Consider the following 72,089-nt stretch of genomic DNA (forward strand, 5'->3'; position numbering starts at 1 on the left):
AAATCCCAGATTAGGTGTATGTGTGAAGATAATATAGATTACTTGCCCGATTACATTGAACGATTTCAGTTTTGGTTAATCTGGTTGCATTTGATGTTCAGTTTTGTTCCTTCTCCTATAAAGATTTTCCAGGGCAGAGGGTCCTCTTTAAGAGCCAGACAGTGGTAAGTGTTGGAATGGTCCACAATCACACCCCGCTGCCCCCCACCCCCCGAGTGATAAACGATGTGACGCACTGAGCGCTACAACCACAATACTCTCCCTGTGATCTTAATTTTCTTTAGAATAACCAATAGCTCTAACCAACCGGTGAGACGGTGTCATCTCCAGCAACATGGGAGCAGTTAGAAACATTGTTCTCAAATTCTGGCTCTTTGTCTTAGGTAAGGATTCACATTGACTCTAATTATTAACAATTCCAGTTGTACCCAGATGATTTGAAGATTATGTTCCTATTTGTTATAACTTTGTGTTCCAGGGCCAGTTGTCGGTCTGAAAGTGATTCAGTCTCCTTCAGTTCTGTCCCTCCTGATAGGACAGACAGCTCAAATTAACTGCACCCTGATACCCGGAGAGGAGCGGGTGGATTCAGTGAAATATTTTTGGTGTAGGGCAAGAGACAATCCTGACATCAGAGGTAATGGATCCAGGAATTTCCTCAATAAAAGCTCTCGCGTATCTGTATCTGGGGATTCGCTTGTCGTTCGGAGGGTGATCGTGAACGATTCGGACACTTACCACTGCGTGGTTCTTAAAGAGGATCCTCGGCCCTGGGAAACATTTATAGGCGAAGGAACAAAACTGCAGGTCCAAGGTAATTATAAAATAACAACAGAAAATATTCATCAGGTCCGGCCGCGTCTGTGGAGAGAGAAACAACGATAACGTTTCATGTCAACAACTTTTGGTCAGAACTGGAAGAACTCAATAGTTTTAATCGTTTTACAGTTTATTAGCAAGGTCATCTATCCGTTTCTCTCTCCACAGATGCTGCCAGACCTGCTGAGTATTTGCTGTTTTATTTGAGATTTCCAACATCTGCTGTATTTTCCTTTTGTTCCAGGATCTGCTCACAAGAGATAGGGAGAAACTATTCCCATTGGAGGGAGTGTCCAGAACTACAGGACTTCTAAGACGAATGTCAAAATAAAAGGGCACAGAGGATTTATTTCTTAGCCCGCCTCCCCGCAGTGGTTCGGATCTGGAATGCGCTGCAGAGAGAACTGACAGAGGAAAAGTGCAGGCAGATTCAATATTGATTTTCCAAAGAAAATTGGATAATTTTTGAAAAGAAAAAAAATCAGGGCTATTGAAAAAAGAATGCAGTGGGACTGGCTGAGTTGTTCTTGTAGATAACCAACATGGGCCCAGTGGGTCAAATGGCATCCTCCTGTGCTGTAGCCATTCTGTGATTCTCTGATTAGATTAAGGGACACTGAAATAGTTCAATGTGTGGGAGAAGGAAACAAAAATAACTCCACACACAAATGTAACCCAAACTGACATGATCTGTGCACTGGGCCCGGGTGAGTACACCAGGGTTTAGCTTCAATGTCACAACAACCATTAAACAGCAGGGACTTCCATATAATTTTCAAAATTTAGTTTGAAGAATTGTGTAATATTGTGTAATACTAAAACCAGTCCTAACAGCGGAATATGATTTATGTAAGGAGCGAATTGCAAAGAGGGAATCTGATCTTTGTGAAATAAGTTTTTTTTTACATTTCATTGACGATACAGCTCCAAAGAAACACAAACCGAATTTGCGCCCGAAAGACACTTGTTGTAAGGTCACTTATTTATATGATTATTCTGGTTCGTATTTCATGTACGTTGCATTTTCCTTTTCTGTGTTTTGTGATTTGAATATTGATACAGAAACTAATCAAATTGATTCTGCAGTGTCCCGTTTAGTATCAAACTTGCACAAGTTTAAATCTTTAATATAGCTGTTCTCTATATGTTTGCTATAATGAAGATTGATAGAATTTGTTATTTTACTTTGTTCCTTTAGCGAAACCTGAAATCTATCTCTCTGCGGGTCCCGAGAATGATGTTGTTGGGATTCAGATTCTGACTTGTTTAGCTGCGGGATTTTTCCCGAGTGATCTGAACATTTCCTGGATTGTAGAGGGAGATGTGTCCTGTCAAACAGAACCGGGATCCCTGACAGTAAACAGGGACAGCACCTATAACCGGAGCTCCCGGCTGCGGATTCCACACACTCACTGGGACCAGGGAAGCACCGTCGTTTGTCAGGTTCAACACGTAACTCTCATTGAGCCAGTGAGGAGAGGCCTGAGTGGCAGCAGAGGTAAGTTATTCACAAAGAGAATAAACCCCACATCTCATTGCTCCCGGTTACTCCATATCAACTAGTTCAATGCTAAAAGAAATGTTATATGCCTAAATGGGAAGACACAATAGGAAAATCAGGTCAGGCACGGGTAATATTGATAAACATCTTCATTGGACACATAAAAGTGTGCGCTATAGCTCGGTTCAAGAAGGGTTATTGCAGTGAAATCAGTTCGGGTTGTCTACACAATAAGCAGGTATATATACCAGAATGGCATTGTTTTTACCGGCGGATTCCAATTAGCGAGCAAGTACTCAGGGTATTTATATAAAAGATATACAGATCAGTACAGGTTGCAATCTTACTTAAAAACAAACCGATTTTAAAAATCAGAAATGGTGGTTTTTTGAAAAAAAATGTATTTCTGGTCCATATTCATCAAACATATATTTAGATAGCATTTGTTCAATGAAGTGTTTGACTTAAACTATGAAAAGGTGAGGTGGGTGGCTAAGTACTCCCGTATCATGAATAGCCCCAGTTTTTACCGTTTGAATCCTAAGATCTGTTTGAACAAGCCGCGTGTGTGGTGTTTGTTCCATGCTTCACTCTATATCACTATTAAAGTACAGATGAATCATAGACGAGAAACAGAACATTTTAAACAATCACTTAGGAAGTAAACAAAATGTTTAATGGACATTTTCTATTGTTTTACTCTAATCACAACAATATGGTTGAAAATCATGGCCTGGTTTATTCACTTACAGTCAGAAAAGAAAAAGTGATTCCTCTCCATCGGCACCATTTTCCTTTAAATCTAATTGTTCCCAGCATTACTGTAGTGCTGCACTTTACATACTAAGTATGATGGACTATTATAGGATTTCGAACAGCATCAGTTCCAGGATCTAATTAATCATAAGTTATGACAAAAATCCTCCCAGATAATAATCAACGTTTAACTCGGTCACTTCAAACTACCAAAGTACTACCTGTAAGTCAATTTAAGAGTACAGTCTAATTTTAAATGAATTAAAATGCGATTAAGTATAGTTTTGAAACGTGTAATTAAATTACGCTACGCTGCAGCATATCATCTCAAAAAATGGGTCAACTTTAATTAAAAGCAATTTATTTTACATATAGTTATGAAAAAATGTTTTTATAAATACAATTCAAACGGTATAACTGATCATATAAATATTAATAAATCTATTATCGTATATTTATAGCTAATGAGGACAAAAGTGTAGTAGTAAACGTGGTTGAGTGTACACAGATAAGTTCCCTCTAGCAATGTTCCCTCTAAAATGACCGCGAGAATGGTCGCAATGAGAGGAAAGCAACTCTCAATGAAATAAACAGGCTGCTCACAACTTTGCCAATTTGTCAGGAGAAATTTCCAGCATAATTTAAGTCCTAAATTTTAAAATGCAAATTTCCCATGGATAAGAACGTAGTGCTCAGAGGAGTCTGTTGCCTATGCAGTACAAAGAAAAGTTAAAGTGAATATTGGTTACCAGATACAAAAATAGTGAAATTGACAAATATGCATTGGGAGAAGCGGGCAGAAACATGCTCTCGGGGATAGCTAACTGAGACTAAACAGAGACGGCCAGCAGTCTAGACAAAAAACTGGGCCGATGGAAAGTTGGATAGATAGCCAAACAGTAAAATAAATGGGTTCTAGAGTAACATGTTGATAAACATATTCCGCACAATGTTAGTGTGTAAGTCGGTCAATTTGAACATCTTTTATAGCTGGGGGTTCAACTACATTAAAGGCTAACCATTCAGAGCCAACACAGAACATAATTGATTCTCAATTTCAAGTCACTTTCAGTCCTGCAATTCTATTTGTATTTATAAACTGAGCCAACATGTTGATAGATGCTGTATATACAAATCAAATTAAAAAGACAAACTTTTCATATGGTGTGAACCACTGGATTTTGGCTGATACAGAATGGCCAGATTAATATAATTTATGATATTATTCCATAAATCAACTCAAGATAATGATCCAAAACATCACTTAAGTTTTTCCTCTTCCTATACCCGATTCTTAGCAGTAAACCATGTAGCCAGATTGACAGGTTGGTGATTCAGACGCTGAAGACCTACAAAGACCAGAGGGTGTCCTGTTAGATGCCTAACTGTCTCTGTGGAGTGTGTCTTACTGAAACTTTTAAATTATTTTTTGTGTCTGAACTGAGGGAGATTGAAACCGAAACACCACACACTGGAATCCAGTTAGGTTTTTAACTAGAAATTTGCAAGGATTTTCACAAATGCTGAAGGGCAATGAGAAGGTATCTTGTTTAAATCAGTGAGACAGCTATGGTGGGGAAAATGCGCTGTGTTATTTTATGTTAATATAGGAAGATAAATTGATCAGATTGAAATAAGTGAATCAAAGCACAACTGTGTGCTCTCCTTATGGTGTAACAACGCAGCTTTTCTTGTCTAAGAAATTTTGCTCGATCAACTTCACTGAGTGTAAAGGGCCTGTAAAATAAATATCAAGTTCAGATCACAAGCGGATACAATTATTAGAACGAGTTATGCTAGTCAATTATACTAGTTGATGTAGGGTAGCATGAATCATCTCCATTAAAAATGCTCAGACCATTGAGCTAAGAATCTGACGGCACTGAAACGTGGAAGTATCTATGACAGACCCGAATTTGTTATTTTGACAAAGGTGTTAATCCAGTTAAAGTAAAATTCTCAGTTAAAAAAAAATGGAGCAGAAGAATTTCCGATAGGCGTGTTAACAGGTTGCCAATCTTTTATCACAGCCAGGTGATCTCACCCTCCAATATGTACTCCAATTATAGGTGACTGGTTCACTACAGTAATCATACGCTACTTCATCATCTTTGTGGGAATGAGTTTGTTACTAATGGCAATGATCTACGTTCAGATTTTCAAGTAAATGGTAAGTAGTCAAATTTAGCATATTTTTCTGTGATAAATATTTGCACGATTCTAATGTACCTTGTTTTATTCTTCAAAAGCTCTCGTGGCATTAACAGCTCTTGTCCTTCTGGAAGGACATCGGGAGAACTGTATGAATAACAATACCAACGGACTTTTTATTACGAGTGCCAGTTTTGATGCTAATTATTTATAATGATCATTTCAAACTTCATAAAAATTGAATAGGTTCTAAACTTCACGTTGCAAACCATTAAATAATAAAGGTATTCCGATGAATTCATGTAGAATCTGTACACATTGCAAACAGGAAAAATCATTATCATCCCTAAACGACTTGCAGGAAATGCAAGTATTGTAGAGTCAATAAAATAGATAATCTCAATAGGTTACACAACACCAGCAGTTAAAGCAAATCTTTTTATGGGAATAATATCTGCACTTCAATTAATTCACCCTATTACCTGATGCTCAAACCATGTTTTTAAAGCTGGGATCGCACAAGCTCATCAGCTTGCTCATTTGTTGATTTATGTATATCTTGTCTTATATTAATAGAAATGTTTTCTACTGGGACAAAATTGGTTTTCTTCGGAAACGTTATCTGCTACCCAAACTCAAGGTTGATGGTCCTGTGGAGTGTTTGCTAGATTTGGAAGAGGTCCTTTACACAGAACAATCTGAAAAACACTAAACAACTGAGAGATTTTCAACACTTGGAATCTCTCTGGATTGTACTTAAAAGATTTTATCATAGTTATAAACTAGAGTAATTGGTTACTTCAGTCTTTGTAGCCAAAGGCAAGGTATCACGACACATTTAATTTTTATTAGGATATAAATCAAGCTTCCATTTGCCACATGGGGGGTCCACACAATGCAGGTTGCATCAAATCACAATTATTTTGATTTAAACTACATTTTAGTGATTGCTTGTGCTCTCTCTATGCCAAAACCTTAAAATTCATTAGTCAGTTATCTGGCATTAAATTTTCAGTCTTGTTCATTTGTGTTGCATTGCTGGCAGTTTTTGGCTACTGAATGCAGGTGCATTGCCTATGCGTCAAGCTTGCCTAAACTCATTTCACAAAGAATCCTTGTATTAGCAATGGAGAATTCTGCTGCAATCTGAGTAGGCGTCAAACTCATGCATCTCAGAGGCAGTACATTAACCCATTGTATGATTTATCAATTGCTTCCCAATGTGGAAGTCACGTGATCCCAATATGAGCTTCTGACGACATATTCGTGTCATCTCCAAGACCACTTTTTAACCACCTCTGTTAACATCACCTGACTTCATCCCATCTCAGCTCATCTGCTGCTGAAACCTTCATCCATGCCTTCATTACCTCTAGACTTGACTACTCCCGACTGGTCTCCATCTTCTACCCTCCTTGAACTTGAGAACATCCAAAACTGCTGCCCATGTCTCAACTTGCAGGAAGTCATGTTCCCCAATCACTTCCCTGCTTGTTGACCTTCAATTGGTTCCCAGTTAAGCAACGTTTTGATTTTAAAATTTTCATCTTTGTTTTCAAATCCCTCCATGGTCTTGCCTCTCCCTATCTCTGTCATCTCCACAACCCTCAGAGGTGTCTGCACTCCTCTGATTCTGGCCTCTTGTGCATTCTCAATCATAATTGCACCACCAGTACCTTCAGCTGCCTAGGTCCCACACTCCCTACAACTCTCTCCACCTCATTTTCCTCCTTTGATACTTAAAACCTACCACTTTGACCAAGTTTCTGGTCATCTGACTCAACATCTCCTTACATGGCTTGATGTCATTCTTTGTTTCATAATGCTTCTGTGAAGTGCCTTGGGATGTTTCCCTACGTTAAAGCGGTATATAAATATAAGCTGTTGTTGCTAAATACATGATTGGTTAAAGAATTGGTCTGCCTCTTAAATGATGTCGCTTTTGTGAAATGGATCAGTTATTGAAAAAAATCAGACCACAAAATCTTTTCCAAAGCATTTTGCAGAAAAGAGTCAAATTATTTACTTTAATGATAAATTTGTCGTCTTACATTTAGTCTTAAAAAATGTATCAAGTTAAGAAGGCAAAGTTCTGATCAAACTGAAATCATATATACTTTGACAAAGTAAATCCTCAATTTCGTTGGGAATTGCTTTCCCAACTTTGATAAAAGTAAAGTAGCCTTTTGTTTTATAACAGAAATCATGTAACAAATCTTTGGCTTCAGATTGAGATGATGCAGCTTTGTATTTTATTCCTGCAACAGAGAAACTGATACCAAATACATAAATGACCCATAAACTTATAAAGGCTTTGTAACTTACACCATAATTACTCGAGAACATCCACATGATGTTAGACATAAATGTTTCTGACACCCAGTAATTCCAATTTCTCAAATGTACAGATGCTTTGAGCTTTGACTGTGATTTATTAAAATGTTTGATAATTACATTGCAGGACTGTGTTTCCTTTGAAACTCAAACACCAAACAGAATTCGAAGATCAGCCAGTGTAAGCTTGGTAAAGGATCCACCTGTTCCTGATAGCACCTTCTTTGCGAGCTCCTTTTTCTTCTCTTGAAGCTCAAATATTTTGTCCTCAATAGTGCCCTCACACACAAACCTGGAGGGAAACATAATTTTCTTTAGCAAAGCAATAATTTTGTTTAAAAAACCTTACCACCATTTGATTGCAGCAAATGCCTCTTATTGCAAAATCTAATTTGCTATAAAATTACACTGCATTAGGTATTTTACAGCAATGTATCACCCACAATTGTTGAGATGGAGAAAGCATATATCAGCTGCAATAATTGGTTAGATCTACCTGAAACTGGTGTAAATTGACATTGATTCAAGGACACTCTGACCCAGATAGAACGCTATATTTTTAGGGACAGCAGATTATCAACCGGACATGGAACGCATACACTATTCTTTTCAACAAGGCATGAGACCCTGAGGTAGATAGCTGTCTGTATATGAACTCAAATTAACTTTTCAAAAGATACTGACAGCGCAGGTACTAATGTAATTTATGACTAGCACAAACTGATCCAAGAGATGTAATTAGTATTCTAATTTTCAAAGAGAATGATTTGTAAAGGAACAGTAGCAAGTTATTTGGACCTTTGAGCATATTACACCATGCAATGAGATCATAGCTGATCTGTGTCCTACTCTATTTATTTGCCTTAGCTAGCAAAAATCTATTGATCTCAGATTTAAAATTAAATAACTGTGCTAGTATCTATTGCTTTGTGAGAGAACATACCACAATTCTATCACCCTTTGTGTAATGATGTTGCTTCCTAAATTGTCTCCTGAAAGGCCTAATTTTGATTTTAAGGTTATATATCCAAATTATTAACAAATTTGATGAAACATTGAGGCCCCAGAACAGATCCTTATAGGACAGCACTAGTTACTTCCTCCAATTTGAGAACATACCCATTTTCCACTGCCTAACTAATCTCCTAGCCAAACCAATAATTTGCTTTCAGTTCCATTTGCTTCCCTTACATGGAACTTTATAAAATATCTTCTGGAAGTTCATTTAAGATACACGCTTAGACATCCCCCTGTCTACTGCTATAGTTACCTCCTGTTGCCTACTTAAATATTGGAAGTCAGATTTGCGATTTTCCAATCTTAAAAGGACAGCTCCAGAATTAAGAGAGCTTTTGAAAAATTATGGCTAAGGCTTCAGAAATTTCTCCAGCTACTTCTTTTAAAAACCCAGGGTTGAAATCATCAGGTCCTGGGGATTTGTCAGTCTTTCAGGGCACTACTCTTTTTGGTAGCGTTTTCTTGCTTACGTTAACTTAGTACTTTCCGGTCCTTGATTCATTAGGAGTTTCTCTGGAATATCAGGCTTATTAATCTCTTCTTTAATTGCTATTTCCTTACTTTCTTTTGCTACACCACCCGCATGAGGTTTTAATTACTGCAGTTGGTCCCTTCAGCAAGAATGCATTCAACTTAAAAGAAGCCAACAAGGTACTGCAAGAAAAGGCTGTTTGTGATGGACATTTTTCAGAAATTGGCCAAACTCTGCCTCCCAGCATCCTACTGGACATTGAAACCCTGGCATATGCACCGAGTGACTTTTTCAATAGACGGGTCACGAGACAGCTTACAAAGCCTTCAGACCATACAATGAGTATGAGTCTACAAATGGTAGAACAGTAAATAATACCTAAAGATTTTTGCCATTATGATTGAATGTGCCCCCACATTCCTTGCAAATCCCACAGAACTTTTTAATTAGAGCGAAACCTACTGGGTATCATAATCAGGATCTTACCCATCGAAACCATCTTCAATGGTTCTTCACAAAACAGAGGACTTTTTAATTAAAGTAAAATTAACCTGATATTACCAGGAACTTCCCCATCGAAACAGCCTTTGTATATTAACGGGCTATTCATGAAATTGTTGCGATAGGTAAGACGACACAGATTTGGGAGGGGTTTTGTGACAATCTTTGTCTAGGGTATGATTTTTGGATGGATGTCTTCTCAGTTACCTGTGCACAGTTACATCCTTGCTTTGCCCTACACGATAAATTCGATCAGATGCCTGCTCCTCCAGTGCTGGGTTCCTGAAAACAAATTAGGTACTTATATGAATTTGACCTGTCCAGAGCACAGAAGGACATTTAATTAAATAATTCAATAATCAATATATTCTGTTGACTCCATTAATTTTAATACAATATCAGCTTTAGATTTAACATGATATTTTTGACAAAGTGGTAAATCTGTGAGCACCTCCTGCAAAACACATGCAGGTACTACCATAGGACAAATAAAGTGAAAAGGAGTTTGAATTAAAAAATGCATAAAACACATTAGAAGCGTACAACATTCCACTAGTGTTTTCATAAATCCACATTACCAATACATTAAAATTGGTGTCTCAATTATGCTAATAAGATTATCTGAGTTTGGTTAATTAACACTTTCCTGTTATGAAATACTAGGGCACAAGTTGCTGACTAAGAACTCCCCAATCTCAGTTGAGCTATGGGAGGAGGAGCAGGGGTGGGGGGGAGGTGGCAATGATCAGAGATGGTTTTGCTACCAAGTGAGGAAAAACATTTCAAATGAACCTAGGAAAGTCAATATTTTGTGATTAGAGCAGCATTGATTGAGGCCAGGAGCTTGTACTCCTGTACGATGTTAGGAGGCAGTGATCGAAACAGGTGTAAGTCGAGTAATACGAGTAAAGAAAAGAATCTAAAGATAAGGTGAAAACTAACTGCATACATGAAATTAAAAAAAGAACATTCCCAATAATTCAAGAACCAGGTGTTTGTTACAAGTGAGAAGCTCAGCTCCTTAAATCCCATCTTTAGAAAGCATATGGCAAAGGAAAGCATTGATCGATGATGCTAATGAGACTGAAGTGAGATACCCAAATATCTGGTCATTTAGGTCTAATGATTTCTATAAATCACGCCATTATTGTCAGCTATAAATTTGAAGTGTTGTGATGTTAATAGGAATTAATAAATTGATAATCAAAATGTTTGAAATCAGGTGGTCTTTTATAAGCCGTAGTGTAAAATTATCCATGTGCACATAGCAGCTAGGAATGTGTCCTTCCATTATCCCATTTTGATATAGTCCGTAACTATCTGCAGGACAGCTGATCCTTAATCTTACCAGTGCATATCTAACAGGAAAAGGTGGTTGCCTCCAATGAGATTCAAACCCACACCCCCAGCACAGAGAGAGACCAATATGACCTGTGGTAAGAGAGAGAAAGATTTTAGAAAGGAAGCATTCCCAAGATAATCAAGTCTTAGAAATGACATATTACTGGAAACTCAGGTTTAAATGAAGGATATTCATAATCAAACAGTGATTGAACCAAGTATATTTGACCATATGACATTCCCTGTCATCAGGCTGAACATTCATTATATTTTTAATAATAATGTGTCCCATTGTTGAACTTCCTGATAAATAAACCACTGCATGCAAACCACTGTGTAAAATGTAAAGATTTTCTTTTGTCCAATTTTCTTTCCACCTCTCATGCTGGGCATGGTGCTATGGGTACCAGCAGCATTCTAGACTCGCAGCCAAGCATCCATTCTTCATACGCAAGGTGATACTGTAAGTATTTAGAAAGCTATTTGCCAGGAGATAAGAGGAAGGAAGGTGCACATACCAAAGTCAAACCAAGCCTAACTCTCGCTCAAAGTTCACAAATCTTAAGGTACTAGAGGGATGTCAACAATCAAGTCATCACCTATTAGTATCTTCACAGAAGAAAATTGGAAAGAAAATAAATCTCCCTTAGTATTCTGGATCTGTGGTTCTTTCTCACAAGACAATTCAAAACAGCTGCCAACTGGTACCTGAGGTCCTTTAGGGTTAGTGTTAAATTCCTCCACCAAGTCCATACGAAGTTTAGGAGTTACAGAACCATCCAGAGTAATGTAGCTCAGACTCATTCGATCCAAGTGGCCTGCCACCACATGCAGCATGCTGGTCCACTGAGAAATTATTACACTGAGAGAAATGACCAAAAATATATTACATGAGACTATATTAATCATTTTGTCCCATCATTTACTTTGTACATTAATAAACTGGGAAAGTAAAAGGAAGAGCACAATGCTATAGTTACATGCACAGGGGTCTGATTCAGACACTGATCCCACTATAATCAAATTGATAGACATGGAAAACATTGGTGAGTGAATCTGAATAAGGAAGAAGCATTTTATGCGACACCTTTCATATGCTCAGATGTCCCAAAGTACTTTACAGCCAATGAATTATCTTTGAATTCTAGTCACTTATGTAATGCTTGCAAACATAATAGCCAATTTGCTGTGATGTGTAACGCATCCCCATAACTCCCTATTTACAAAGCTTAAGTCAGGAATTCGATAAAATACTCACCACTCCTCTGTATGAATGTGGCAACAATAGCAAGGTGCTCGAGACGATCCAAAATAAAGCAGTTAATGTTATTGTTTCCCCAGCAGTTGGATTTAATATCTACTCCTTTCACTACCAACACAATATAGTAAATATAGCCCATATGATGTACTGCACTAACACACAAAGGTTACTTCAACAACACTTCCTGCCACTGAGAAGGACAAGAGCCAAAATGTCATGGAAACGCCATCACCTTCCAAGTTTACTTCCTATGGATACACCATCCTGACTTGGATTTATATTGCTGTTCCTTCATCATCACTCTGTCAACATCCTGGAATTCCCTCTTTAACACTTTGTGGGAACACCACTGCCACAAGGATTGCACACAAGCTGTTGCAGAAGGCTCACTACCATCTTCTTAGGGAAAATAGGAACAAGCAATAAAGTAGCCTTGCTAGCACCACACAAATCCCAAAAACAAATTTAAAAAGCTACAGCTGCTGCTAGGACCAGCTGGCACTGGTGAAAGTGAGCAGATTTTCAGCCTGAGGGCAGCTAATGTTTGAGTAATGATTACTGCAGTTTTAAAAATTTATTTCTGACTGATTAATTTTCCTGCTTTGAACCTTGCTCCAGACTGTCTGTGGGAATGCAAGACCACTATATTTTGCCTCTGTTCTCCTCCACAGGTAGGGCTTCTCAGGAGCGGATATGCCATTCCCTAAGAACATATCTATACATGCCATTATGAAGAGGAACAAGAGAGGATGGAAGAAAAGAGAGTGAGACAGCACCCCAAAAGATATTACCTTCCCCTCCCCGCAAACAGCATACAAGTAACACAGGTCCTATAAATGACGTTAATGAGGGGTTGTGTACAGCATTGAAGGATGCATGTCACCAAAGGGGTAACAGGAAAGTTGCATAAAAGGACCTGCATGCCTGGTCACTTACACTGACAGCTGTTTGTGACTATGAAGTTCACATCCAACCTCAACACCGTCAGCTGGTCATTTCAGGCAGGCATGAGGAAAATGTGTAACATTGGCCATGCACATGTCAGATGACAGATGCAATTTTCTGCAGAGCTTGACCTCCACATACTTGCCATCATTATCATCTTCATTGCCCACAAGGTGAATTCCCTTCTTTTCTGTTCTTCATCATCAATCCCTATTGCTGCATAGCATCTACAGGAAATGAGAGTACAAGCTAAGAACAGATTAGCTTAAACCATAGTTTAAAGAAACGGAAGTCGTAGAAGGTTATGGCAAAAGATTGTGTTGGTACCCAAGAAAAGAGAGCGCAGCCAGTATGTTATCATGCCTGTCCTCATCAGGCTACTGAATTTCTCGAAACACTGTTCTGCAGTACTGGCTGGGGGCTAGGGAATTAGCCTCACTCCACATAACATGACAAACTGTTTCTTCCTCTCTTCGAGACCAAGCAGTTTTTCTAACCTTTACTGAAGAGCATGACCTCAAGGTCCATCCCAACAAAATTGGTGTGCCTTTTTTTGTTCCTTTCTGGCTGTCTTAGCTATATTTTCTAGTAGAGGCATTCTTGACAAGCGGGACAGAAATCGGAGTAAATGTGCACTCACGCATTGGCTATCTGCACTTTTACTGATATTGGCATCTCACATAATTAATGCAGAGAGCAACCTTAGCGGCTCAGTGGCATGTTCCTCGTAGGGGATAATTTTCTTGATGCTTCCTACCTCATTTGATGTAGCTACCTTACACTGAATTTAGGGACCCAAGCGCTTTCCCATTTACCTGAGATACCCCTTAGCCTGCTATTACAATCTTAGCCAGACATGGCTTTTAAAAATCGCACTTTAACTTCAAAAAATCTCCAATACTGTCCGTAATTTTGCGCATGAACCACCAGCAATTGTTCAGGTGAGACAACCCTACATTTTATAGCGGTACAGGCACTGGCAAGCATTAGTCCTTACCTATTAAAGCAAATTAGTGTGCACTTTCAGGCATTTATGTCCAGTAATATTTCCACAGCCATAGTGCTTTATAGAAAAATATAAAGATGCACAGATTTTATTTACCATGGAGAAAACACCTTCCCATCATGTAAATGATTTCCTGAAACATGAATCCTTCTTAGAAACATACCTTTTTTGTGGTTCTGGGCTTCTTCTTATTGCATTTAATTCCTCTAATAGTGCAGAGATCTGGCAAAAAAATGAACCGAATGTAAGGAGAGAACTAATATAAAACATCATTCGGTCGATACATCAATGGTCCAGAGTTAGAAACTTTAACTTCCACATGTATGCTCTACTGCTCCCATCATATCATGATGTCTCCACTGCCTCTGCTTGTCCAGCTTGCATTCTTGGATGAGTCAAAATTTCCTGTGGACTACAAATGGTCTCATCACTAACTCCATACCATTGTCACTGACTTCCTTCCTTTACCAACATGTCAGACGGAAGCAGACAGCAATCGCCACAATGTGTGCTTGATCTCTAGCTGAGTTTCTAACTCTCTTTTTCCCATCACAACAATAATTTACCCCCACCTCCAGCAGCACCCCTTCCAGCCCAACCTCAGCTCATCCTTTACCTGATCCCCCATACAAGCCCTTGCCACCTCTAGACTCAATTATCCCGATGCTTTCCTGGCCACCCTCGATAAAATTCAGCTCATTTTAAACGCTGATGCCTGTATCCTAACCCATATGAAATCCAGCTGACCTATCAGCATCCTCACTGATTTACACTGGGGCCCAGTCAATCAACATCTCAAATTTAAAATTCTTATCCACCTCTGGATTTAAACCCCTCCATGACCTTATACCTCTCTCTTCAGCCGTACAATTCCACATTCCTCTGACTCCAACCTCTTGTACGTCCCAACTCCCTTCATCATACTGTTGTTTCAGTTGCTTCATGCCATGCATCTTCGAAGCTCTTTTTTGGCTTAGGGTCCATTTTTGCTTAATTTTAGAATATTTTTCTACATTAAGCCAGTACGAGTATATAAAAATACAAGGTGTTGTGCAATTACGCTTTTGCAAAGTTATTCAAACATCAACAATATTTTTCCCATCATTTAAATCTTAATTTTACTGATTTATCATTCATAATAAATGTAATTGATGTTTAAATTTCAAATGGTCTACCTGAATCCTAAATGATAGCTTATGCAATGTTGGGTGGATTCAAGGACCAACATTATTCAAAGAGCAGCGAGTACTCCCAAGTTATCTTGTCCAATATCTCCTTCTCTACCAGCATGATCAAAAATAGATTACCTGGTCATTCATTGCATTGTGAGGGATACTGCAGAGGACAAATAGGCTGCCACCATTCTCTGCAGCACAGAAGGCTGTGAGGCACTTTGGAGCATGAGAATTTGATGGCACAACAACAACTTGCACTTGTACAGCAGCATTAAATTACAGTAGAAAATATTCCAAAGTGTTTTGTAGAAGTGTAAAGATTTAACGTCTTTCTGTGAAAAGGTTTAAGGTTTCCATTTTGTTCGCAGACAGAGCAAAATATTTCTAAAAATTGTAGATTACACTCAAATTCCATTTGGAATGAAATAATTTCACAATTTTATGCTCCACCATCTGAATATACCTTAGTGCTTTTTCTGGTGTTCTCAAACAGGTGTGCTTTGAAGCTGGTGCCATTCAGGATAACAGTTGGTTTGGTGTCAGAGGTTGTGACCTCTGACAATGATAATGCATTCAGTTGCTCTTCCAGTGAAAGGGTGATGCCCTCAGATTCCATCTCAGTTTGACTCAGAGCCTGCAATTCAAGACAAAAGTCACTTAAAAAATAGAAACATAGCCAAAATAAATTGGCCAGTGCAGCTGCAGATTTCTTTTGTGGAAGAGACATGCTAGATGAATCAAATTACCTTCAGCATCTGTATTCGCTTTTGTGTTTTTTTTTCACATACTAGGTAAACCTGAGTGATGGCAGAAGGCAGTCAGTTTTAATACCCTGCTCTCAGCCATCCTCATGCCACCAATAAAAAGCATGTTTATTGCATTAATGTTGGTCTTCAGCAGTATGTTACATAACGAAGACCCAATTACTGTGTGGGGCAATATTCACATCTTCCACTAGAGTTCTCCAAGTACCATGAACTAAAGCTGAAACTTTATTAGGATTTTTCAGCTTGCACCCCAATCATAAAATTTGCAGTCTGATCTCAGAAATGTTTGCATTGTGCATATTTGTAATTTTAAAGGTGGCACTTGTTCATTTGCACGGACATTTGTATTGTACGTTGTTCTTAATGTACATAGGGACAATTATTTCTTACCGTCTTCAACAGAGAGAGGTGACAGCAGCACTGTCGAAGCCTGAGCAACAAGGATAAGATGTGGACAGTGCTTGATGCGTGAGAAACCCCCTGGGCAGAAGAAGGTCCACCATTTACAGACTTAATACCAAACTCTCGAGCTACTGCATGAAAACAGAAAACAAAATGCAAATTGATCTTACTATTTACAATAGGATTTCTACAATGGCAAATATATAAAACCTTAAATTCATGATTTAAAAGTAAATACAGAATAAACCTGGAGTTTAAATATCTAAAGAGACATCGGGCAGAATTTTGCCCTAGTCGGGCGGGGTTGGTCAGGGAGCCGACTCCGCACGCGATCGGGGCCGCACCGCAATTTCACACAGGCGGGTCAATTAAGGCCTGCCCAGCGTGAAACGCGAGCGGCAGCACTCAGTGCTGCTTGTGTGGGGAGAAGGCGAGCAAGGAACTTCGCACATGTGCACGGGTGCGTTCTGGAAAGCTCCCTGAGGCACAGAGCTGTCTTAGGGAAATGAAGAGTTCTGAAAAACAAAAATAGAGTCTTTAAATGTTAAAAAACATGTCCCCTCATGTGACCCTGTCTCATGAATAGGGACATGTTATGAGTGAGATGTAAAATTTTTTACTTTATTTTTATTTGCTGTTGGAAACCTCATCCCGCCCGTGGATGAGGTTTACTAAAAAGTGCAAAGGCCACTTGGCCTTTTCACCTACCCGCCAACCGTTAGGTTGAACAGGCAGCAAAAAATTTAAGTTAATTAATACTTTAATGGCTTTAACAGGCCTTCTAACTGTTAGTGGGCGCACTGCCGATTCCCGTGCGTGCCCTTTGACTGGACTATTGCGCGATTGTGCGTTGACGTCGGGACGCTTGCCCGACGTCATTGCACGCTCGAGCGGGTCAGCGCGTGCCTGCCCGCCGATGTGAAAATTCTGCCCCTTATTTCTTGCACACATCAGAACATAAATGTAAAGCAAAATGAATAAGGAAAGCAAAAAAGATTTTTAAAAAATTAAGCTTCAAGAATCAAAATCAGCATCTACATTTTAACTTTAAATATCGAAGGCGTTTCCATGTTGAGGTGACCTTTCAGTGTCCGATCTGCCTCAGCAGCACCTACCTCACCCAGTGGAACTGGCAAGATCCCAGACTGGAGGCCCTCTGATTTCTGCTTACAGCAGAGAGCCCACACGCCATCCTTCATTGGATGCTGAACATAGATACAGCTAATTAGGAGGCCACCTCCAGGAAGACTATGACATTGGGCGTTCTGCCAGAAAGTGCAGCTCAGAACCCTCATTTGGTCCTGGCAGTGCATTCTCGGAGTCCATGGGAAACCCCTGCCCAATATATCTCTCCAGAATGCTGTGATCTTCATAGAGAAGATCTATATAGCAATGGTGTAATAGTTCACTGCATCAATTTCACCTCCTGTACATGGACTTGAATTTACCCAAGTGACATTTCCTCTTTTAGCTAGCTGTAAGGGCCCCATGTGAGAAAAGACAGTCTTAAATCAGATCCCAGAAGTCATAAGTCCAAAGTACAAAACTGCTGGTAATTTTGCACAAGTTATGAGTATCACTCAGCATCCATGACAAAAGTTGTTTGTGTTGAAAACAGAAAAAAAAGTGTTACAAATAAGAGATTGATTTTCATAAAGTGGGAGTAATGAAGCAACAAGGGCAGAGAAATTTGATCTTTAGTATACAGCTTCTTAGACCTGGCCTAACATTACTGGGTGTTAAAAATAGCTGATGAGTAGTTCTTTATATGATTACCCAGTCATGGCATTCAGAAAAATTCACATAACTTAAAAACGTAACTAAAATCTTTCCAAGTGGATTATCAGTCACATGACAATTTCTAAACCAGTGGCGGCCTTTAGTCATGTAAGATGATGATTTGCGCCGTGGTGGTCAATTCTGTTAAGCATCACCTGTTGTGGTTCAGGAGCCCCATTCTCGCATGGCAGTCTCAACTGCATTTGCTGCAGAGGAAGACAGTGGGTTAGGAATTGCATGATTCGCTGGCCTCTGATTTCTCTGGGCTTTTTGCCTCAGCCAGCTGAGCTTTTTGTTTCGGCTCGCCTCTTCCAATTCCCCTCCAAACAGTCAGCCTCCAGAGGTCACGATCATCAGCAGAATTCTCTCAGTTGTCAGTAAAAATGTCTGCCACTTTCAAATCTCACTTACAGATGTCCTTGTAGCAGAGATGTGGACACCAAGAAGTTTGTGACCCAGTAGCTAGTTCAGCCTACAGAAGATCTTTGGGTGTATAGCTGTTATCCATCTGATGTTCATGGCCGAGCCAGCGCAGATATTGTACAATGAGTGTACGCTGTTGGAATTAACAAGCTCCTGGACTTTGAGTTGGTGACCTTGTCCTGCCAAAAGATTCCAAGAATGCATCTGAGGCAGCAAAGGTGGAAACTGTTCAGTTTTTTCTCCTGCCTAGCATATGTTGTCCAGGTCTCACTGCTGCATGGGACACAGGATTGATCGACTCACAATTTGGTGGTGTCAGTCAGGTTGCTGCTGTTCCAAATTGTCTTACTTAGCTTAGATATAACAGCTGCTACTTTTGCAATGAGTTTGTTGATTTCAGCATCAAGTGACAGATTACTGGTAATAGTGGAGCCTAGATACGTGAAGCTATTAACAACCTCCAGTGTCACATTGTCAATGCTGATAGAAGGCAGTGTGGCAACATCCTGGACCATGATATTTGCTTTTCAGATGCTGATGGTCAAACCAAACTTTTTTTTAAAAACAGACAGGAAAGAGTCTGTTGAAAGTGTTCTTCAGTATGGAATGTTCGTGTGGCATCGTCAGCATAGAGCAACTCTGATGAGGGCATGGCACACCTTTATCTTTGGATGTCAAGCGAGCAAAGCTGAATAGCTTTCCATTGGTTTTGATAGTCACCTCTGTAGATTACCTGAAGGCTTGTGACAGCAACAAAGGGAAGAATGTGCCAGAGTGTGTCAGTGGCAACACAACCTTGTTTAACCCCACTGTGGATCTCAAAGGGTTCCAATGTTGCCCCATCATAGCTGATCTTACCCATCATGTTGTCATGGGATGAGGAGGGTATTGCTGAAAAAAAGACATGCTGTCAAAGCTTTTCATCCTGCACTCAGCAGGACAGATGCAAGAATGCCAAATTTCAAAGGGAACAACAATTTGTACTGCATGAGAAAAGGGGGTGCTGCCACAGTCCCTGTGCTTTTGTTTATTCAGAAAAGGTACAATGTCTGGACATATTCCTTTGTCACATCGAGGAGCTTCGACAGGCAGCCGATTTTCTCCAGAAGCTTAAATAGAACACCTCTGGTCACATTGTCGAAAGGCGAGATTGATGAAGGCAAATCTACTGTTCTGCTTTGTTCGCAGCATCTCTCTTGTAGCTGCCGGACTGAGAAGATCATACCAATTGTAGATCTTCCAGTTCTGACACCACACTGGGAGTCGAACTAAATTCATTCAGTCAGGTTCTGCAATCTGATAAGGACAACACAGGCAAATGCTTTTCTCACGATGTTCAGCAGGGAGACGCCTCAATAGTTGTTGCAATCGCTGCAGTCACACTTGTTCTTGTACAGGGTCACAATCCTTGCATCATACATATCCTGGGGTGCTGTCCCTTTCCTCCAGCAGAGGGAGAAGTTTGTGCAGGTGCTACAGGAGTCCAGTTACCAATGCTTCGGTTTCCCATGCTTGATGAGTCATGCAGTTTAGTATCAGTATCTGAGTAAGCAAGTCAATAGCTTTTCTAAGCTTCTCCATAGTGGGTTCGATAGCCACCTCTGGCAGGCTTTCTATGGTGTCCAGAGTTTCCTCAGTGATAGTGCTCTCCCTAGAATACAACTCAAAATTGTGTAGTTTTATATACTCTTATATACCATTTCATACCCTTTTTAAAAGATCATACAAAACAGGATCAAACTTGTTTCTAAATAGGTTTTTGTAATTTCTCATCCATCTAAAACACATCAAAAGCTAAACTTGGACACGGTTCCATAGAAACAAAATGTTACTGCAGTAACAGAGGCTTTCTCATCAACACAGTCTAATGAAAGTGGGTGCGAAGTATTATATCAAAGTTCACAGTTGGCATGAAACTCAAATGTAGCAAAGAATGATGGCACAAACAGACTGAGGAAATGAGCAGACACATGGCAAATGTAAGTAAGTGAATGCAGAGAAACGATGAATTTTGGTAGGAAAAATGAGGGGAGGCAATATAAACTAAAAATGTACAATTTTAAAGAGGGTGCAGGAACATGAGAAGGTTGTTTAAACAAAGGAAATGATCCTGGGCTTTATAAACAGTGGTGTAAAGTACAAAGCAATAAATTTATGCTAACCCTTTATAAATCACTGGCTATGCCCCCACTGAAAAATTGAGGTTCACTTCCCCTCACAACAGTTGAAACTTTCAGCATCCTTTGACAATTGCTCCACTCTGTGAGAGTTCTCCCAGATATGATTACCACCAGCATGGCATACCGACTCTCCGTTCCTTCAATCTCCAAAAGCACCGTTTGTTCCCTTTCTTCTGGTCAGAAACTGAACTCCCAACAGCATCCTGCTTGGTTGGTAGCAGAAAACAGTCCACCTGCTTCCCCATAGCAGTAGCTTCTATGCCTCCCTGCGTCTAAAATAACAGCTGTCCTTCTGTGAAATATTATGAAATGGTGCTAGAACTGGCACCCAGCACTTCAATGGGTTTCTGCTCGACTTTCTCTCCCAATGGCAACTGGATCACATGGGTATGTCTCCAAGCTGAAGTGGTTATCCAGAATTCTCCGTTTCACTTTGAGCTGAAGTTACATTTCAAAACATAACCATCTTGTAAAGTTCAGCATTCACAAAAGGGAAAAGTTAAGCTGATTTTCAAGTATAGGCCTTTCAACTCCGACCTATCTGTTGTACATCTCTTACATTTTCTACTTTTACTGCAAATTAATAGCATATGCAGAATTTATCTACACTGAGAAGGGAATACATAATTTTGTACCTCTGTTGAAGGGGTTATCAGCGCCCTGTGATGAATCAGCTTTGTAATCCTTGCCTTCGTGTCTTTTCAGATATGACTGCAGGGTCGACCTGTGAAAAGGAAAGGTCATGAAAGAGTTCTGCAAATGGTGGATAAATAAACATAAGGATTCAAAGAATATCAGAGGGCTGCATGTCTCTTTAAGAGGAAGTCAGTAGAGAATGTTATGTTTTGTCTGTACAAGCAAAAGCAGTAGTTTTTTGTTTTTAAGTAGATTCTAGTTCAGTGAAGCAAAACAGACAGTGGAATGTTCAATGATGGGGATAATTGAAGCTAAAAGGAAAATCTCTCTCACTAGACTATAATAAAATTTACAGCATTGGAATTAATAAAACATGACAACTGAAAATGTATCATAGCTAACGGATTTAACCCAGTATGTTTGGAAAATGTGCTCACAGTTTTTGTATGAAATGATTCAAAAGGAATGTAAATAATTAACACACATTTATATTTATGCACATTGTTTTTTTTTAAATTTGGCATAACATATGTTGGAGTACAGATAAAACATGTCTGAAAAAATAGTATCATATGTAATAGCCCCAGATTTATCCAAAGGAGAGTCTTGCAACAGTTTGTTAAATGGAATACAACTTTCATCTGAGGAATATTTCAATACCTACTGCAATCTACATTTATGGAAAAATTCAACCACCTTTGTATTTGTTTATAGTTCACATCCTGGGTTCCTGGTTGAAACAGACCATCTCTGGGGGATCAGCTGGAATGAACAATGAAGCAGTTCCACTGATCGTTTTGGCACCGTTACGTTTGCTGTCACAGTGCCATGGTGAAGCAATTTCCAACAGTAGTGGGATGATTTGTAGGTGTACATACCATGGTGCTGCTTCTCAGAATGGCTGCACATGTCAACTGTCCTGCAATGTGCTAGAATGTGCACAGAACCAACTAGTCCCACAGGAAGATGTGGTGGAGTCTGCAATAGTACTTCAGATTCCATCTGCCACTGCTTTGAGTTACCTTATATCCCAAGAGGCTCTAATGAAGCAGCCAATGCATCATGTGCTCCTGGAGCTGAAGTACCCCGGAAATAAGCGTAAGGCAATATATGTCTCACACTGTCACTAAGACAAAGCATCGGTGAAGCAAACAGTGGGTGCTCACAGAATAGGATTATGAAAAACTTGTTTTCACTTGGACAGAGATGTTCTTAAAGTTTAGCATTGTGTTTCAGCAGCTGTCACGACAGGGAACTTTGGTAGGCAAATAGAACATTTCAGGAATTATAGATGAAAGCATATTGTTGGAGGGTATGGGAAGATGTAGAGAAAACTACTAATGCAATTGGCTGCTTTCCACATTTAAGTGATCTCTTTAGCTCACAAAGGCAAATAGCAAAGTCGCTTTTGGTGATCAAGGCTCTTGGGGACCTGGCTTCTAGCATCTCCTTGTGATCCAGAGACCAAGATAAGTCCGGTATTCTCAATGTTTTGTTTATTCCCTGATAGATGATATTCTACTTGGTAAAAATCACTTCAAACTAGGATCTGAACGACAAAAACATTTGACCGGAGCTCATAAACTCTGGTTGTAAGTAAAAGGCTCAATCAGCCTAATCCTTATTTAAGGGGTCGGCATCTTCAAGAAAATGTGTTTGGTAATCCTTTTTAATTAGCTTGCAAATACACAATGAAACAATAAAATGGAACAGAAGTGGGGATGTTCGCTGATGATTGCACAATGCTCAGCACCATTCCCAACTCCTCAGATACTGAAACAAAAACAGAATTACCTGGAAAAACTCAGCAGGTCTGGCAGCATCGGCGGAGAAGAAAAGAGTCGACATTTCGAGTCCTCATGACCCTTCAGCAGAACTGAGTATAGTTAGGAGAGGGGTGAAATATAAGCTGGTTTAAGGTGGAGCGGGAGGTGGGGGGGGAGAGAAGTTGATGGGGGGGGGGAGGGTGGGTGGTGGTTGTAGGGACAAGCAGGTAATCAAAAGATGTCACAGACAAAAGGATCAAAGAGGTGTTGAAGGTGGTGATATTATCTAAGAAAATGTGCTAATTAAGAATGATGGCAGGACACTCAAGGTACAGCTCTAGTGGGGGTGGGGTGGAAAGACTGACAGCATAAAAGGTATAAATTTAAAAATAATGGAAATAGGTGGGAAAAGAAAAATCTATATAAATTATTGGAAAAAACAAAAGGGAGGGGGAAGAAACGGTGTGGGGATGGGGGGAGGGAGTTTAAGATCTAAAGTTGAAATCAATATTCAGCCCTGAAGGCTGTAAAGTGCATAGTCGGAAGATGAGGTGCTGTTCCTCCAGTTTGCGTTGGGCTTCACTGGAACAATGCAGCAAGCCAAGGACAGACATGTGGGCAAGAGAGCAGGGTGGAGTGTTAAAATGGCAAGCGACAGGGAGGTTTGGGTCTTTCTTGCGGACAGACCGCAGGTGTTCTGCAAAGCGGTCGCCCAGTTTGTGTTTGGTCTCTCCAATGTAGAGGAGACCGCATTGGGAGCAACGAATGCAGTAGACTAAGTTAGGGGAAATGCAAGTGAAATGCTGCTTCACTTGAAAGGAGTGTTTGGGCCCTTGGACGGTGAGGAGAGAGGAAGTGAAGGGGCAGGTGTTGCATCTTCTGCATGGGCATGGGGAGGTGCCATAGGTGGGGGTTGAGGAGTAGGGGGTGACACTTCCTCCTACCTCTCCCTGGACCATGACCCCACCACTGAACATCAAGCCATTGTTTCCAGGACTGTCACTGACCTCATCTCCTCTGGAGATCTTCCTCCCACAGCTTCCAACCTGATAGTCGCCCAACCTCAGACGGCCCACTTCTACCTCCTACCCAAAATTCACAAACAGAACTGTCCCGGCAGACCGATTGTGTCAGCCTGTTCCTGCCCCACGGAACTCATTTCTCGTTATCTTGACTCCCTTCTCTCTCCCCTTGTCCAGTCCCTTCCCACCTACATCCGTGATTCCTCTGACACCTTACGTCATATCAACAATTTCCAGTTCCCTGGCCCCAACCGCTTCCTCTTCACCATGGACATCCAATCCCTCTACACGTCCATACCCCACCAGGATGGTCTGAGGGCCCTTAGCTTCTTTCTTGAACAGAGGCCTGAACAATCCCCATCCACCACTACTCTCCTCCGTCTGGCTGAACTTGTTCTCACACTGAACAATTTCTCCTTTAACTCCTCTCACTTCCTCCAAATAAAAGGTGTGGCTATGGGTACCCGCATGGGCCCCAGCTATGCCCGTCTCTTTATCGGGTATGTGGAACATTCCTTGTTCCAGTCCTACTCCGGCCCCCTCCCACAACTCTTTCTCCGGTACATCGATGATTACTTCGGTGCGGCTTCATGCTCTCGTCAGGACCTGGAAAAATTTATTAATTTTGCTTCCAATCTCCACCCCTCCATCATTTTCACATGGTCCATCTCTGACACTTCCCTTCCCTTCCTTGACCTCTCTGTCTCAATTTCTGATGATAGACTGTCCACCAATATCCATTACAAGCCTACCGACTCCCACAGCTACCTCAACTACAGCTCCTCACACCCCGCTTCCTGTAAGGACTCCATCCCATTCTCTCAGTTCCTTCACCTCCGTCGCATCTGTTCTGATGACGCTACCTTCAAAAACAGTTCCTCTGACATGTCCTCCTTCTTCCTTAACCGAGGTTTTCCACCCACGGTCGTTGACAGGGCCCTCAACCGTGTCCGGCCCATCTCCCGCGCATCCGCCCTCACGCCTTCTCCTCCCTCCCAGAAACATAATAGGGTCCCCCTTGTCCTCACTTATCACCCCACCAGCCTCCGCATTCAAAGGATCATCCTCCGCCATTTCCGCCAACTCCAGCATGATGCCACCACCAAACACATCTTCCCTTCACCTCCCTGGCGGCATTCCGTAGGGATCGTTCCCTCCGGGACACCCTGGTCCACTCCTCCATCACCCCCTACTCCTCAACCCCCCCACCTATGGCACCTCCCCATGCCCACGCAGAAGATGCAACACCTGCCCCTTCACTTCCTCTCTCCTCAACGTCCAAGGGCCCAAACACTCCTTTCAAGTGAAGCAGCATTTCACTTGCATTTCCCCTAACTTAGTCTACTGCATTCGTTGCTCCCAATGCGGTCTCCTCTACATTGGAGAGACCAAACGCAAACTGGGCGACCGCTTTGCAGAACACCTGCGGTCTGTTCGCAAGAAAGACCCAAACCTCCCTGTCGCTTGCCATTTTAACACTCCACCCTGCTCTCTTGCCCACATGTCTGTCCTTGGCTTGCTGCATTGTTCCAGTGAAGCCCAACGCAAACTGGAGGAACAGCACCTCATCTTCCGACTAGGCACTTTACAGCCTTCTGGGCTGAATATTGAATACAACACCTTTAGATCTTAAACTCCCTCCCCCCATCCCCACCCAGTTTCTTCCCCCTCCCTTTTGTTTTTTTCAATAATTTATATAGATTTTTCTATTTCCCACCTATTTCCATTATTTTTAAATCTACAACTAATACCTTGTCAGTCTTTCCACCCCACCCCCACTAGAGCTGTACCTTGAGTGTCCTGCCATCATTCTTAATTAGCACATTTTCTTAGATAATATCACCACCTTCAACACCTCTTTGATCCTTTTGTCTGTGACATCTTTTGATTATCTGCTCCTATCACTGCTTGCTTGTCCCTACAACCCCCACCACCACCACCCCCTAACTTCTCCCCCTCACCCCTCTCCTAACTATACTCAGTTCTGCTGAAGGGTCATGAGGACTCGAAATGTCGACTCTTTTCTTCTCCGCCGATGCTGCCAGACCTGCTGAGTTTTTCCAGGTAATTCTGTTTTTGTTTTGGATTTCCAGCATCCGCAGTAGCTTTTTTGTTTTTATCCTCAGATACTGAAGCTGTCCATGTCCAAATGCAGCAAGACCTGGATTATGTCCAGATTTGGGCTGATAAGTGGTAAGTAACATTCACACCACACAAGTGCCAGGAAATGACCACCTCCAACAAGAGAGAATTTAACCATTGCCCCTTGACATTCAATGGCATTACCATTGGTGAAACCCACACTATCAACATCCTGTACCAGAAACTGAACTGGACTAGCCTGATAAATACTGTGGTCACAAGAGCACGTCAGGGGCTAGGAGTCCTGCGGCGAGTAACTCACCTCCTGACTCCCTAAAGTCTATCCAGCATCTGCAAGGCACAAGTCAGGTGTGTGATGGAATACTCTCCACTTGTCTGGATCAGTGCAGCTTCCACAACACTCAAGAAGCTTGACACCGTCCAGGATAAAGTAACCTGCTTGATTGGCACCTCTTCAACAACACTCACTCCCTCCACCACCGATGCACAGTGGCAGCAGTGTGTACCTTCTACAAGATACACTGCAGGAACTCACCAAGCCTCCTCAGACAGCACCTTCCAAGCCCACAACCACTACCATCTAGAAGGACAAGGGCAGCAGACACATGGGAGGAAAACCACCTGGAAGTTCCTCTCCAAGCCACTCACCATCCTGACGTGGAAATATATCGCCGTTCCTTCACTGTCGCTGGGTCAAAATCCTGGAACTCAATCCCTAACAGCACTGCGGGTGTACCTACACTACATGGACTGTAGCGGTTCAAGAAGGCAGCTCACCACCACCCTCTCAAGGGCAATTGGGGATGGGCGGTAAATGCTGGCCTAGCCAGCGACTCCCATATCCCATAAATGAATAAAAAATATATATACTGTGTCACCTGTGCTCCATTTCATCACAAGAAAGATGGCAACTGTCTTTTTGGCGATCATTCCCACCACAGGAAAAAAAATTGAACACTACATGGGAGAAATTTGGTCATGTAGCATTGCTTCATCAATAAAGAATGCCCATGGCACTGCCTGTTCCTGGGGAATTGGCGCAAGTCTGTGTAGCATTGCTACCTAATCAAATTTCTTCCCCTATAATCTTTTTAATAGGAGAATTATACAAAATCTGTACTGGGGATGGACAGAATTATCTGAAGTACATTCTATAGTTGGAAGCAGTGATGGTATTTTGTATTTCAGGAGCACACAATTCCTCAACAAACCTGGAACGAGCAAACAAGACATTGTAAACAGCCTCCTCATCCTCTGACAATTTTAGTCGATGAGAGCGGTTACATTTTTGTGGCAGGGCAACCTGGAGAAAGAAAACACATACGTAAGAAATTCTGTCACAAAAACCAACAGTGAAGTTTACAATAATATCATATTTTCATTAATATTCATTCCACCATCAAATTTTGAAAACTAATCAGAATTAAGTTTTGGTGAAACAATCAGATGTTCCCTCCATAATGATAGAGTGAGCATCATATTTAGTAGTAAATAATCACAAGGTGTCATTTTCACTATTGCAGAGCCACTTGTAATTAATAAATAATCTTGCACTATTTTCTGCACGATGAATCTCAAAAGGTGAAGCTTTTCATTACATTTTAAATGCAAAGCCATAATACATACAGCCCTAGGATATACTGGGTCACTTTAGAAGAAATTACCAAATAAATAAGAACAAAAAATCTAAAATTGTCATAATCGGTCTGCTGCATAAATCACTTCAGTGCTCTTAGGCTAGTCTATAAATTAAATACATTAAGCCAGGTTTTGCAGTGAGCAACATAGGAACAGAACTTACACTTGCCCATAGACTTTTGCATGGCAAACTGCTGCCACTGGGACATCCAGACAACATGGCGCCCTCAACAGGATATCTGAGACTTCTGAGAACAGGGCAAGAAATTTTGCCTCTTAACCAGATTGAAGAATTGAGCGGGGGTGGGGGGCTCGCAACAGCAACCTCATATTTAACGGCATAGCTTCACTTGCCATATGTTGCTGTCTATTTGTGCATAAACAATGGTCAGCAATGTTAACCTCACCATTAGTTTCACAGAAAAATCTGGGCCAATAGAAAAACTGAGGTGAAGATCTTGACCTGGAAACTCCAAAATTCTTCTGCTGTTCCTGATTCCAGCTGCACTGTGACTGACAGGAATCAAAAGGTCACACAGCCCTTGTCCAAATTACACAATTTGGATGGCAATAGGAATATATTTATATTATACTCTAACCCTAAACCTAATAGGCTGTCTATGTACTGAAAAATTTAATTGCTTAGAAACAAAGATTTAGGTGCAGAATTTTATGGCCCCTCCCGCTGGTGTGATCTTCTGATCTTGCCAAAGTCAATGGAGTTTTGGGTGGCTCGTTGCATTTTCCAACCCCACCCCTGCTGCAATAGGGTCGAAAATTCCACCCTTAATTAATTAAATTTTCAGAGTTACAGTATGATATATCTCAGTTTCTCCTGTTTTTTCTGATCTTACTGAATTTCCTGTAACTGAGAGCAAAGGTGACATCCTATTCCCAAGCCTCCACAAATGCTGCTCTTAGATAGGCACCAGAAATCAAATAAACATGACTAGTTGACAACATCTTTTCACCTGGTCTCCAAAATGTCTAGGATGAGGAACTAAGCAAATTATAAAAGGAAAGGAACGAAGGAAAGTGAGAGGGTAGGAACAAAATTTAGTGGCATCACATTCTGATACTTCAAAACATTGTCTACTAATTTAAAACCGGTGTTGTATCCCTCCTTTGTCTTATATGACTATGTCTGAAAATAACCTATGAAACAAAGGGAAGGACATTTGTCACAAGAATAACTGGCAGCATATAGCTTCACTTGGTACTGAGAGCCTCTCCTCCAGGCAAATGCATTTAATTTGTTACTGTTCTGCAAACCAGTCCCACAATTCTCATTTTCTCCTCTTATTCTAAGCTCAGCAAGAATTACAGTATTGGACTTTTAGAACCAACAATATCTCAGAGATAATGATCCAAGTTGTTCATTCTCTGAACTCCTTTGATAAAGTACCATCTTTTATCCTGTACAGAGGGTTAGATTCCATCCAAGTAGACATTTGGTTACATTTGCTGGCTCTCGTTCTTTTCTCAGAATTGAAATGCATACCTATCTGAATACAGGCAAAAACAGAGCCCTCTTGCAATAGTTAAAAACTTATGGATCTTGAGGGGAGAATTCATACATTCCAAATATTTAAATTGAGATTAGGTGACTTTACAGCTAGAGTATGTCATAAAAGGTTTGACACAAAACCCATTTCACAGAGTCAGTTTGGGTCCATTGGCATAAAGCCATAATCACTTTTCAGCGATGTGAAACTTGCAGTATCAAGGGATTTTTTTTTTGTCAAAATTGAAATATGGATTTATATACCAGAGGTTTGCCATTAGTGTCAAGCTGGTCCTTCATTCTCCGCAACAGAAGGCTTTTGGTGATAATATTAAGGCGTTCTCCACCCTTCTTCGTACCATTATCCACTTGATTCTTCCAAAGCTTGAAGTCATCGAATGGGGAACAGTGAAGGAACCTGAACAAACAGGAAAAAGTTAAAAAGCAGAGCTATGAGATTTTAAAAATCAGTTTAAGCTCCACAGTTAACAACCATAATTAGTCTCAACTAGGCAATTTGGGAACAATATTTCAAACAACTTAGATGATTTTCTTTATATAAAGGAGAGAAATCATTAAGAATATGGAAATAATGTTAGGAATGTTAAATGCTGTAGTCATTATTTGGGAATAATACTGGCAAAAATGTAAGTGTCTGAAGAATGCAATTTAAGAATGAAGTTTAACACAGGGTGCTCTGGTCTGCCTTCTTACTTGAGCAAAGAGTACATATCCAGCAGGTTGTTCTGAATGGGTGTTCCTGTAACTGCCCAGCGTGCTCTAGCTTGGAGTTCACACACTGCCATTGATGTTTGTACTTGGGGGTTTTTAATGTTGTGAGCTTCATCTAGGATGATCCGAGTCCATACTATCTTCAGCAGAGGAGAATGTGAAGACTTTGCCTCAGTCAAGGCCTGAAAACAAAAAGTATGTGCGCAGTTTTCATCACAACGTGGTTGGATAGAAGAGATGGAAATATCCTACTTATTCTCACCTTAATCATATTAACAGATTTTTTGACAGGGAAACAATTTCACTGACTCTTTTAGTAATATAGAGAGTACCACATCAGAAAGCACACTGATAATGGGACTAGGGCTGGGGCTGATGCACCAGGTCCAAAAAAAACGTCAAGAGCATTATCTGACTGTAAAAATACTAGAGGTGCTCAGAATTAATTCTGAAATGATGAGCTGGTATTTGTTAGTTTGGTGACCATTACAGCAAGCAGCAATTGTTAGGGGTAATCAAAAGCAGCAGTGTATCCAAGAGGATGCAATGGCATTATATACTACTTGATGAATCTCAAAAGGTGAAGAATCACTAATATGACTGCAAAACGCTCCACTTACATTTGCTTCCTCATCTTTGCTTGCACACTGTCCTTTTTTCTTTTTCACTGGGATCTCCTTCGCAACAAGGCTATATGTCGTCACAACAACATCAAATTCTGATAGTCTATAAGAAAATGTTTTAATGTCTTAGATTGGAGTCAATAAAAATGGCACTTAATAGTACATTTGGTTTAAGGTTAAATTCCTCTTCTTGGGTACAGCTGTTCATCTATGCCAACTTTGACTTCCCAGCAAGACATTCATTCCCAGTCATTAGGTCCCCCTGCTTTGCTGGGTTCTCTGACTGATGGGCAAACAAGTGCCCTGATGCCAATCTACTTCAAATGCCACTATTAAATTGGCTTCTTGTAACCACAAATTGACTTGCATACTAGTTTTCTTTGTCTAAGGAAGGGAATGAGGGCTGGTGCTGGGGGCGGGGGGGCAGAAACTTGTCTTTGCTTAATGCCTTCCTCAAATAGTATCAAGGCCTGAAAACCTGGGAGTTGTTGAGAGATATAACCTACATAATGTTGCATGTGACAGATTAGGTTATATATCCAGCCTAAGGTGTCTAGTCAGCTCAAAGTTTACAAAGCTAGCTTTAGCTCTTGTCAATTTAACCATGCTACAAGTCCAGTGATCCACTAGGTGGTTATATATGCATACCAATCTAGAAATATCAATTAGCAGCGAATATTTATTGCAACTGTAATGAAATAGGTGAACAAACTTCACATTATAGAAACACCTTCTGCATATTGCATTACATGTTGAGTTACATTATCAGATTGCACATCGCATTATATACTTAGAGCTGTAAATGTTATTGCATTTTCAGAGTATGAACCCCAGAGTGCTCCAGGTACTCACATCTTTGCTGATTGCTCTCTCTTTGGCCCATGGTACATGTATATACTTAATTTCCTTGAACAGACATGCCGTTCAATTTCCTTCTTCCAATGGTGAATTAGAGATGCTGGACAAATGATGAGTGTGCCACTGGAGATCACAAAAGTGCTATCTTTGGAAAGACACCATTAGAATGTAATATATTAGGTTATGAGGAGACAGCAGTGAGACAGAAATAATCTCCGTTTTGTTGGATATCATGCCAACACCATGCTGCAATGGGCAAAGCTTTGCTCTGCATTTCTACCATTACACGTCATGGAACCCTTCTGAACAATCTGTATACTAGCAAATCAATATATACCCTACAGTAGCAATTTGGTAAATGGTAGTTAGAAAACTGTTTTAACTGTTATATTTAGTCAAAATACAACATAAAATGAAACTCATTACAAATTATTAAAGTACAAATTACTTTATGAAACTTTTACAGAAAATTCGCATATAAGTTGAAACGTACACACTTTAAGATAGGCTTTTATTTCTAAATAGGAATTCTTTCTAAAGTTGTAAATGCAGGAAAAACGAATTGTCTCTCAACTTTCCATTATCAGCGGCTTTGCAAAAAATTCTAAAGCACAACACACAGCTAAATCACTACAGTAAAGCCACATTATGGTTAGTGGTTTAAGCAAAACCACAATCTGAGTTAAAGAAATGTGATGGTTTAAGCAGACAGACCAATTTAAGCCCTAATTAATATAATGACTAAAAATAAAACAATTTTCTGATTTGATTAATGTTATGTAATTTTCTAGGTGAAAATGTCGTTCAAATTGTCTTCATATAGAATACAATAGAGGATCAAGCGGGGCACAATCATTTGTTTCCTTGAGAGGTACACATGGTATTGGTGTTTCACGTTTGTGGCTGGATAGGTGGGGGAGGGAGGGAGGATTCTTGTTATGCAGGTTCATTTACACAGAGCAAGGTCCAGAGCAAGTGTATTGGTCAGGGCACCAGTAGTGCCATGGGGTCTTTTACGAAACCAGGCATATGGATTATCAGTTTAATATTCCATCCGACCACTGCACTTTCAATAGTGCAGCACTCCTTCAGTAATGTGACGGCCTAGATTAAGTACACAAATTCTGGCGCGGGGCTTCATCTGACAGCCTAACTCAAAGACATGGGTGATACCATCAAACCAAGTGTCACCATGCTTCAGTTAGAAGTGCTGTCACGTCAGTCAAAATCCCCACCCAGAACTCAATTCAGCAAAAAGAAAAGCCAGATCATGGACAAGATGGACCAAATGGCCTCATTCTGTGCTGTAACTTTTCTATGGTTCTGCTCTTGGGATTAACTGACCCACGGTATTCCACAGTGCATCGTTTTGTCCCTGTTACTGAAATCGTTGTAATTATCATCACTTCTTACCAGTTTTTGAGACCCACTCCTCTGGCTTTTTCCCTTTTTCTTTCTTCCCCTTGCACCGTTGTGCTAAGATGAGTGCAATCATCGTTAGAGTTTTACCCAAACCCATGTCATCTGCTAAAAAAAAGGAATAAAGTGTCAATATTTTAAATTTATACTTCTCCCTATTACTCCTAATTAGATTGTTACTAAAGGCGGACAAACATCCTATCCAGACAAATTTCATTTGGTGCAAGTTACAATTAGTTTTAGAAATTCTGAGTATCAACCCCATCTCCTTCCTGATTAAGGGTCAAAAAGTAATCGTCAGCTATTCTTCTCTATTTCTTCTATTTTAATTCAAACTAAATGCTCCTCTTAGCTATCAGTCAATATATATTGCTAAATAATGTCTAATCAGAACAGGAGAATCAAATAGCAAAATAATTATAGGATTTGACATTCCATTCTATGTGATTCTACCAATAGTACTGTATTAAGCTACCACCTGAGACCATTTCTCATGCAAATTAGATGCTTTGGTCTCATTGTTTCCCATGACCTGGCCAGCTTTTTGAGCCCTCTTGAAAGACCTTGCTTACCCAGTATGCCACCTGCTGGTTTTTGCTTTTCCCGCCAGAATAGCCATGCCAATGATTGCTTCTGATGAACCAGCAGAGGGACCTGTAAAAGTGATTTTTTTTGCTTTAAAAACAATGTTTTATGCATGATGTATTTTTTTCAGCTTTGTCAAGAAAATAGAAATGAAACAAAGCACAGTCCACTGTAACCAGATTAAATTGCTGTAACCATGGAAACTTATTTTGTCTCCCTTTCAAAAACAGAAGGGAATAAAATATGACATGATTATAATGTAATTTAACAATTGTTGATGAAATTGGCATTAAGGAATATTAGGAAAGGCAGGGAATCTTTTAATATTAAGAAACATGAAGTGCGCTAAATACCAAGTAAAGGTTTAAATGAACTTGAAAAGCAGCTTTAGTCACCAGAGCTTCACAGTTCAGCTTGCTTACGCATGATACATTTACCATATATTCTAGCCACAGCTGACAAACAGCAGGTTAGTGTGACTAATATATCTAGGATTCCAACCATCTGTCAAAGATGGGATTTTGGCTTAGTTTATATCATGGTATAAGACCAATTTAGTTTGCAAGAGGTAACTCCCAGAGACACGGAAGGCATCTAGAATTTTGGTGATGATGCTGAGGCATAATAGCCATCACATTGAGGCGTTTTGAAAATTGTGTCAGGTTTGAAATAAAGGGAAGTAATTTAGCACATCTCATCGGCAGTCTACATTCTCAGGTTAGAATTGGAGGGGGAGCTTAGAAGGACGAGCAATGCAGGTGTCAGGAGCTTTCACATCAATGGGAAATGGGGGTGGATGAGAACATTCAAGATGGCAATATTAATTTTACAAAAAGTATTGGTTTGTCGATCTACCATGAGTTGAGGAAGTGAGAGAAGTAATCTTTGTCTCTCTAAAATTTACACGAAAAATCGGTCTAGGGCAGTAAGAGACACAGATCTGGCCCTCCAGGCAGTCACTAAGGCTAAAAGATTCCAGACTAAGGTATGAACATGTACAGCACGCAAAAAAAAAAGTTAGTGTCAATTACTTCAGTGACTGCTACCATGCGTCATGACTTGGAATTTTTCAGCCACATTTCCACAAAAATTGTTTGGAAACAAGCAACATTAAATGTGTTTAGAACAGAAGATTGTTTGAGGTTTGCCCAGCAAGCCCAGTACTGGACTGGCCATTCACAGGCTGATTAAAGGTGATTTGAATGTGGAATTGGTATATGTATTTGTAGATTCCAAACAACAGTGAATTTGTTAGCAACATCTGGCCAATCAAAAAGATACCTAGCATTTTGCTGCTGACAAATTCTTTGGTGGGTCAGAAAGTGATGCTTTAATCAAAAAAACAAGACGCAGACGCCACAAAAAGTCTTTCAGGCAGCAAGAGGATGCACTCTATCCTGGATAGTTTGTCGTTTTACACTAAGGGCTCACTAAAGTGGGTGAACTGTACACCTGTTCTTTATTTGTGCAATATTATGGGAATACTAGTTGAAATAACCAAGTGTGATGAATGTCATGTGGCACAAGCTTAATTTAACGTGGAATACATTAGCTTATGAATCAAAACTAACAATGCCTCACCTTGTATCAACTCGGTCAGCCTTCAAGGAGTATCTATGCTTAAGACACAGTGATCCAATTCAACTAACAAGGGGATCGATTGAATAGATTGAATTCAAATTCCATTTGACTGTGTTGGGGACTGATAGCTTCATGGTCTAAGAAAACTTTACAGAGCTCCCTAATGTCACTTCACAAATGATAAGGTTTGAAGTTCAATGAGGTCAATATTGCACTGTAATTACGCAAAACCAACCTGATAAAGAAGGATCTAGAACAATTCTTGGTTTGTTACCACAAAAATGATCATCTTTGTGTAATGAGTATTGCAAATTTTGGATAAAGGGAATGTATGTCATGGGTTGAGAGCATGTCATATAAAAAAAATTCCACTGTGTCTCAAAACAGAATCTTGAAATGGAACAGTTACAATTGCTTTTGTTAAGTTCATCCTAAAGTAGGAAGTGCAATGCAAAAGAGATGCTAATTCACCTTATTTAGTATATCTTTTAAAGTAGAATTCAGCAGTCCAGGTTTCCAGCTCATCTTAAATTCCAAATGTGAACAGATGGAATTTATTAAAAAGTTTCTAATCTCTGTATGTAATACAGAAAATCACCTGGGCACATGTTGAGGTTTATAATAGCATGGGATTAGCAAGAAGAAATAATTCTTCAGTAACATCTTGTTATTTTACATGATAGACAATGCCAGTTTTGCAAAAAATTATTGATGAGGTAAATTATTTTCTTTTTCTACATTTTACATCTTTTGAAAACTTGTATCATGCAAATCATTTCAAAAATTATTTGCAGATGTTTTACAGCTCTATCCTACAATATTTAATATTTTAAAGCCTACAGAAGAATTCTACAGCGATTACAGAAGTAACATACCCTACATAATCAGAATGCAGCACTCGATTTACCACTCCACTGTTTGCATAACAAACAAACATTTCAGAAGCAAGGCCTTGCTATGCCTAACTGCAGCTGGTTATAACACAATTATGTGACACAATTCTCTTTGGCTGAAAGGTGGGCCCAACCAGGCAACTATACACTATTAGCTGGGGCCCCTGATCATCTACACATAAGACACAGAAAGAAAATATGAATCCCTGCTGAGAAATAACCTACCTCATCCCAACGGTGTCAAGCAGTTTTGAAAGGACTGCAACAAAATGGCTCAGAACATCAGTGTATTACGAAAATATAGTACCCATTTCTTAGTCACCTCCATATTGAAGAGGAGCACAAAGATGGAAAATTATAAAGAATAATATAAATCTCATTTACAATTACCTTGAGATAGGGTGGTTCTTCAGCCTCATCAGATGTATTTGGGCAAGACTCCAGTGATTTGTGGAGTTGCTCAATAGCTTCACTGGTCATGTTCTTGACAGTGAGGAGTCGATCCTCTGTCATCCGTCCTCCATATAGGCTCTGCTGCTGAGAATTTGCTGAAATCCCAAGAAATTATTAATTCACAATATGGAAAAGGAATTTGTATTCCTTATATGATTAAAAGAATCAAGAATGGGCAACTTAAAACCACTTTACATTCCGTACTTGGAAACAAAATTCAAACTTGAAATCCCCATAAAGAACATTCAAATTTCTCTACTGCTCCCTACCCATCCCTCCAAAATGTATTACTTTTATATTTCGAATAAAGAGCTAAGTTATCCCCATCTCATCTCACCTCATTTTAAATTGTAACAGCAAAATGTAAAAAAAGGTCAACCATCATTCCACTCAAAGACAACACTTGCAGAGGACAAGGTGGAACCATGCCACAAACTGACCAAACTTAGCCCAGTTATGGCAGGCAGAACAAAATAAATCGTATCGAATTAGTGCACAAACAGTAATGTGGTATATCAGTTTCAGTGCCAGTGCAATGCCAGGTACATAATCTGTACGTCCTAATGGCTGGCGGATCGTATCAACTGGCTGTGCTTAACCAGCCCACACTTGCAAAACTCAGAACATAATGTCTAACGTTAGATGTGATTCCACGATTGGACAACACTTGCTAAACAATTCCGAGTGGACTAAGAATTTCACTAACAACCAATTTAAGGTTATCAGTTAGGCTTGCACTGTGTCTCACTTACGCTTGCTAGAAGCTACATATATACATATGCAAGGACTTGTCCTCTGCAGGCAGAAGTAACATGTCCAGGCATTGCACCTTTTTTGAATTAAACACAAACATGGGGCACAATAGCTCCCCTTGTGTATTCTCCATAGCAATGTCTAGACCAGAGCCAACTTGAAAACCAACCAGCATCCTTTTCTCAAGCAGTATAAATTGTTGCTCCCTTTGAAGTTTGGCATCCTTGTCTCTGTCCTGATAAGTGCAAAATGAAAAGCTTCAAAAGCATACCTCTTTTTCAGCTTTACTCAAGCCTGAAAATAGAAAACTGCAACTGATTTTCAGTGTGAATATACAAGGTGGCCCCTGGGAGAAAAATATCAGCAGAGATCTGATGGGCCAAATGGCCTGCTTTGTGCTGTAGCATTCTATTTTTTCTTAGAAAAGTGCTTTTTTATGACATTTTACCTCTGTACAACTGGTTACAAAACTGGCTTGACCCCAGAGAAGAATCATCATTGAAATGTGAAGCTGTTGCATCAGATCTAGGATCCTGATGGGGTACAGGATCATTTAATAAGATGGTGCCACTTTTGTCAAAGGGATTGATTTGGCTGTTCCTTGTTTCTTCTCCTACAGAGAAAAACATTGTTGAGTATGAGTTTCAATTATCCTTATAGCTCAATTGTCAATACATGTCAGTATTATCAACCCTGTCAGCATGAACAAAGAACCTGGTCTCGGCAAAGCATTTAGCCTTGATGGCTTTGAGGTTAGATGGAAAAAATGTGTAGGAATTCACATTGTACAATTCCATAGCAGAGCATCCTGATGCACCAGTACTGTTGGTTAGGAGTCTCTCACCTACTGGTAAGCATTAAGTGTAAATTTACAAGTTTGCATAGCCAACGCAAATCGAGACTGGTTGGAACAGCATGGACCGAGTGCTCCCGAATTTCCAATTTGCACCGCCAGAAAGCATTGTTCAAACAACAGGTAGTGGAAATCTAGAACTCTTGCCCTCAAAAAGCTGTTGAGGCTAGGTCAATTGAATTGATACATTTTTGTGATGCAGCGATGGTGGGAAAACAGAGTGAAGATTCAGATCAGCTATAATCTAAGTGACTGGCAGACCAGGTTCAATAGGCTGGATAGCCTGCTCTTGTTCCAAACATTCTGTGAGTGAGATAAAAACAAAAAACTACTGCGGATGCTGGAAAGCCAAAACAAAAAACAGAATTACCTGGAAAAACTCAGCAGGTCTGGCAGCATCGGCGGAGAAGAAAAGAGTTGACGAAACATCAACTCTTTTCTTCTCCGCCGATGCTGCCAGACCTGCTGAGTTTTTCCAGGTAGTTCTGTTTTTGATTCAGTGAGTGAGGTTCCTTGCTGGCAGCTTGGGCTTGCAAAATGATCTCAGTTATGTGTACAATCAGATTTAAGTTAACACAGTATCAAACACTCCTGTAACTTCGAAAATGTTCCATTCGCCCATTCAAGAAAATGCTTCATTAATTCTAAATAAGCTCAATATAGTACCTTTTTCACTGTCATCTGTAACGGACAGGCATAGTGCACTCAGAGCATCCTCCAAGTCTTGGACTTGATTTATTAACCTCTGACCTTTGTCAGGAAGGGCAGCAACATTCACTGTTCTCAGAGTATTCTGAAAAATGAAATATTTACATCTCTTATTTTTCTTCCTAAAATTAAAGATTTTTAAAGACGTCACTGTCCCTTTATGTTACCTCCTCTCACACCTATTACCTTCTTCTGCTTAAGTTGAGCAGTCAGCTGGTTGTGCAGTGCCACAGTTTTCTTGGTTTCTGTGGGTGCCGATGTGCACTCGAATCCAGGAAACATTGTGATTGTTCTCTGTCCATTACTGATATTTGTTTTTCTTGCAACTGCTGTCTGCTTGGCATCCGCTGACTGGCTGCTAAGTGTATTTTTCTTTAATTTGGTACAGTTATTTTCTGCTCCAATACAAACAGGTGCCTCTGCATGAACTTGTCCATGTGATTTAATCTCTTTATTTGTTTTCCTATTTGAATCTGAGCTTTGTGTAGAAATAACTGAACAGTCACCAGTAGCAGTGTATTCAACTTTGGTTCGTTGTGTCTGTTCTGAGCAGTTTTCTTGAGTATCTTTTAGTTCAGATTGATGGGGGATCCTGGTCATGCAGCACTTCTGAGTGCTACTTGGCTTTTCATTTTCACAACTACATTCGCTTTTATTGCTTGATGATTGCCTGACCCTTAGTTGTTCACCTTTCAAGTGTACACTGCTTGTTGTTGTAGTGTTCCTATGGTGTGATGAGTGTTTATATAATTCTTCATGGACATGCTTTTTCTCAGATCCTAACTGAACATTATCTCTCTTTGTGGTCTGGGATGGCTTTGATGATTTTCCTTTGTCAGTTGCCAAGAGGCCAGAAGGTTTGAAATATGGTAGATTGTGACCTTTCTTTTTACTAGAGTCAGTTCCTTCTGTTCTAGCATCATATGTAAGGTGATGAATTACTTCTTTTTGAGTTCCTTCAGAATCCACAACAGCAAGCTTTTCAGCCTCACCAGATGACTTTTCCTTGATTTTGAACCCATCATGAGACTTCTCCGCTCCCTGCTTATCAGTTACTGGTAAACCATTCAACTTCAACCTTTCCCCTACATCCTCATTATGCTTCTTGTTTCTTTCAAACTCAGTCTCTTGGCTGCTATTGTTATCGGTATCAGCTTTCCAGGTGAATGGCTTCCGATTCTCGCTTGGAACTCGGAAAGGGTTTCGTTCTTGCTCCTTAGGATGATGGGGTTGCCTTCCAACATGATGGGCATCTCTCTCTGTTGGTGACAGCTTTGAATTTGGTCCCTGGAAAACACAAATTAAAATTTAATATTTCTTGTGCACACCCAAAAAGGAACACATATTGTGGACTGTCGCGTGGTTTTTTTTAGATAAGTTGAATCGTATATGAAAATCCAGCTGAATAAATCCTTGTGGAATATAATATCCGTATCTTTCCCTTACTAAAATGAGTGTCAGTGTTGAGGGATCATTTGCCCATTCCTACTTTTCGGGTGAGCATCAAACGCTGTGAGGTCAGAGACAACAGAGATCACATGCAGGACAAAGTATCCAAAGCACATCACTCATACTGCACCTGAACTCAAACCTCAGAAGCACAGATCTTTACACAAGTGTTCCACCTTCCAAACATTAACTGCCTGAGAGTATGGTGGTGGTAAATTCAATCAAGGTCTTCAAAAGAGAATTGGATAATTATTTGAAAAGCAAAAATTTGCAGGACTATGGGGGAAAAAAAGTGGTGGAGTGGCACTAGACAAGTTGTTCTTGCTGACACAGACAGGATCGGCTGAATGGCCTCCTTCTGTGCTGTAACCACTCAATGATTCTATCCTTCGGCCTCTTTGAATGAGAACAAAGAGTACAGGTATTAGCAGAAGTGAGTTATACCCACTGTCAGTGTGCACATATTTAGTTATCAGAATAGAGATTCTTCATACCAACAATTTAATCTCCAATCTCCGGTCTGAAAGGTGAAAAAATACTGCTTCAATCCATAGAAAACCAGTTGGTCGGTATCAATAGGAGAAGATCGATACAGAAACATTAATCTTGTTTCCAGCTGGCACCACTGGGTTAAATTCTACAATGGTTTTATCAAAGCCAAGAATGTTGCTTTTAATACTGTTAGTTACAGTCACCCAGTCTTTCAAAAATACTAAATTTGTGCACAAATCAGTGTCTTTCTAAGAAATGGAAAGCATTATCACATGCAAAAAATCTTTCTGAAAAAATTCTGAATCATGAAAAATTGAGAAAATATAAAGTCTAGAATAGTCTGATGGATTTCAGAGGCTGCTTATAATTGTATACACTTCGCATCATTTTGTACAATGACCCTGAAGAGGATTTCAACATTCACCTGCTATATTGATTTTAATGGAAAGGAAAATTGGAGACTGAAGAGCATACAAAGAGGAACTCCTGTCTACAGAGCTCATTCTAGAATGAAAATACAACTCATTTTTGGACTTGTAACTATACAGAAAATATGATTTCCTACTCTACAACAGTGATGACTCTTCAAAAGTACTTCATTGGCTGTAACTGCTTTGGGACATGCTGAGGTCATGAAAGGTGCTTTAAAAATGCAAGGCTTTCCTTTATTCATTATTAACATTAGCTCAAAAATAAAATACCAGAAACCATGGCAGCAACATTTCAACTCCTTAAAATAACAATGATCCATGCCTTCGGCTTCTAGTTGCAATATAATGTGTCATCAACATTACAACATCTTAACTATTGACAAATACCAAGTATAAACTCCTACTAAATGTCCATACCTGCCAGGGAACATTTCCGCACCATTTCAGATTATCTGCCTTCCCTTTCACACAGCGATAATATAAACTACAGGAAAAGAATAAGACAAGCACTGAAAATCAAATCAATTACTAACACTGTGCCTCAATCACACTTTCAATATTTCTCCTTTGGGAGGGAAATTATTCAATTTTTTTCACATTAATAAACATATACTAAATCAACAAGCTTACATATCACAGGAACTATGTATGGAAGACAGAATCAGTTCCAGTGATGGAGCTACCTACTGTGCTCTGCACACAACAGTGATTCTATCAGGTAACCACAGAAAGAAAACAACTGTTATTTATGTTATGGTAGTGGCTCACAATGACAAGAATGTCTTGGGCAAGGTTTCTTAAAACCAAGTCCTATGGCTGAATGGCCAAACTTGGGAATGAGAAAAGGCTATAACATCATGACCAGCTCACTCTACTAGGAAAAGAGATCACATCCAAAGGAATGAAAGGTCCAAACCCTGGTATAAACAAGAAACTGCAGTTCTTCTACTGGCCTACTAGGTAAATGCACCCCAGTCGCAAGACCAGGTTGTAAAACCACTAGAAAAATTTAACGTAGATTATCTCAATGTGAAAAATGATACGGTTCATCCTTTCGTCTGCCCCTCAGAATAAGAAACACAAGGGGATTTAGTGCTACATGGATTTCATGGCTCACGTGAAATATCATATGGAGTTGCTTACATAATAGTAACAGTAAATCTTACCAATAAGACTTGGTGTCCGATTTTCTAGAGATGGCCTGAAGTTCCACAATTGAACCTTCATGTATCAGACAGTGAGATACTGGGATACTGGGAAAGAAAGACAATAAAACCAGTTACTGCAGAAAACACAGTATCAGAGAAATCAGGAGACAACAACAACAACAAAAAAAAACCCTATATGAAACTTAACCAAAATTTACTTGGTGGGGCATTGTAATTGGTCTCAGTTTCCAAACTGGGGAATGAGGTGGGGGGGATGGAGGAGACTGGGGCGGAGGTTGGGGATGGGGAAGGAAATCAGTCAAGGTTCTCACGGTTGACTCCTATCAAGAAAAAGAAGTCTGTGTCATTAGTCACTGACTTCAGCAGTGGAATCAAGTTCATAACTATCTGAAATATATTCAGTCCAAAGACTGAATTTTTTAACCACAATTGCACATGCACAATATTCATAATGGAAGCTTCACTATTTTTAAATAGGATGAATCTTGATGCGACCATTGAATCTTACATTTATACAGCCACTTTTTGAGGATTTCTGACTAGATTTCAACGTGTTTCTTGGTGTAGTTTGTGTTCAGTTAACTACAAAGGATAAGGGAGGGAATGTATGCATATTAAAAGCTATGTGAACAAACTTGTGGAATATTGCTATTTGTATCCCACATTGAGCTGAGGCAGCACAATTCAATAAATTCATCCAAGGCTCAGTGGGTGGTATTTAATGGAGGCGAATGAGGTCTTGCCTGCATGCTGGAGAAGCGGCGAGCCCCGCGTCAACTCCTTTGGAGAAGGCCTGCCAAATAAAGTGCCAATCACACGCATAACTCGGCAGGAGTGGGCCTTCCCCCACCGATCAAGGACCCTGGGGGTGGAAATCCCACCTGTCATGTGCTGCTAGCCAATCAGAGGCCAGTAGCTTTCATTGCTTGGTGGTACCACCAGGGTGGCAGTGGCTGCTACTGATAATGCACCCATCAGAGGCCCAGCATCACCACTGGATCCAGGCATGGGTGGCCGATAGCTGGGGAGGGGTGGGTGGGGTTCTGAGCGGGCCTGCTGATCAGGCTCAGTGTGCCTTTGAACTAGGGAGCCCCCGGGAAACTTGCAAGCAAGCCTGGCAGTGTTTGCTTTCTGGGCTTCCCTGCACCGGCAGCAGCATGAGGCCCTTAAGTGGACAATAATTTCCCACTTAAGGACCTCAATTCACGGTAGTGATTGTGATGGTGGTGGGGGTAGGGGGTGTAATGCTGAACACAGGTCTTTCTGCCACAGACTTAATCAGGACAGAGACAGGAAGGTGGTAGGTTCTGCTGCCATCCTCCCGACTGATTAAACGCTCACCCGCCACCAAATTTACCACAGGGAATAAATTCTGTCCATTACATCTAGATGGTCTCATTTGTTTTGAGAATAGGAGATATTTCCTTAGGATGCACACCTGGGGGTGTGGAAGCTTCAGTAGTAGGCTTCATCAGCAGCTCTACCCAACCTGAGACATGGGGATGTATAGAAAACAGAAGAGTAAAGCTTCATGTGCTGCTTAGTCAGTTGGTGAGACACACTGAGGGGGAAACCAGCAAGGTCTAAGCAGATCACCCTTACATAAAAAGCCAACCTTAGCTTGGATAGCTGGTCAGGTTTCAGGGAAAAAGTAGTGACCTAAAAAGGAGCAGTGTGTTTTATTAGTTTTCTTAATCTTGAAGCAGAAAATAAAGTGAGCTGTATGAAGATGATATTTGATTTTGACTGTTACTCTAAGTTCACTTGTTCTATATCAATTACTGCAGCTTCCTGATTCATATCTGACTTCTTCTCACTAAAGTGTTTCTCAGTGACAGGAAAATAACTCATATTTCAGATCACAAAAGGGTCCTATTGTTAGTTCTCCATATTGCGCTATCATATGATTAGATATTGGGCAGTTTGGACATACTGCTAAACACAAGAAGCGGGAGTTAGTTACAGTAATAACCAGCACTGCTGAACATATTTTAGCCAGATTTGCAATTTGTATCAAATGTCTTTCACGTACTCAGGACATGACAAAGTGCTTTACAGTCAATGAGTTATTTTAGAAGCACAGTCACTGGCAGATAATGTGCACGCAGCAAGCTGTCACAAACATCAATGAGACAAATGACCAGTTAATTGGTTTTACATAGTGCTGGTTAAGGGAGAAGTTGGTTAGGACAATACGGAAACTTCCTCACACTGTATTCTAAACCCTACTGGACCTCGAAAGATTGCCAGACTTCTTCCACAGGCACATATGTTTTGACCAGTAACAGAAGTTCATAAGATGCTTAAAGTAACCAAGTTTCCAGTTACAATATATGGTCACCACCCGTTTGTCACTTTCCAGCAACCCCTCGACCCCATGTCGTTTGGCACCAAAAATTTCTAATTGTATTCAAAAGATTGCACCTTAGGCCAAAATGTTACAACACAAAAAATTTCTCAACAAAACATTACTCCTACTTTCTCCTTTATATCATAATGCAGAATGAGCAATACGTACTTAGCAAGCTGCGTGAATGCACACGGTGAACTACCCCGGTGTCCACAGATATAGAAACTCTTGCCTTTGGTTGCTCCATCTCTCACTCCTGTTTTCAGAAAACAGGATGTTCCTGCAGGACACAAAGAACACAGACAATCAAGACAAGAGTTAGGATGAAGACATTTTTAAAAAAAGGAAGGCTTGCATTTATATAGCACCTATCATAAGTTCAGGACTTCAGCCAGTAAAGTACTTTTGAAGTTTAGTCACTGGTGTGATGTGGCAGTCAACGTGTGCACTGAAAACTCTAACACGGCAATGAAATACATAACTAGACTATCTGCTTTATGTGTTGGTTCAGGGATAAATGTTGGCCAGGGCATCAGCAGAACTCCCCTGCTCTTCTGTGAATGGTGCAAGGGATCTTTTATGTCCACATGCGAGGGCAGACTTGGTTTAACATCTCATCCAAAGATGGCAGCTCCAATAGTGTAGCACTCTGAGTACTGCACTCCTTAAATATTCACTCTATTTGAAAATACATATATCCACAATTTATCCAGCCAACCTCACCTATGGACATATTAAACATACAAAAATAAAAGCTAATTACTGCAGATGCTGGAAACCGTCAGCAGGCCAGCCACCATTTGTGAAGAGCGAAACAGTTAATGTTTCAGTTTGATTAAATGCTCATTCTGATATAAGATTATCAACCTTTGCTGAGTGTTTGCAACACTTTCTGTTTTTATTGTGAACAAGGCAGCTTCACAGACAAGCAATCAGCAACAAAATGAGCCTGCAATTACCAGCATTTTGCATTTCTCCCAGGTTTCCAGCATGTAGGCTCTTTGTCTACAAGTTGACAGTTAAGATTGTAAAGTGATAGGCATGAGAAATGGTAACCTTGCAATGTCTTGGGGTTGGGGGCAAGGGAGAAGGGAAGATGGATTTGAAGATGAGAAGGGCACATATATTATATTAGAATCAGAAAGAGCTTGCATTTTCACTGCGCCTTTCATGTGCTCTTGTCAAAGCCAAAGTATTACTTTTGAAGAGCAGTCAGAGCTGTTAGGTAACAACTTCTGCAAAATTCTACAGAGAAAGTGAAACGAATAACTGGTTAATCTACTGTTTGATGATGCCTGTGTTTGAGGAATCAAAGCTGGCCAATACATGGTGGATTCAAATAGAAAGAGAAAATGCTGGAAATGGTCAGCATGTCTGACAGCATCTGCGGCAGGAGAACCAGAGTTAACGTTTCAAGTCTGTGACCTTTCATGAAAACTGGGACCAGTTAGAGATGTACAATCACATTTCAAGCAAGTGAAAGGGGGCATGGTGGGAAAAAGAACAAAAAGGAAGGTCTGTAGTGGGGTGGATAGCAGGAAAGATCAAATGACAAAAGACATGGTGCAAGAGCAAAGGAAGTGGCAATGGCACAGGTAAAAGAAACTAAAGATGTCTCCAGATGTGCATTGCATACTCGTGAACAGCCTCTATTCAAAAGCAAAATAAAATGTTAAAATGAGAGAAAAACCAAAACCAGCAAAGAAAATGGAAACAAAATGAGGACAGAGGTTACAACCTAAAATTGTTGAACTCCATGTTGAGTCCTGAAGGCTGTAAAGGGCACAATCAAAAGATGAAGAGCTATTCCTCAAGCTTACAAATAGCTTCAATGTAACACTGGAGGAGACTGTGGACAGGAAAGTTTGAGCGAGAGCAAGTTGGAGAATTCAAATGATAGGGTGACTGGAGCTCCAGGTGGTGCTTGTGAACTGAGAAAAGGCTTTCCACAAAGCAGTCACCCAAACTGCATTTGGTCTCCCCAATATCAAGGATACTCAGTTGTGAGCAGCTAGTACAATACATCAAATTGTAAGTATAAGTAAATCGCCATTTCACCTGAAAGGAGTATTTGGGGCCATAGATGGTGAGAAGGGAGGAGGTAAAAGGGCAGGTGTTGCAGCTCCTACATTTGCATAGAAGGATGCTGTAGGAAGAGGTGGTGGTAGTTGAGGAATGGATCAGGCTGTTGCAGATGGAATGGTCTCTACAGAATGCTGAAAGCAGAGGGGAAAGATATGTTTGGCGGTGGCATATCACTTTGGAGGATGATCCTTTGATGGCAGAGGCCAGTGGGGAGGATGGTAAAGACAAGGGAAATCTTTGGCAGAACAGTTGACAGCCAGAGGCCATTATTTATACCATTATGGCAAAAGGACCAACAGCAACGTCGTGAAAAACATATTTTCTGCAGCAAGTGGCAGGGTCTGGAATGCACTACCAGAGAGAGTGGTGGAAGCAGATTCAAAAGAGAATTGTACGAGCACCTGATGAGTTACAAAATGCAGGGCTGGGGGGGGGTGGAATAAGGGCAGGAGGTGGGGTTAACAGAGATGCTGTTGCAAAGAGCTGGCAAGAGTGACAGGCCCAATGGCCTCCTGTGCTATAACCGTTCTATGATGCTTTCATGGTTCTGGAACAACTTCCCATCTTTCTGAAAACACAGTCACAGCTGGAGTGGGAAAACAGTGTAATAAGTGGTCCTTTTTCCTTAGTTCTGATGAAGGGTCATTCGGACTCGAAATGTTAACTGTGTTCCTCTCCACAGATGCTGTCAGACCTGCTGAGTTTTTCCAGGTGTTTTTATTTCGGATTTCCAGCATCCGCAGTTTTTTGCTTTTATTATAATAAGTGGTCTTCAAAGTTTACCTCCGTAATAGGAACATTAGAAATAATGTTTTACATTTTGAAACAATGAAAAGGCTCTGTATGAATTTAATTTATCCCCTGGAAGCCATAAGGAGACGAAGGTCTCGGTCCCCCGAAGGGACAATGTCCTACACAGAGACAAGGGTCTCCATCCTGCAGCACTAACATTCCAAACGCCTGCGGCTACCATCATTGTCATCGACCCACGTGGGAAACAACCGGAAATTCCCCTGCTTCAACACCCTGATTGGACTAAAACCTACAACTCCTCCTGATTGGTCACTCCAACAACCAATTAAACACCTCACATACGGAAATGTTTCCAACCTCCGACCGGATTCAATCTAATTTCCCTCAGTTTATATATACACACACACATTTCCAGTTAATAGTTTCGGAATATTTAAACATACCATGTTCCTCACACAACACCTTCTCCATTTCACTCCGGTTACCGGACCGATGCAGAACCGTACGCCCCTCCCTCCACCAGAAGCACCAAAACCCCACCTACCAAGATCACGTGATAACAGACGCCAAATGAGGCTCTACCGTCTCATCCAATCAGAAATCAAGAACGGCGGCTACATCCGGGTACTGTAATTTCAAATTCCCCGCAGGTAACGGACAGGTTAAAGCACCAATCAGAATGTGGGATAGACAATGGGCGGGGTTTCAATCACTCCTTCTGGGATTGGAGAGCTGGTTGTTTTCTTCTGTTTGTCTCTTCGTGTATGGGCTTCATACTCTATTAGGCCCCAGAGCTGCGGAGATATTGGGCTTTATGGTCACTCAGAGAAGAACACAAGAATTAGGAAGAATAGAAAATCAGTCTATTTTTTAAATGGAGAGATTGCAGAACTCTGCATTACAGAAGGATCTAGATGTCCTACTACATGAATCACAAAAGTTAGTATGCAGATGCATCAAGTGATTAGGAAGGCAAATGGGACGTCGGTGTTTATTGCAAGGGAAATGGAATATAAAAGTAGGGAACAAAAACAAAAATTGCTGGAAAATCTCAGCAGGTCTGACAGCATCTGTGCAGAGGAAGACAGAGTTAACGTTTCGAGCCCGTATGACTTCATCAGAACTAAAGAGAAACAGAAATGTGGTGAAATATAAGCTGTTTGAGGGGGGTGGGACAGGTGGAGCTGGATAGAGGGCCAGTGATAGGTGGAGGCAAAGGAGAGATTGTCAAATATGTCATAAACAAAAGGTCAAAGGGGTGTTGACAGTGGTGATATTAGCTAAAGGATGTGCTAATAGTGACATTAAGGGTAGAAGGCAGGATGAGCAAGTGACAGATGGCCCTAGTGGGGGTGGGGTGGGGTATCGAATTAGGCTAAAAGGTGGAGATAAAACAATGGATGGAAATACATTTTAAAAATAATAGTAGAAATAGGTGGGAAAAGAAAAATCTAAATTTTTTTAAAAAATAATTACTAGAAAAAAGGGGATCAAAAAGGGGGTGAGGATGGATGAGAGAGTTCGTGATCTGAAGTTGTTGAACTCAATGTTAAGTCCGGAAGGCTGTAAAGTGCCTAATCGGAAGATAAGGTGATGTTCCTCCAGTTTGCGTTGAGCTTCACTGGAACATTGCAGCAGGCCGAAGACAGACATGTGGGCATGAGAGCAGAGTGGTGTGTTGAAATAGCAAGCGACAGGAAGGTCTGGGTCACGCTTGCGGACAGAACGAAGGTGTTCCGCAAAGCAGTCACCCAGTCTGCATTTGGTCTCTCCAATGTAGTGCTCTGGGAGCAGTGAATGCAGTAGACTAAATTGAGGGAAGTGCAAGTGAAGTGCTGCTTCAATTGAAAGGAGTGTTTGGGCCCTCGGACGGTGAGGAGGGGGGACGTAAAGGGGCAGATGTTGCACCTTCTGATGTTGCATGCGAAGGTGCCGTGGGAGGGGGTTGTGGTGTAGGGGGTGATGGAGGAGTGGACCAGAGTATCCCAGAGGGAATGGTCCCTACGGAATGCCGACAAGAGGGGGTGAAGGGAAGATTGGAGAGACCAAACGCAGACTGGGTGACAGCTTTGCGGAACACCTTTGGTCTGTCCACAAGCATGACCCAATTTATTAAAATTTATTTCCATCCATTGTTTTATCTCCACCTTTTAGCCTATTTCGATTCCCTCCCCCCACCCCACCTCACCCCACCTCACCCCCACTAGGGCCATCTGTCACTTGCTCATCCTGCTTTCTATCCTTAATGTCACCATTAGCACATCCTTTAGCTAATATCACCACCGTCAACAATCCTTTGACCTTTTGTTTATGACATCTTTGGCAATCTCCTTTGCCTCCACCTATCACTGGCCCTCTATCCAGCTCAGTATTAGTTTAGAGAAGTTTCACTTAGCTGATTTCTGCGATGAAGGAGTAATCTTATGCGGAAATGCAGATTGGGCCTATACCCGTTGGAGTTTAGAAGAACGAGAGGTGATCTTATTGAAACATATATGATCCTGAGGGGATTTGACAGCGTGAATGCTGGGAGGATGTTTCCCCTTGTGGGAAATCTAGAACTAGAGGGCACAGTTTAAAACATAGGCATCTCCCATTTAAGATGGAGATGTGGAGAGTTTTTTTTTCTCTGAGTATTGTTAGTCTGTAGAATTATTTTCCCAAAAGAGCAGTGGAGGCTGGGTCATTTAATTTATTTAAGGCAGAGTTAGACAGATTTTTGATCAGCAAGGGAGTCAAGAATTATGGGGACATACAGGAAAGTGAAGTTGAGGCCACAACCAGATCAGCCATGATCTTATTGAATGACGGAACAGGTTTGAAGTGCTGAATGGCCTACTAGTGCTCCAAAGTACTATATTCCAAAGTAGGCTATCTTTGTGATGGGAGGATATTGGTTCAGAAACTTGGCTCAAGATTCATTAGAATGCTGAGGATGTGATAGTCTGATTCAAACAGAGATAGTAGTTGAAAAGGGGGAATGGAATCAATGGCACTGATACGAGTTTAGGATGGGAACCAAAGCCAATAGTTTCACTTTTCCCGATGTTTAACAAAGGAAGTGTAGCTTATCCAAGACTGGATGTCAGACAAGCAGTCTGGCAATATCAGAGACCATGGAACAGTCAAGAATGGCAGAAAAGTAGTGCACATGTGGAAGCTGACCTCATGATGGTTGATGATGTTTCATGGATAGCAATTGCATGGGCAAGAGGAGAGGAACTCCTGAGATAATGATGCAAGGGTGAGAAGAACAGATAATTCTGGATTGCTCTGGCTATGCTTTGAAAACGTAGAGCAGAGCTAAGTGAGGGCAATCCCACTGGATTTGATAAGGGAGGAAAGGTGATGGAAGATGATGGTTTGGTGAATTGTTAAAGATTACAGACGGGATGAGGAGGGCAGCGCACCACAATCACAGAAACAGTCAGTGTCATTTGCGACTTTGATTAGAACCATTTCAATGCTGTGAGGGGGATGTAAATGTGACTGGAGAAATTCAAACAACTGTGGAAAAGCTGAGTACAGATTTCGGAGGTAACCACCGTTTCAAAGACTTGACAGTTTGGAGATGGGACAGTAGTTTGCAAGGACAGAGGGGTTGAATATATCTGGGTTTTGTGAAGAGAAGATAATGATAGCAGTTTTGAACAGGACATAGTGATACCTCAGCAGAGGAGAGCATAATGTCAGTTAGCATGGAGTTGAGTGGTAGAAGTTAAATGGAAATAGGGTCAAGAGAGCAGGAGTTATATGTTGTGGATGAGATAAGCGCAGAGAGGGCATGAGGGGAGAATCTTATTGGAAAATAAGTTCATGAGCTTGTACTTATTGTTAAAGGTGAGGATGTTGGGATAGGAGGGAGGTGTTTAAGGAGATGGCCGGTAGCAAAGAAAAGAAGCAGGGCCTATCTTTTTTATCTCCTGGATGATCCTGGAGTAGTGGGCGGTTTTGACAGAGTGGAGTTAACCACTGGATGTGACATAGGGCTGGATTTTCGCCAAATCGGGATGGGAGCCCTTTAAAAATAGTGGCTGGGACCCGACTCCAGGATTCCCAACCCCATTCCCGGGGTTTCCAATTTTAGGGAGTGCCTTTTAAGGGCATGGGCTGGTTTGGGTCAAAAGCCTGCACTCTGGACCTGGCCGGCTCCATTGTGGGGATAGGATGTCCTAATCCTCTGCAATTTTCCTGGAATTGGGCCATGTTTTCAATGAGTCATGTTTCACGGCACCTCAGAGGGAGACAGTGTCATAAGTGTGGAGGGACAGCAAACTGCAGTCACAGCCACACTGATTATTGTCAGTGCTTGACCTGTGCTGTTTCAGTGCTCTGGACAGGGCACAAGACAAACTAGAGAACTTTATTCTGGGAGAGGTGGAAACTTCATTCCAATGGAACAGCATTATTCAGATTTTAGGAAAAATGGTTACATATTCCACAGCAAAGCTTCAGAGGAAAAACTAACATAAACTGTTCCTGGCACGATGTCCAAAATCCAGCACCCTCAGGACCATGACTGTGCCAGATTTCAGATTTTCCTGGATTTTGTACAATAGAGTCAGGAAAGGCACCATTTATACTGGCAAAATGTAACCTCATTGCCCAAAGTTTTTACACGTTTGACCCGATAGATTCAAACTTCTCCTGAACAGCTCTCCAAAGTCAGTCTGAGTTGCTTCAGGCATCATCGGATGCCCTTTGACGCCTGTTATGCCTGCAGTTACACAGAACCCAGGTCAGTCACAGAAAGTCAGGTTCTGGTTCTCCTGCTCCTTCTTGGCTGGGCCAGAGGCTAGCCAGGGACCTGCTATTGCCCTCTGCAGCTTGCTGAGCACTTTCACGTGCCGTTGGCCCCAAACCGATCGACCTTTCGTCCCAGAGTTACAGCCAGATAACCAATCGAAAGGTGCCTGGGGCCACGCATTCGGGGTGGGGTTTCAAAAACTCCGGGGCTAGTGCACCAATATAATATGCTCCGCCCTTTTGACCGAACCATCCCTGCGAGAATAAGATGAGTAACACCAAAGCAAGAGGTGTCTGATCGCATTGAATTGTTGAGGGGAAATCATCAACCAACGTAATACTGTAACCTCACCTACAGGGGCAGCACTAATTTCCATTTTCATAGATGTCCTGTTTTCAGATAATTCTGGTCTTTGGACAGCCAGATTTTGTACATCATACTTGCAGTACTGTGAGACCAGAAACTTTTCTTTTAAAGTGTCCTGTATTTATGACTTACTTTAGAATTAGCTTCATTCACTTTATTGTGACTTGTATTATAACTTGTAAATAACTGACACATTGTTTAATGCTCAATTTGGTATCAGGAAGAAGAATTATTCCTATTAACTAGGAGACACTTCCACAAACTCAAGCACAGCCTTTAAGTAATGATAACAGAAGTGATATTTCTAATTGTTGGATAAGTCATTTACCCAATAAACACATTCAAAAAGCTAGAGACTGTAATATGTTTGATGAGTCACTTCATTTATTAATGAAAAAATATTAATCTTAAAATTCCTAACCAACAATATAGTGTAGCACAAAATCAGATTGTGTGGATTTAATGAAGGGCTCGTGAAACTGGCTTCTCCACGTCGCCAGCACCACCAATTCTCAAAGGCAGCCACAGTCTCTCTCTTTCTAAATACAACTTATTCTTTATACCTTTTCTTTATAATTGTTTTCATGCTGAATGGAGCCTCATCCTGTGTTGTATGACCACCCAACTTTTCAAACCGATTGCCAAACAGAGATGAGAGGCCCCATGCCTTTTCATACCATACTGCTACTTATTGTTGCTTTTCCTCAAGCTATAGCTTTGTTGTAAAAAACCTTTGATGCTTTTATCCTGCTGTGATGAAAAGCCTGTGTTCCAAAAGCTTATATGTTTCAATTGAATGCTTCTTCAAGCTCAATATTTATCCACCTAGCTTATTTATTTATATATTTTTATGTTACAACACCCTTGGTCCTGAAATTGATTTTTCTACAATGTTATCAGCATCGATAAGAGAAAAAGACAAACTTTCTGAGAACATTACTTGTGCTAATTCTGTCTTCTGTTTTGTCTGTTAGAAATAAGAGGAATGTAATAACATATTAATATTTTTACATAGTTCAAGGTGAGAAAAGAGCTCCCATTTGTTGCTTTGTAAACTTATTTTCCTGTCAGAGTTAATAATGTTATAATACTTCCTCTTCTAATTTGTTTCAGGATCTGTTTTTTTAGAAAAAAAGCAAACCATTACTGCTATATATCACCTCCCATCATGCATGGTTACTCAATGTCATTCTGTTGCTGCATAACAATGATATTGTTCCTGAGAAGTGCTGATGTGTTGCAATATTGATTTAAAGCACAAGAAAAGGCAGAATTGAGTGGTTTGAATTTACAACTGATCATATCTTCTGCCTCAAGGGTCACATTTACCTGAATTCCTGTAATATTGTGCGCCCCTACAGGCACCAATATTTTATCTGCAGTTCAGGGGTTGTTCTGGTGGTTGGTGTAAGGCAAAATGTTGTTTCCCAAACTAGACATATGGGGGGAATTTTATCCCGCCTCGTGGTGTGTTTGGAGGTGGGGGTGGGCATTTAATTAGGCAGGAGGGTGGCGTGCTTCTATCAGAATTGAGTCCGGGCGAGGAAGGTCTGCGTTCAGACTTCCCACCCAGCTGCCAAATTAATGACCACTTAAGGGTCTCACCCGCCACTACTGGTATTAACCAGTAGGTGGGCCTGTTGCCACTCTGAGCACAATGAGCAAACCTTTGCAGGCTGCTTGTGGTCTCCTGAGGGTGGGGAGAGGCGTCCCTGCCTCAAAGGCACTCAGTGCGAGTTTGAGGTCCCAGCATTGGGAAATAGGGTCCCCACTGAGTGCCATCCCCTTTCCCTTGCTGCCGAACCTCTACCCCCTTACCAGTAACCCTTAGCCCATGATAAACCTCCCACCATAACTTACCTCTGGCCTGGGTTGCTCCTCAGTCCTGGACCTCCAGTGGCTGTTGTTCCTGCAGCAGCCACTGCCTCCCTGGTGACACTGGTGATCAAAAGAGCTGCTGGCCTCTGATTGATTGGCAGCTCCCAGTGCATGGGATTTCTGCCCCTAGGGTCCTTGATCCCAGGCAACGCCCCAGTGGCCACTTAATTGCCTGAGAGGTAGTTAATACCAGTGGACCTTCCCGGAGGACGCAATGGAAGGCTCTCCAGCCAGCAGGCAAGACTCCCTATGTCTCCATAAAATCCCCTCCCAGAATATGTACTGTAATACCTTCCTCTCTCCAAATATTAGTTCTCTTTGAGTTCCATCGATTAACTGGTATTCTCAAGTTAAAGGATTCTGAGAATGAGCTCTATAGCACATTTTTTTTATTCATTCACGGGATGTGGGCTTCACTGGCTGGGCCAGCATTTATTGCCTATCCCCAGTTGCCCTCGAGAAGGTGGTGGTGAGCTGCCTTCTTGAATCGCTGCAGTCCATGTGGTGTAGGTACACCCACAGTGCTGTTAGGGAGAAAGTTCCAAGATTTGACCCAGCAACAGTAAAGGAACGACGATATATTTCCAAGTCAGGATGGTGAGTGACTTGGAGGGGAACTTCCAGGTGGTGCTGTTCCCATGTATCTGCTGTCCTTGTCCTTCTAGATGGTAGTGGTCATGGATTTGGAAGATGCTGTCTCAGGACCCTTGATGAATTCCTGCAGTGTATCGTGTAGATGGTACACACTGCTGCTACTGTGTGTCGGCGGTGGAGCGAGTGAATGTTTGCGAATGTGGTGCCAATTAAGCGGACTGCTTGTCCCTGGATGGTGTCAAGCTTCTTCAGTGCTTTATGAGTTGGACTCATCTAAACAAGTGGGGAGTATTCCATCACACTCCTTACTTGTGCCTTGTAGATGGTGGACAGGCTTTGGGGAGTCAGGAGGTGAGTTACCCGTCACAGGATTCCTAGCCTCTGACCTGCTGTTGTAGTCACAGTATTTATATGGTTAGTCCAGTTTAGTTTCTGGTCAATGGTAACCCCCAGGATATCGATAGTGGGGGATTCAGTGATGGCAATGCCATTGAACATCAAGGAGCGATGGTTGGATTCTCTCTTGTTGGAGATGGGCATTGCCTGACACTTTGTGGCGCGTATGTTACTTGCCACTTGTCAGCCCAAGCTTGGATATTATCCAGGTCTTGCTGCATTTGGACATGGACTGCTTCAGTATCTGAGGAGTCGTGAATAGTGCTGAACATTATGCAATAATTAGTGAACATCCCCATCTCTGACCTTATGATGGAAGGAAGGTCATTGATGAAGCAGCTGAAGATGGTTGGGCCGAGGACACTACCCTGAGGCAGTGATGTCCTGGAGCTGACATGACTGACCTCCAACAACCACAACCGTCTTCCTTCATGCTCGGTATGACTCCAACCAGTGGAGAGTTTTCCCCCTGATTCCCATTGACTCTAGTTTCCCTAGGGCTCCTTCTTGCCACACTTGATCAAAGGCGACCTTGATGTCAAGGGCACTCACTCTCATCTCAGCTCGGGAGTTCAGCTCTTTTGTCCATGTTTGAACCATGGCTGTAATGAGGCCAGGAGCTGAGTGGCCCTGACGGAACCCAAACTGGGCGTCAGTGAGCAGGCTATTGCTAAGCAAGTGCCACTTGATAGCACTATTGATGATCCTTTCCATTACTGATCATGGAGAGTAGACTGATGGGGCAGTAATTGGCCAGGTTGGATTTGTCCTGCTTTTCATGTACAGGACATACCTGGGCAAATTTCCACATTTCCGGGTAGATGCCAGTGTTGTAGCTGTAGTGAAACAGCTTGGCTAGGGGTGCGGCAAGCTCAGAAACACATGTCTTTGGTACTATTGCCAGAATTTCATTTGGGCCCATAGCTTTTGCAGTATCCAGTGCCTTCAGCTGTTTCTTGAGATCATGTGGAGTGAATTGAATTGGCTGAAGACTGGCATCTGTGATACTGGGGATCTCCGCAAGAGGCCAAGATGGATCATCCACTTGGTACTTCTGGCTGAAGGTTGTAGCAAATGCTTCAGCCTTATTTTATGCACTGATGTGCTGGGCTCCCCCATCATTGCGCGTGGGGATATTTGTGGAGCCTCCTCCTTCAGTGAGTTGTTTAATTGTCCATCACCATTCACGACTGGATGTGGCAGGACTGCAGAGCTTTGATCTGATCTGTTGGTTGTGGAATCACTTAGCTCTGTCCGTCATTTGCTGCTTACTCTGTTCGGCACACAAGTAGTTCTATGTGGCAGCTTCACCACGTTGATGCCTCATTTTTAGGTATGCCTGATACTGCTTCTGGCATGCCCTCCTGCACTCTTCATTGAACCAGGGTTGATTCCCCTGGCTTGATGGCTATTGTAGAGTGGGGGATATGCCGGATTATGAGGTTACAGATCGTGTTTGAGTACAATTCTGCTGCTGCTGATGGCCCACAATGCCTCATGGATGTCCAGTCTTGAGTTACTCGAACTGTTCGAAATCTATCCCAGTTAGCACGGTGGTAATGGCACACAACATGATGGAGGGTATCCTCAATGTGAAGGCTTTGTCTCCACAATGACTGTGGTGGTCACTCCTACTGACACTGTCATGGACAGGTGCATCTGTGGCCAGCAGGTTGGTGAGGATGAGGTCATGTATGTTTTTCCCTCTTGTTGGTTCCTTCACCACCTGCCACAGACCCAATCTAGCAGCTATGTCCTTTAGGACTCAGCTATCTCGGTCAGTAGTGGTGCTACTGAGCCACTCTTGGTGTTGGATATTGAAGTCCCCCATCCAGAGTACACTCTGTGCCCTTTCCACCTTCAGTGCCTCCTCCAAGTGGTGTTCAACATTGATTCATCAGCTGAGGGGGGAGCGGTACATGGTAATCAGCAGGAGGTTTCCTTGCCCATGTTTGACCTGATGCCATGAGACTTCCAGAGTTGATGTTGAGGACTTCCAGGGCAACTCCTCCTGATTATATACCACTGTGCCGCCACCACTGCTGGGCATGTCCTGCCAGTGGGACAAGACATACCCAGGGATGGTGATGTCTGGGACATGATCTGTAAGATATGATTCCGTGAGACAGCTCTCCAAATTTTGGCACTAGCCCCACGATATTAGTAAGGAGGACTTTGCAGGGTCAACAGGGTTGAGATTGCCGTTATTGTTTCAGGTGCCTAGGTTGATGCCAGGTGGTCTGTCCGGTTTCATTCCTTTTTTGAGTCTTTTCAGAGGGCATTTTAAGAGTTAACCACATTGCTGTGGATCTGGAGTCACATGTAAGGATGGCAGATTTCCTTCCTTAATAGACATTACAGCATTTGGTTGTGTGGTTTCATGGTGATTATTAGATTTTTAATTCCAGATTTTTATTGAATTCAAATTCCACCATCTGCTGTGGTGGGATTCAAACCCGGGTCTCTGCTCTGAATTACTAGTCGAGCAACAATGCCACTACACCATCGCCTCACAGTGGCAGAGCCAGGAATCAATTAGCAACAGGTATTTGGGGCTGTTCTGAATCCCTCATTACATGTAATTTATAAATTTCTTGTGTACATCATCTCCAACAAGAAAAAAATCATATATGTCATGACCGCCAAACATCCCAAGGTGCTTTACAACGAATGAAGTACTTTTGAAGTGTCATCACTGTTGTAGGAAATGCAACATCCAGTTTGCACGCAGCAAACTTCCACAAACAGCAATGTGATAATGACCAGATAAATATTAACTGAATGACAGCTTCTCCAACAATGCAACATTCCCTCAGTACTAAATTATTGTCAGCCTTGATTTTTGTGCTCAAGTCCTGGAGTGGAACTTGAACCCACAATCTTTGGCTTCAGAGACAAGAGTTCTACCAACTGAGTTATGGCTGACATTACAAATGTATTGAAAATTAACTACTTCCATTGTTCTTACATTGACAGATAACAACAGTATTGGCGTTATCACAGCAATCATTCTGAAATGATGTCACTTCACCTGCAGGCTTCCTGCTATATCACATCAATCTGAATCTTTGCACCTTCAACCAAACCATATTCCCATTTAATTTTAGTTTTTCATTTGGCTGACCAATATAAAATTTGGCATCCAATTATTTTCTATTTCATTTAACCCCTTTTTGAGCCTGATTTAAGTAGAAACATGTTCCATACAAATTAATGTAATGTAACAAATGGAGATCAGTCATTCTTAATAGTTTTTGTTGTTCTGGTCCTAAATTCTGTCTGCCTAATCATACCTTTAAAGTATCCTTTTAACTGCATGTACATTGTCTTATCATGTTCGCACAATTTCTTTATGTCACTTCACCTGATATCTTGCCAAATTGCATTTAGTGAAATCATGCCATTTCTTCTAGCAGCACATGATTAAAATTTACACACAATAACATAAAACAAAGGCAAAGTTACAAAATAAATACTTAAAGAGGAAAGTGTCCAAATTGCAAATCATTATCCATCCATTATTTGGTCCTTATCTTTGTTTCGGGTACCTCATTGATTCAACATGGTGTATTTTGTTTTGTTAAAGATGGGATTGTTCCTTTCTTCTTTAACATGAGTCTGCAGTCCAACCAATTACACAGTTGTTGAATCCCAATTGATTTGCTTTCATTTTGTTTCCAAAAATATAGAAGTTTAAAGTTTTGGGGACATCATAATGCCAGATAAATATCATACTACCTTGTGCCAACAATTGTCATTAGTAAGAGAAGTCTGTTTCCTCTGAGCAGCAAAGAACATCCTTTTAATTTAAAAAGGAATAACTCTCCATTTAAGTTAGAATTTATCAGAAAGTAAACAAATTATGAACTGAAAAGGGAAGGATCTTCCAAAGGCCGGTGCCCCTGAAAAGGTTTAATGGGAACAGTTTGTTTTAACATATCAGTTTTTGGGGCAACATAAGCATGTTTTAGAGATGCATTTTCATTATTGGTCGCAGTTTCAAAAGTCAAAAAGCATTAGTTCAGTTGGTTTAAAAACAATTTCCCCAATTGCCATCATAATCAGGGGTATTTTAAGGTCTTAATCTCACTGACTACTTTCTTTAATGCAGTTTTAAAAATTCTATTTGTTCATTCCATTAAGTCTGACACTTGCAGGTGCTATGGAATGTGAAAGATATTTCTGTTCTTTTCCTAATACTATGTAGATTTCTCTCCTGCCCTGATGCACAAATCATGCTCTGCTATCACTATGATGCCACCACCTCGAAGGAACCTATTCCACAAGAACTGTTGCAGTAGGTAGTGTGGTGGTATCGCTTCAAGGTGATACTTAAAAAAAAACTAGTAGAGCAAATAGAATAAGAGATTAATGACTTGCTCACTTTGAAAAATCTTTTAGGGTTTGGGGAGGAGTCAGCCAGCACAATTGCAGTCCCTGATGAGTTACTAAGTGCATTAAGGAAGCACTTTGAAAAAGTTCAAACTGTGACTTTATAATTCTTCAAAGCTGTCTTTACCTTCTATAAAAAATCTCTGTCCACTTTAAGTGGTATAATGTAAATTACAGTCAAAATAAATCCAAACTACATATCTTTGAGAAAAGAATAAAGTCAAACACTTGCATGAAATTACAAAGGTTTTCCTTAAATCTCACACTTTGAGGGTACATTCTTAAATTCAAATTAACTTACTTTTAAAAACCATACTCACACTTTCAACTCCAGGATCGCAAAATTCAACCCCATAGCGCCACTTGAAGCCATGATTGTAAGAGTGCCATATCGTGCATGTACTGGAAGCATAGTGGACCGATTGTGATGTCAAACAATGAGTATCACTGATTTGGCTTCTGACCTGCCATTTTGGACCTCACAGGTACATTTAACACACAAACACTCCCAGCTCAAAACGTGTGCCGCTGCACAAGGATCCACTGCCACCCCAAAACATTTGTTAAAGGAATCACAATGGAATTGCTAGGTGAGATGCCTTTAACTACCTTTTGCTGCTGTTCTGTGTTGTTGGAGGGATTTGGAAAAGCTTTTGAATATGGAAGGGAGTAGTGTTGGACTTTGACAAGGAAACTAGAGGAGTTTTGAGGCCTGTCAAACAGGCTGCTTTCACTAATAGGGGCAATAATTGCAGTTCCTCTTGGGATGCAGCATGACAGGGATAAGGGGCACTGAAGGAGGAGGAGGTGGTGCATTCTCAGTAGAAGGCCATACCCATGTAGGTTACTGAGGGAGCACTTCCCCCTACCTGCACCTCAGCCAGGAGCATTGAGGCTGCTATACTTCACCAAGGAGATGGTCACAGAACTGTGCCATCTGCTCGAACCAAACCTACAGCCACAAAACAAGGGCCAGTGGATCCTTTCTGGTGGGTGCAGGTGATATTAACAACATCACAGTTTACCATGCAGTGCCCTGTATACCAGGAGAGAGGATTTCATAGTTTGCTTTCTTTTTAGCAGGAGCAATCACTTGGCTTCTCCAGGCTAGCAGATTTCCCGATAGCGCTGGTTGTTAGCGACTGCATGTAACTGGCTTACGGGGCCCATGTAACAGGGAGATACACTTCAAGGACAAGGCTACCCATCCCTGAACATGCAGTTAGTGTGTGACCATGCACAGAACATGATGGTGAATGTTCATAATCCGGGCAACAGCCACAACACCTTCATTGTCAGCAGACAGCTGTATTTGAGCCAACATGATGAACCAAAGGCCAGCTGTTTAGTGATGATTAAAAGCTATCCATTATACAATTAGCTCATGACTCCTCTTCACACCCGACCACACTTGGACAACGTGCCTACAATGAGAGCCATGCTGCATAAGGAATGTCAAATAAGGAGAAAACCATCAGTGTTCCTAAACAATGGTTCAGCTTCCTGGGCAGCTTGGGGAGGCCGTCAGGACTTGTGGAATGTGTCTACAAATTCATGGAGATATGAATGCTGCATTCTCCACTGTCATGTGTACACAGCCCACAGCCTTTGCCACTAGGCCTTTGGTGAGCATCTTCAGAGGAGGAAGAAAAGTAAGAGAGGAGTACGATGAGGACAGAGAGGAGGCATCTGGGAATCTCTTTGCTCCAAATGGGATATCCTTGACCAGTTACTTATACTCAAGTTCCCTGAAAATCTCATCTACAAATGCTGCAAAATTCCCCACCTATCCATCCCTGTGCTGTGAACCATCGCAACATTCTTTTGGCTGAAATCCTGAAGTAAAAGAGAGCATAACTTCCACAATATCTTTATCCAACAATGCTTATAATACCTACAAAACAGAAATACTCACTGTTCTGCCTTCCCTTAGCTAGTGTCTTACGTGTGCCTTTGCCATAGCGCTCCTACACAGTGCTACCACCCCCCCCCCCCACCCACTCCCTCCAAGTGGCTGCTGCCTACTGGCAGAAGGCTGCTAATTTTCATTGGAGGAGACCACAGATAGCCTTGCAGGACACCTCCAAGCAGTTCTGGTCCTTGAGGGCCATCTTGGCACAGATAACAGCATTCTGGGCTGGCTGGTTGAAAGGCAACAGCAAAGGCACTGGTGGAATGGCAATGATGGGAGCACGAATGCTGTCATCCTGAGCGAGGGCAGCAGGTTTGAGCTCCACAGAACTGCTCCCACTTCCCCCTTGTGGTGCCTCAGCAATCCCAGTGATCTGCTGGAGCACAGATTGCTGGGCTGCTGTGAGAGCCTGCAAGCCCCTATGAGCACTGGTATCTGAAGCCATGATGGCATCAGTTTGAACCTACATGGCACCAAGCATCAATCTCATGAGCTCAGTCTGAGCTTTCATTGCAGCACTGAGACACTAGGTGGATTCTGCCTGTGCTGCGATAGAAGCTGAGACATTAGTTATTAGATGCTTCATCACAACTTAATTTTATTCATTTATGGGATGTGGGCTTTGCTGGCTGGGCCAGCATTTATTGCCCATCCCTATTTGCCCTTGAGAAGGTGCTGGTGAACTGCCTTCTTGAACCACAGTGCTGTTAGGAAGGGAGTTCCAGGATTTTGACCCAGTGACAGTGAAGGAATGGCTGATCTGATAGATCTACATGTGCTGTCATGAAATTGGCCACTACTTACATATTGGAATGGATGGCCTCCAAACTCTGATTGACACCACATATCAAATTGGAGTTGGACTCCTCAATGTTCCTTGACAGTGACAGCAGGCTTTGTCCTTGCCAATGCACCAAGCGTTTCTCTGTACATGCCCATCAGCCTTGTCCTGAATGTCTCCTCATTGAGGTCCTCACCTGAGTCCTCTGCAGTAGAACTCCTTTGTGACTTCCCCTTCCAGGGTGCTGGCACACAAGCTATCCTTCCCCATGGCCTATCTGCAGCCCATTTGTACCTAATGATTCATCATATGCTGACCCTGCTGCTGTGCCACTCTCTAAAGTACATGCAGTGTCAGCATCTCAACTGGTTGCTGCGAGTGTCAAATCAAGCCCTGATGCTCCTTCAGACATCTGCTGTTACCCTTGCCCTTTATGCTGTGACTGCACAGGCTGGCCAGGCAGCAGGACTTGGTTGTCTGAAGGAAGAAAATGCAGAAGTGAGTTGGAGTGAGGGGAAGAGGTGGAAAGCAAGATTGCCAAGGTCACACCATCTGCAGCTCGCAGTCCATGCCAGATTGCAGGATAAAAATGAAGTGGGAGTTGAGAAGGTGCACAAAGCAGGAACATACCATCATCCTAAATGTTCTCAGCAAAGCTGGATACGGTAGCTTCAGTGACTGCTGGCCAATATAAAGGAGAGAACCTTTGCCTCCAAAGGGCTCAGGAGATACAGGCATACCTGTGCCCCACCAGTTCTCTGTGATAATGTGTGACCTTGTCCTGCAAGAGGGAGGGAAGAATGTCAGTGAACGTGTTGCGGAGTGGGTTATGTGCCTACCACAGCTGAAAAACTGGAGATACATGGAAGCTGCGAGAGGTGGATGTGTGGCTGGCAGCCTTGGTACCTGTGGAAGGGTGAGAGACATCTAAATACTAGGCATGAGTTCAAATTACTATGGGTGAGTGATGGAGGTGTACATACGAACATATGAACAAGGAGCAGGAGTAGGCCATTCAGCCCCTCGAGCCTGCTCCGCCATTTAATAAGATCATAGCTGATCTGATAGAAACCTCAAATCTTCATTCCGCCTACCCCCGATAACCTATCATCCCCTTGCTTACCAAGAATCTATCCGCCTCGGCCTTAAAAATATTCAAAGACCCTGGAACTCTCTTCCTGAAAAGGTAATGGAAGCAAAGACTCATGACCCTCTAAGAAAAAAAATTTCACCTCATCTCCATTTTAAATGGGTGACCCCTTACTTTTAAAGAGTGAGTCCGAGTTCTAGATTCTCCCACAAGAGGAAACATCCTCCCCACATCCACCCTGTCAAGTCCCCTCAGGATCGTTTTTGTTTCAATCATGTCACCTCTTACTCTTCTAAACTCCAGTGGATACAAGCCTAATCTCTCCGAACTTCCCTTTTAAGACAAACCGTCCATTCCAGGTATTAATCTGGTAAATCTTCCCTGAATGCTTCCAAAGCATTTACATCCTTCCGTAAATAAAGTGAGCAATACTGTACACAGTATTCCAGATGTGGTCTCACTAGTGCTCTGTATAACTGAAGCATAACCTCCCTACTTTCGTATTCAATCCCCCTCACCTTAAATGATAACATTCTTTTATCTTTCCTAATTACTTACTGTACCTGCATACTAGCCTTTTGTGATTCATGCACTAAGACACCCAAATCCCTCTGCATCGCTGAGCTCCGCAATCTCTCACCATTTAGGTAATATGCCTCTCTCTTTTATTCTTTCTGCCAATATGGACAATTTCACATTTTCCAACATTATACTCCATTTGCCAGACCTTAGCCCACTCACTTAACCTATCTATATCTTTTTGTAGCCTCCTTATGTCCAGTTCACAAATTACTTTCCTACTTAGCTTTGTGTCATTAGCAAATGTGGCAACCATCCCATTCATCCCTTCGTCTAGTAAGGTCCCAGTTGAGATCCCGGCACTGATTCCTGTGGCACATCACTTGTTACATCTTGCCAAGCCTGAAAAAGACCCAATTATGCTTACTCTCTGTTTCCTGTTAGCTAGCCAATCTTCCACCCATGCCAATATGTTACCCCCATACCATGAGCTTTTATTTTCCTCAATAACCTTTAATGTGGCACTTTATCTAATGCCTACTAGAAACCTACCAGTTCCCCTTTATCCACAGCACATGTTACTTCCTCAAAGAACTCCAGTAAGTTGGTTAAACATGATTTCCCTTTCACAAAACCATTTTGACTCTTCCTGATTACCTTGAACTTATCCAAGTGCACTGCTATAGTTTCTTTAATAATAGCTTCTAATGTGACGGATTGAGTAGTGAGAGAGGTTCATGGAAGATGCACTCACTGACCTTGACCACCCACGTGAGACCATTGACCATTTCCAGCAGTGTAACCAGGTCCTGGGGGCTAAACTCTGGGAATTGACTTGCTCTCATTCCCTTTGCTCTACCTCAAGGGCCTCTTGGTGCTGTGTGGAAACATCGCCTCTCTCCTTCTTTGACCTCCTGGAATAAAGCCTCCAGCGCCGCATCAGAGGACCTGGAAGCTCTCTCCCTTGCCTATTTCTCCATTTGTAGCCTCCTTCCTTTCATCAAACACTTTCAGACTCAGTGCCACAGCTGTTACATAAGAACATAAGGGGCAGAATTTTACGGCCCCGTTTTGGCGGGGACGGGGCCGTAAAATGTGGTGAGACATTCTAAACCTCATTGGTTTCGGCGGGAACGTAAAATCCTGCTGCCGTAAAATTTTGCCCAAGAAATAGGAACAGGAGTAGACCATTCGGCCCCTTGAGCCTGCTCCACCATTCAATATGATCATGGCTGATCTGCTTGTGTTTTGAGTTCTACATTCCCATCTACCCCCGATAATCTTTGATTCCCTTGCCTAACAAGAATCTATCTACCTCTGCCTTAAAAATATTCAGTGACCCCGCCTCCACCACCTTCTGAGGCAGAGAATTCCAAAGTCGTACAACCTTCCGAGAGAGAAAATTTCTCCTCACCTCTGTCCTAAAAGGACGGCCCCTAATTTTAAAACAGTGCCCCCTAATTCTGGACTCACCCACAACAGGAAACATCCTTTCAACATCCACCTTGTCAAGGCCATTCAGGATCTTGTATACTTCAATCAAATCACCCCTCACTCTTCTAAGCTCCAGTGGAAAAAGGCCCAGTCTGTCCAATCTTTCCTCATAAGACAACCTACTCATTCCAGGTATCAATCTAGTAAACCTCCTTTGAACCGCCTCCAATGCATTTACATCCTTCCTTAAATAAGGGGACAAAAACTGCACATAGTATTCGAGGTGCGGTCTCACCAATGCCTTATGTAACTGCAGCATAACATCCTTACTTTTATGTTCAATTCCTCTCATAATAAAGGATAACATTCCATTAGCCTTCTTAATTACTTGCTGTACCTGCATACTAACTTTTGTGTCTCATGTACTAGAACACCTAGATCCCTCTGCACCTCAGAATTATGCAGTTGTTCTCCATTTAAATAATACTCTGCTTTTTTGTTTTTCCTGCCAAAATAAACAATTTCACATTTTCCCAAATTAAACTCCATTTGCCAGATTTTTTGCCAACTCACTCAACCTATCTATATCCGTCTGCAACCTCCTCATGCCCTCTTCACAACACCTTTCCTACCTATCTTTGTGCCATCTGCAAATTTAGCTACCAAGCCTTCACTCCCCTCATCCAAGTCATTGATGTTTAATTGTAAAAAGCTGAGGTCCCAGCACAGACCCCTGTGGGACTCCATTTGTCACATCCTGCCAACCCGGAAAAGACTCATTTATGCACACACTCTGCTTTCTGTCAGCCAGCCAATCTTCTAACTATGCTAATATGTTACCCCCCACTACACCATGCGTTTTTATTTTCCGTTACAACCTTTGATGTGGCACCTTACCAAACACCTTCTGGAAATTGTTGTAGCATGAATGTGCCTTCCCTTTAAGATGTGCAGGCTGGCTGTGTGTTGTGCTAGCCATGTTTAATTCTGAGACTCCTGCTGAGTGTGCAACCACCCAGCAGCACATTTTGTGCTGAGCGACATGCCACCATTATTTAAATGAGCAGGCAGCACAAAGTTTACATCCCGCCTTTCTCAACTTGACCACGTGCAGGATAATTATGCATCACAATCCATGTGCGGGCTAACGGGCCTAATTGAATTCATAGCCCCAGATATTTTAATCACCCTCAATCATTCAAGCCTGATTTGCCCTCATTCACCTTAAAATATTGATTCTTTCTTATCCATTGATTAACTCAAATGTGCAAATTCTATGTAATAATTCCAAGATGCGAGCTAGTTCACACAATTTGCGTAGGCAGTTTTCGAAAGTGGTCATTAGTAATAATGCATAGTTTGATCATTTGGTCAGATACATGGTCTGTAAATTTCAAACCCAAAATCTGCCAGCGGAACCCAACATTGTTAAAATGACATACCTGTATACATGTAAAAAAACAATTAACAAATGTAAAACAGCACCGGCATATAGGAAAGACAATGAGCAAAATGCTTACATTGCTCCCAGTGGCATTGACAGGAATTACAGAAGCTTAAACTGCTCTTAATTCTGTGAGACACTGTACCATGAAACAGCAAAGGGACACGCATTTAATAAGACAGTGCATGGAACACAAAAGAAAATCTTATTATTTTACTTCAATCCTGTTTTCCCACAACAAGAGTAATCTGATATTTGCTGTGGCTTTCAATTTAATTTTCTTCCTAAATCTGTGCTTACTCTTTGTATATCTAACAATTAATTTTTACTTGACTGCTTAACAATATTAATTTGCTGTGAAAGGGTTAATACAAACTCCTCAACCTGCTGCATAATTTTTTGATTTCCTTTCTGTTGAACAAAGGAAGGTATGTAAATGCATTGAGCAGAGAAGGAAGGAGATGCTGAGAAATTCATTGAAAATCCCAGTAATTTCTCAGCTGCTGAATCATTAGAACTGTGGGTCTCACTCCTGCAAATCCCATACCATTTTTACCTCACTCAGATTGTTCCCTTTCACTCTCAGATTTAAGGCTGCCTCTGTTTGGGTTTACTCAAAAAATCCTTCTCAAGTATTTTCTCCAATAATTCTGTCACAAAGATGACATCCATCACCATGCCCCACTGAATACTGGGCTCCATGCTCCTTTAATTTTCTCATTGTTCAAATGTCTCGATCATTTCCACTGCCACATGGGTCTTATCACATCTGTGCTGGGCAGTCCCCGATTCAACGTTCACACTACTACTGATCTTAACTTCTGCTTGGCTTGCCGAACTCTAGATAAGTCCTTTAAGCATCAGAGATATTCATAAAACTAGAGACAGTAATATGTTTAATAATATGCTTCATTTATTATTGACACAACATTAATCTTAAACAGCAACATATTACTTACTATTTCAATTTAAATGGGGACCTGTAAAAGTGGCTTCTCCATTCCGCCAAGTCTTGAAAGCAGCCACAGCTTCTTTCTTTCTAAATAAATAAATAAAAATGTGGGATTTCTTTATACCATTTTCTTTTATGGTTCTCTTCATGCTGAATGCAACTGTTATTTTAAGACCGCCCAGGCTTTCCAACTGATTGCTAAACAGAGATGCGAGTCCCTAGGGCTTGCTATACAGTACTGCTGCTTCCGAAACCCAAGCTACAGCTTTGTTGGAAACAACCTTTGATGCTCTTATCCTGCTGTGATGAAAAGATGCTCTTATCCCAAAAACTTTCATCTTTCAATCCTAATACTTCTTTAAACTCCACATTTCTCCACCTGCTTTATTTATATGTGCCTACCTTTATAGTACACAACAACATCCTTGCTCCTGAAATTGATCCTTCTATAATGTTAGCAGCATCACTGAAGGGAAAGGACAGGCTTTTCGAGAACACAATTCATTGCAAATTCTGTCTGCATTTTATTTCCACCAAAGACAAAACCGTAAAGTAAAAAACATATTGACATTCTTACAACAATTATCAAGAAATTCTGAAGAGGCTGGGATATTTTTTTCCTCTAGAAAAGGGAAAACTGAGGGGTGACTTAATAGAGGTCCATAAAATTCTGCAGGAGGTTGATAGGGCAAAGAAGATGTTTCCACTAGCAGGGTAATCCAGAACTAGGGGTCATAAATATAAGATAGCCATTAATAAATCAAACAAGGAATTCAGGAGAAACTTGTTTGTCCATAGAGTGGTAAGAATGTGGAAGATTGGAGTAGTTGAGGTGAATAGCACAGATGCATCTAAATGGAATAAGTACAAGAGGGAGAAGAATAGAACGATAATCTAGAGGATTAGATGAAATAAGGGTGGGAGGAGGCTCATAATGGAGACTAAACACCAGCATAGGCCAGATGGGCTGAATGGCCTGTTTCTGTCCTGTAAATTCTACATAATTAACAACTCTTAAAATATCAAATATTCTGGAGAATCTGGTATCATAAAGCAAAGTGAACCTAATCTGCAAATCTTGGAAAAATGAAATAAAAAAATACAACATATCAATCAGCATAATTCAGACTCTTATGATAAGAAATGTACACAAATAAGTATGAGCCAGAAATCAGTCCCTGTATATTTTATTTAACAAGTTCAGGACAATTAAATTGCTATCCACAGAACCACTAAATCAACAGCCAGGACTCAAATTTCTAAGGAAGTTTTCTCAAGTGTAAGCAGTAATGTTAGTGGAAGATGTGCAGAAATTCCAGAAAATTGACAAAATTACAGTGGGGCAATTGAGAGAACTCTCACATACATAACTGGCACATGCTTCGAATGTATCAGGCATGCACAATTGGTAGCAACCTCCACATAATCCTGTCTAATTCATTTACCTTGTACAGTATAGTCTGAATTTGCCTGCTAGTCTGAATGAAAATTAATTTGGCTCCTTAACAGCTTATATCAGATTTTGCTTATTGCATGCATAAAATTAAAATAGTGAAAAATTGATAACTTAATTGGATCTTACTGAGACTTTTATGTGTTATGCCTGAAGCAAGAATTTCTTATAATTGGAGCAAAGGAATGCAATGAAGTAAATGGATGGATTTAGGAAACTATACTCAGATCAATATTAGTTTGTGTTCATCAAGCATTAAGGAACATAGATTTTGTCCACTGGGTGGCATCATATCCCAACTTTTAAAGAGGTACTTGGAAAAAAATCCAGTATCAGGGGCATTTCTGATTCAATATTATGTAGTGTTGCTTACAGTAAATCAGGGATTTTGGATATTTGCTAATTAGTATCACCAGGGATCAATACTTATTAGAACAAAAGCAAAATACTGCAGATGCTGGAACTCTGAAATAAAAACAGAAATTTCTACTCAGCAGGTCATGTAGTGTGGAGAAACAGAGTTGATGTTTCAGTACCAGAAACATTAACTCTTTATCTGCACAGATGCTGCCTGACCTACCCCGACATATTATCATTGGGTGAATCTAGGAGTGCTGCAGAAGGCTGGGAGACAGTAGTGTAGTGTCGGACCTGCCAGTACTGGAACGAAACCTGAGTCCAGCATATTGTGAAGGAAGGAGTCCGAGAGTTCCAAACTGGAGAAGAAGGTTGTATGAACACAGGGAGAATAATTCTGGTATATAGAGGCATTGAAGTTTTAGGTTCTGGGAGCACTGGGGTAGTTCTGGCATCAGGGAACATTAAGAATATAGTCTAAGAGTTTTTGAACACTGGAGGGTAGAGGTGTTGGAATCTGGAGAAGGAAGGTTTAGGAGTGAAGCAAGACAGAGGAAGGGTTTGGAGCATTGAGGAGCCACTAAGATTTATACAGCATTGCTATTCTTTTGTTTTGAGAAATGAGAAATTGTCAAGTTCCTGTTGAAATCACCTTGCTGGGGTCTGGCTCCATAAGAAACCACAATCTCTTCAGTATCTCATCCAACTTGTCTACCATCAGCGCCAACCTTTTTTTCTTTATGCTTTCATGGGATGTGGGCATCGTGGGCAAGGCCAGCATTTGTTGCCCATCCCTAATGGCCCTTAATGACCTTGCTAGGCCATTTCAGAGGGCAGTTAACTGTGGGTCTGGACCCAGGATGGCAGACTTTCCCTCGCCCCCCCCCAAAAGGGCATTAGTGAACCAGATGGATCAAAACAATCAATGATATTTTCATGGTCATTATTACTTAGACTAGCTTTATATTCCATGGTGGGATTTGAATCCATAGTTGAACCCAGAGCATTAGTCTAGGTCTCTGGATTACTAGACCAGCGACATTATCACTAGGCCACTGTCTCCCCATATCCAGTCTTGTCATCTTCAACATGCACACATCCAATCCCAGTCCCACCAGAGTTACTGCACAGCCAATTAGGAGAGGGAAAATCATCAGATTGTCTTTCTCAGTGTGGGCACATTGAAGAGGATTTATAGACTGGGATTTTCCGGACCGGCTGTGGCAGTACCTGCCGCGGGGATGTGGTGGGCCAGCCAAATGTCCATCGACTTTTGGTGGGACCGGAAGATCCTGGCAGTGGGCGGGACTGGAAAATCCCAGCCATGTTTTATCTTCTGCTCTGGCTAAAATCAATGCACTCAGTACAGACCAGACATAGAGGATTCCCATTCATCGATTCGCGTGTGACTTATTGCAATTGTGACTTTCCAGTCTCGCCCACCATAGGAATCATCGCAGGCAGGATGGAAAATTTGATGGATCAGCAAAAGGTTCATTGACTTCGGGCAGGAATTCCTGGTCCCACAGTGGGTGGGATCGGATAGTCCCACCTTACTAGTGTTTTACTTCGTAGAAATTGTAATGTTTTATTCTATGAAAATCATATTTCATCATTAAAACCTTCTTGTTAATTTAATATTACAAAGGGCTGGATTTTCCCTTTGGCTTCAGGATCCCGACAAGGCACTAAGTGAGGTACCCCAGCCCCCACCTGGGGTACCCCAGCCCCCACTTGCCAACAGCAAGTCCAGCTCAGCAATCTTTCTGGAGGTAGCTCCCTGATTGGCTGCCTCTGAATTGACCTTCCTATTAAGTGTGGTGGATGGATTCTCAATGCTGTCGGCCCAATCAGAGAGTCAGCAGCTCTCAAGAGGTGGGTGTTACTAAGGCAGGCTGGACACCACAAGGGTGCACCCAACATGAGGTGCCCTCACTGGCCTGTACAGCACTGCAGAAATGAACAAGATCAAGGCTGGCAGGTCCATAGGGATGGAAGGGAAACCCCTTCAATTGATTGGGATTGGCTGAAATTGTAGCTTTTCAAGCTTGAGGCCCCACTCATGGAGCTCTGGAGCCCTTGGCTGCA

The 72,089-nt window shown here is 41.4% G+C and overlaps 2 protein-coding genes across 3 annotated transcripts; one reads left to right on the forward strand and one right to left on the reverse strand.

Moving 5' to 3' along the window:
- The first annotated feature begins 262 nt into the window (after positions 1–262).
- LOC144691509 (tyrosine-protein phosphatase non-receptor type substrate 1-like) lies at positions 263–5,408 on the forward strand. Its single transcript, XM_078559653.1, has 5 exons — positions 263–383; positions 479–814; positions 2,018–2,262; positions 5,146–5,246; positions 5,326–5,408. The coding sequence occupies exons 1-4, from the start codon at positions 335–337 to the stop codon at positions 5,164–5,166; spliced, it is 651 nt and encodes a 216-aa protein (XP_078415779.1). The 5' UTR covers positions 263–334; the 3' UTR covers positions 5,167–5,246; positions 5,326–5,408.
- A 1,805-nt stretch (positions 5,409–7,213) lies between these two features.
- Positions 7,214–48,210, reverse strand: ttf2 (transcription termination factor, RNA polymerase II). 2 transcript variants are annotated; one of them, XM_078559654.1, is made up of 23 exons: positions 48,130–48,210; positions 45,017–45,128; positions 42,496–42,582; positions 41,747–41,813; positions 39,144–40,244; positions 38,916–39,042; positions 37,845–38,009; positions 36,581–36,738; positions 33,704–33,785; positions 33,126–33,239; positions 31,707–31,857; positions 30,852–30,957; positions 30,214–30,413; positions 29,764–29,917; positions 27,569–27,660; positions 21,466–21,554; positions 16,437–16,579; positions 15,743–15,913; positions 14,268–14,326; positions 11,601–11,754; positions 10,900–10,982; positions 9,759–9,833; positions 7,214–7,853 (listed from the first exon to the last, which is right to left on the reverse strand). In XM_078559654.1, the coding sequence occupies exons 1-23, from the start codon at positions 48,155–48,157 to the stop codon at positions 7,709–7,711; spliced, it is 3,663 nt and encodes a 1,220-aa protein (XP_078415780.1). In that variant the 5' UTR covers positions 48,158–48,210; the 3' UTR covers positions 7,214–7,708. The 2 variants fall into 2 exon arrangements, with proteins under 2 accessions (XP_078415780.1, XP_078415781.1); XM_078559655.1 differs by having other exon boundaries at positions 39,144–40,229; positions 48,130–48,205.
- Between the last annotated feature and the right edge of the window lie 23,879 nt (positions 48,211–72,089).

The sequence above is a fragment of the Cetorhinus maximus genome, chromosome 16, assembly GCF_964194155.1.
Source record: "Cetorhinus maximus chromosome 16, sCetMax3.hap1.1, whole genome shotgun sequence".
In the NCBI taxonomy this organism is placed as follows: domain Eukaryota; kingdom Metazoa; phylum Chordata; class Chondrichthyes; order Lamniformes; family Cetorhinidae; genus Cetorhinus; species Cetorhinus maximus.

Excerpts from the sequence above, each read along its gene's own strand:
- ttf2 (XM_078559654.1), bottom strand. The coding sequence starts at position 48,157 with ATGGAGAAGGTGTTGTGTGAGGAACATG. Across the intron at positions 14,327-15,742 it reads ACACCAGAAAAAGCACTAAG|ATCTCTGCACTATTAGAGGA; the intron begins GTATATTCAGAT and ends TTTTTTTGCCAG. Across the intron at positions 11,755-14,267 it reads AGCCCAGAACCACAAAAAAG|TGTAATAATTTCTCAGTGGA; the intron begins GTATGTTTCTAA and ends CATTTCTCTCAG.
- LOC144691509 (XM_078559653.1), top strand. The coding sequence starts at position 335 with ATGGGAGCAGTTAGAAACATTGTTCTCAAATTCTGGCTCTTTGTCTTA. Across the intron at positions 384-478 it reads ATTCTGGCTCTTTGTCTTAG|GGCCAGTTGTCGGTCTGAAA; the intron begins GTAAGGATTCAC and ends TTTGTGTTCCAG. Across the intron at positions 2,263-5,145 it reads GAAGCACCGTCGTTTGTCAG|GTGACTGGTTCACTACAGTA; the intron begins GTTCAACACGTA and ends CTCCAATTATAG.